The 72089-nt window shown below is 36.9% G+C and overlaps 3 protein-coding genes and 2 long non-coding RNA genes across 6 annotated transcripts in view; 4 read left to right on the top strand and 1 right to left on the bottom strand.

Annotated features, from left to right (window-relative positions):
• The window catches only part of LOC129740044 (uncharacterized), a 1160-nt gene extending 420 nt beyond the window's left edge, over positions 1–740 (top strand). The window contains exons 2-4 of the long non-coding RNA XR_008736079.1: positions 1–321; positions 407–545; positions 608–740. The exon at positions 1–321 is cut by the window's left edge and continues 4 nt beyond it. This is a non-coding gene — a long non-coding RNA (uncharacterized LOC129740044). The remainder of the gene's footprint in view (positions 322–406; positions 546–607) is intronic.
• Positions 741–15520: 14780 nt separating this feature from the next.
• On the top strand, positions 15521–16786 carry LOC129739370 (uncharacterized). 2 transcript variants are annotated; one of them, XR_008735840.1, is made up of 3 exons: positions 15521–16032; positions 16096–16477; positions 16546–16786. It is a non-coding gene; the product is annotated as an uncharacterized LOC129739370 (long non-coding RNA). The 2 variants fall into 2 exon arrangements; XR_008735841.1 differs by having other exon boundaries at positions 15521–15800; positions 15876–16477.
• A 6457-nt stretch (positions 16787–23243) lies between these two features.
• LOC129740332 (SREBP regulating gene protein) lies at positions 23244–24407 on the top strand. Its single transcript, XM_055731982.1, has 3 exons — positions 23244–23554; positions 23660–23977; positions 24046–24407. Exons 1-3 carry the CDS (start codon positions 23453–23455, stop codon positions 24319–24321), a joined length of 696 nt encoding a protein of 231 aa, XP_055587957.1. The 5' UTR covers positions 23244–23452; the 3' UTR covers positions 24322–24407.
• A 35-nt stretch (positions 24408–24442) lies between these two features.
• On the bottom strand, positions 24443–26147 carry LOC129740331 (probable isoaspartyl peptidase/L-asparaginase GA20639). Its single transcript, XM_055731981.1, has 3 exons — positions 25846–26147; positions 25187–25654; positions 24443–25123 (listed from the first exon to the last, which is right to left on the bottom strand). Exons 2-3 carry the CDS (start codon positions 25577–25579, stop codon positions 24539–24541), a joined length of 978 nt encoding a protein of 325 aa, XP_055587956.1. The 5' UTR covers positions 25580–25654; positions 25846–26147; the 3' UTR covers positions 24443–24538.
• A 12037-nt stretch (positions 26148–38184) lies between these two features.
• LOC129740330 (isoaspartyl peptidase/L-asparaginase-like) lies at positions 38185–39652 on the top strand. Its single transcript, XM_055731979.1, has 2 exons — positions 38185–38276; positions 38340–39652. The coding sequence occupies exons 1-2, from the start codon at positions 38232–38234 to the stop codon at positions 39324–39326; spliced, it is 1032 nt and encodes a 343-aa protein (XP_055587954.1). The 5' UTR covers positions 38185–38231; the 3' UTR covers positions 39327–39652.
• Positions 39653–72089: the final 32437 nt, after the last annotated feature.

The raw sequence follows: 72089 nt of genomic DNA on the forward strand, positions 1-72089 counted from the left end.
AACTTTCTCAATTTTGCAATGGAATCAGGGGGCATAAACATAACATCATCCTACACTTGGATGGGTAGGCCCTCCACAATCCGGATACCCCGGTTCGTGGCACCCAGTGAAGGTCGGATTCGGGAAAAATGGAGGTAGTGGTGCATTGCCATCTTCGGATTTATTCTGAAGTGTAGTCCGAAAATGGAGAAGGAGCGATCGGTTGATTTTTTTTATTCTCCATGTTTATCGGAATTAACGACACTAAACGACTGGGATCAATTGTTTTAATTTTGCTGCACTGAGAAGTTTACAAACTACTGCTCGGCGAGAAAACTTGTGGTGAGTTATTTTTGATCAGTTTTACTTTTTCTGATTTTTTATTGTCTATCTCCAAAATACTTAGAACAAACATTACACATTGCAGCTTTCAGAGAAGGAGGCCCAGGCGCTGCGGTTCCAACCGGAACATACTGTACACCGGAAATAAATATCAATAAACCAGCTTGGTAGCGGAGATTCACTTAAGGAATCTTTGCATCAGCTGAGATGCGCTAGAATACTCGGTAAGATGCGCCAAGAATTTGTTATGCTCGGTGATGATTTTTCTCCTTTGAATCTTTTCCAGGTTTCCTTCAAATAGACGAAAATGTTCCGTTTCCGCGATGCGAATGCCAATTCGAATTCGTTCTTTTTCTTCTCCGTCGGAAGGGAGGTTTCCCTGTTATCTCTATCGAAAGCATTTATTTCGAGAAGGCCAATGAATCAACATCTACGTTGCACACAAAATTTTCGAGGCCGGAATTTAGCAAAATTTTGCTCAAATTTGACCAGCTAGAAATTTAGCAATCAAATTAGCAATTTTTTTTTACTGAAATTTTAGCATAATCGTCAAAAGTGTCTAGACTAATTTTTTACTTATTTTTCAGCAAAAAAAATTATGATTTGCTACAATTTTAGCAAAACAATTTTTTTTTAACTTTACTAAAATTTCAGTGAAATTCAATTTTCAATTTATAAATGTTTTCGGTAAAGAATAAAAAAAACTATCATCGGTTCACCATTTTATATTCCTTAATTTTCATAATAATTTATAACACACTATTTATCCTACCAAAATACAAGAGATCCAAATACACTGATGTTGAAGTTTCCTTTGTCGGCATCCGGTTGGTGATCTACAGCAGTTTGGTTAGCTGCTCTTTCCGCTTCCGTGGAGTTGAATTAATCATGGAGATTTGGAACACATTTAGCCTGGAACTGAGTTAAGGCTACTCAATTCGCCGGAGCTCTTCGGCAATTCACTGGATCAAACTGCAAAATAGGAATTTTATTTTTTTTTCTCTGCATCTGCATAGCAATATACCAACATATAACTAGATACAAATGCTGCGGAACAATTCGTGTCTCTACGTGCTGATGACATAGATCGTCGACAGTCTCGGCTGTTTTATCGACATTCTTCTTGTAACCTGTAACAAAACGAAAATTAATATCATCAGAATCGCACATTTTAGAATGATGTAGCTGAAACTAATAGCAGCAATGATGGTCAAGGAATCATAATGCTACACGAAAAAAACTGAACCGGGCAAATAAGCGTTTAGTTCCTTATAGTTTAAACTTTTTTTAAATATCTTTATTATAGTGATTTTTAGTTTTGGCACTTTAAACTTGTCTTTCGGTTGGGAGATATAAATAAATAAAAAAAAGAAACCCTATCTTACTAGTTTGATGCTTTCCAAGCTACTGAGGTTGCAATTTTCATACAAATCATACCCTAATTAAACTTAAATTCCGTAAGACAACACAGCAAAAAAAAATGTAACGATGGAAGATGTAATTTCTGGAAATGATGTAGTATTAAGGATTTCTGTTGCAATAATACATCAAAATAGTGTACACAATGTGAACACGTCGTGTAGTGTAATATCACAACTATCCATGTGATATCGCATCAAGTAGTCAATGTTTTCCTCAATTGACGTCTCAAATATTATTCATTTCCAAAGGTTTGAAACAGATTACGGAACTCAGCAGTATTTGTTTGACTTGTAAGTACTACCAAAATCAATTAAATTTCTAAGCAAAACTATTACTTTAAGTTTCATTTCATTATTTCTTATTTTTAGGGAGTTTGAACCACTTGAATCAGCAGTAGAAGATTTTATGATTTAAAACACCCGGACGATAAGGGAAGTATTTTATTTTATTAATCATTTCTGTGAATTTTTCATTAAAGCTTTAAAGAAATGATGTGTTCCGGCTTGCAAAAAAGTGGAGTGGTTTAAAACGATCGATTTGGGAACAAAACTAGAGAAGAAAAGTGTCGAGTGATCGTTCCAACATGAAGTCTGAATCCGAAAATTCATGATGATTCAGCGTAATGCCCCATATTGGAAGTCCTACTTCAAGATAAGGAGAATGATGTACAGAAAATGTAAATGAATGTATAATACAGTCAGGCTTGGAGCTTTGTATAAAGCATAAGAAATTATAACAAATATAAACTTATCACATCCATTTATAATAAATACTGAATTGCTTTAAAGCTTTTGGCTCAGTTTGTTTTTGATTGAATTTGGACAACCCTTTTCGACTCGATAAAAATCCCTAATCTGAATTCTGAATTAATAAATGTATCACAAGGAAAATCTTGAATAATAGCGTCAAGCTAGAACATTATCTCTTACTCTGGTTTGTCTACTACGTTACATTTATGGAGTAGCTGATACATCAAAAGAATGTAATTTTAGGTACCATTTGCGACTCAACTTATGTGCACGTTTTTGATGTAATATCACAACACTTTTTTTGCTGTGAATAGTTAAACTAAACATGTAATTAAATTAAACAATTTAAAGCCAATTGATTTGTCGCAAGTAAAGGAATGGCTGTGAGAAGTGCGCTTCATCATACAAGAGTATAAAAAAAATCCGGTATTGCCCTTTAATTCGGTATTTACTTACCCGGTTTAATCGAAACTGGAAGCTATGACGGCAATCATTCCCAATGGGAAGTTCCCATGTTACAATTTCTAAAAGTTTTTGCTCCTTTTTTCGATGATCGAGTCGAATCTGGAGATTATATCCACTGCTTGATTTCCGGTTCGTGGAAGTTTCTAAACTAGAAATAGTTGTGCAATTTAGTTAATTTTTTTCCAAAATATAAACATTATGCATTTTAGAAAAGTACTTACCAACAATTTGGAGGCAAAATCAGCCTCTTCTTATCTTGGTAATTGTGCTGCTCGATCTTGCTGCCATCGCGCACCATTGACACTCGATTTAAAGGGCTCTATCACCTGTATAATACCGGTTTCTTCGTCTTGTTTCGTGCGTTTGTTTGGAACATCCCGCTCGATGCCCGCTAATGTTTTGTTCCTCTGGCCGGCCATAAAGCGGGGGCATCTTTTTTCGAAACATCTTACTGAAAAATAAAAAAAAATGTTGCAAATTTCCTTAACTTTTTAACAATATCTTACCTACCATTCTCACCGTTTCAACCCGGACAAAAATCAGACATCCGCCGAAGGTTCACCCGAACAGTCATCATGATAACCAGAAGCCTTCGGAAATCGGAGCAGGAGAATACGGATATGCTATAGCAACTTACAATTTCATCCGCGACGGACAGCTGGAATGAACTTCCCCGGGAACGATAAAAAAAAACATTCTAACCGGCACACTAGTTGATAAAAATGACATTTTATATTAAAAACGGAATCGAAGCGTTCTGAAATCGCGATCAACCGCACTGACCCGAAGAAAACAAAATAAAACGCGCCAAAACCAAACGTTGACTGCGGTTCGAGTACAAGCTAAAAGTTTGGGTCCATGCTACTTTAAATACTAAAGTTAGTAGCAAATGAGGTTTTTTACTCAAATTGAGCGAATTTCGAAACAAAAATGGAAAATGCTAATTCGACAGTAAAAATTTTTTTTTGCTAACGGAAAGTAATGGCCAATTTTTGCTAAGTTGAGGCTCAGAAATTTTGTGTGTGGCATCCATCCACCCAATTTTCTGAACGTGAAAAGGAACGTTAAAAGATATTGGATTTCTGTTGAGATAAGCGGTTCTATTTAAAATAAGAGTCTAGTTTTATGTTATTGTCATTTCGAAATTCTGTCACGAAATCCAATAAAAACATGGTTTGATTTCATTTTATTACCTTTTTGCATAAATGCGTATGAAATATCACAAATTCTTTTTGGTTTCTGTAAATCTTTTAAATCATAGCAAGAAAAATGAATTTTACATGCCACTCTGAAAATTCAGTCGCTTGTGATGTAATATTACATGCTCTTTCTATTAGTGCTTTGAAGCTCTGTGATTTTCAACTCGCACTGAAAATTACGTCATATATGATGCTTCTTTTTATTTACATCATATATGATGTAATTTTACAGATTTTTTTGGTAGTGTGTAGGCTGTTCTCTCAACTCGCCTTTTATCTTATTCAGCTGTCCTCTCAACACGCTGTATTTCTTTGCGGTCCTCCCAACTCGCAAGCTTAGGTGGTCCTCTCAACACGCCTTTTTATACAGCTGTCCTCTCAACACGCTGTTTTCCATTGCGGTCCTCCCAACTCGCAGTTATAGGCTGTCCTCTCAACTCGCCTTTTTCATTCAGTCATCTAAACTTTTTTGTTTCGAATTATTGAATACTCACATGCTCTGCTAGCAACACTGGTCGGTCCTCTCTCAAATTTCACTTGTTTTTTTTTTTGCCTGGTGGGTGATCTCATTTATTGGTTCGTTTGTTGCTAATGTAAAAAAATTCTTTTACGCAACATAGCATACCTCATTCAATTTTCCTCTACATAAAATATCACTTAAGGAAAATTAGGTCCTGACGGTCGCCAAATGTGCAAGCTGGTTATCCAACAGAGATCACCCACCAGGATATTCTCAGCTACTTAACGGCGGGCGCGCCTCACTCAGTTGACGGTTGCGTCATTACTGAGGAAGATGGTCTAGCCGTATCGGAGAGAGTGTATGGTTAACCCATACATTCATTCGTGCACCACACAACTTTACCCCTGGATTTATGCACTGTTATGAAGGCTTCTTCGAGTAAAGATTTCGCAAAAGTTGAAAAAAGATAGAATATAAAATATGAAAATTTTATCAACGGGTGTAGTACACAAATATTTTTTACTAGAGTGCCCCAAATCACCCGACTTTTGAAAAAGTTATGCGCTGCAGGCTTAAATAGATCATAAGCCAAGTACTAGATCCAATAGCCTCTTTTCTTTCAATATGATCTCATAGAACTTAGTTTTAGATATTATGAAAATTTTCAGAATTGGAGGATTAATTTAAATTTTTTAACCTATTTTCTATTTTTTTCGATATTCTTTGATACAACTTAAATCTGCGAATCAATAATTTTCCATGTGAGCGAATATTGTTAAAAGCTGATTTTCGTATTTTGTATAGGGTAAATGTACCTGAACTTGGCCCTTAAGACATGGTTGACTAGATTTCCCATGATTGTAGTCTTCCTGTAATATGTACCTTCAAAAGTCCTTCGACATGAAGACTTTATGAGCTCATTAAGAAATCTCTTGTTATAAATGTCATTATACAAATGAAAATGATTCACCTGTTGTTGAATAGAAGAAATTTTTCAGGAAACTTTTCAATTATTTATTTTTCATGAGCTTCTTCATATCAATGAAAATTAATCGAAAAGAAATTTAAATGATTTCCATTTCGCAACTAATCGTTCGAGAAACAAATATTTGAGATTATATTTTGATTATAATTGTAATAAACTTAAAACTGATTTTAAAACACTTATTCATCCTGTTAACTTTACAGAATGATGATTTGAATATAACATATAGTTTTTAATCAGTTCTTAAATTCATTTCTCATTGTGAATTGTAGTTCAAGAATTTAAATAAAAGGAATAAAATGAAAAATTATTTTCACATTAAAAAAAATCCTTTTCGTTCGATTTTGAAATAATTTTTAAAAAAATTGCTATGATTTTACCTAATTTGGGAGTGTTAAAAAATTCCCGCATTTTTTTTTATTTTTTTTTTTTGAGAAAAAAAAAACATTTTGGATTATTGATTTTTTTTCGATCTTGAAAATATTTAGAACTAAATAAAACCTAATAGGCAAGTTTTTTAATAAGAATAAACAACAATTCTCGCATGAGCTTTCATTACGTCGTATGAAACATCTTGAGAAAACTGAGTTATTAAAACAACTTTAACATTTGTATATCACATATGGAATATATTGTCCAACCTACAAATATCCTAAATGGAAAGAAGTTGCCACTAGTTTATGTCAGTTTTTGTATTTTTTCCCTAATAAAACTGTTTGTTTACATTTTGTTTCATACAACGTTATGAAAGCCCACGCGAGAATTGATAATTTTTTTTATTTGTTTTTATTATTATTGGCTCAAAATATTTTTTAAGCTACACCAGTGTAGTTGTTTTGGAATTTTTCAATACATCGAACCCTAAATAAATGCGTTTAAACTTTATACCGGCAACTGGGGCAACATGCAACAATTTTCAACTTCAATGGCTTCTAAAATCTTAATGCTTACAGATAATCATACCTCTTGTACATCAAAAGTTTTAAGGTCACCAAAGTTTTAGGGTCACCAAACTGACGTAGTTAGATAAATTATTGGTTTCACCAGTTATTTTTAAATTTACAAAAACATGCGATTTTTACCCTACTAAGAAAAAGGGGTAAGTTGCAACAAACTCTATAATTTATAAAAAATCAAATGAAAACGATTGAAAATTCATAGTTTTTGATACATTTGTGATGTCATAATGCATAAAGCACCAATTGCAGTAAATTTTTGTTTTGTTCGAATTAAATTGTTATTTTTTTCTGACAAAAATGTTTTTAAGAAAAAAGTGTTAATCTACTGCATAAATTTAGGGGTAAAAAATACTTCAAAATATTCTATTAGCTCAAATCATGAAAATAAATCTAGGAATGGATGAAATTTTAATGTTAACTAACGTATAATGCAAAACAAGCATACGTTAGTTAGCATATGGAAACGCGATATATGAGATTTAGTTCCGATTTGCATTTTGTTGCATTTAACCCCAGACGGGAAACTGAATTATAAAAATATTTATTTAAAAAAATTGAGTGATTGTTCGAAAAATATTTCCACATGATCAATGTTGGTATAGGATGAGGAAACCAGTATAAAGTTTGTATGTCATATTATCAAGCCAATCCGTCATACTGGGTAAAGTTTTTTACGGCATCGAAAAATGTTAAAAATTGCACATTCATTGTTCGATTTTTCAAATTTTATATGAAAATCAAAAACTTAAAAAAACTATCTTAGGATTCAAGAAACTATGTCATCATCATTTTGTTATCATTAAAAGATAACTTTATCTCATTACATTAAATTAAAAATTGAATCTGTGTGGTCTTATGTAAATGTTGCATTCAACCCCGCTGTTGCATGATGCCCCGTTTGACGGTAGTATTTACTTCAACCAAAGATAGAAGTTAACGCATCTTTGAAATGTCGTGTTATTTTTTATCCTTATTTTAACAAAATGTTCTCTTTCTTGTTAAAAATGGATAAGATCGATCATCAAGCTTCGATTTCAAGGTAAATCGATCATCTGAATCAATCTTGGAGATCGATCTTTTCCTAAAGATCGAATAATTTCCATTCCAGGTGACCACTCAACATTTAGGCAGTACTTTTTTTCAGAATTTTCTGAAAAAATACACTCTTTTAAAAGCAATTTTTCAAACATAACATTCGAACATAAATAAGAAATGTGAAATTTTCAGAAAATCTAAAATGGGCGTACGCGTAACGATTTCATTCACTATGTTATCGAGAAATAAACTTTTAATATCAAAATTTAATGCTTTAAATTCTGAATCAATTGATATACCATTAAGATTGGTACGCTATTTAGATTATCTTTTATACACGTTTTTCTCGAACATTGCTCAAACAATCTTGTGACGTCACCGTGGAATGGGTCTTAGAGAGAGATGAAAGTGTCATATCCTTCCTTTCTTCTTTTTTGCCATCCGTTCTTATTGACAGTGTTGCCGAACCTCGCTTGTGTAACTGATATTTTTTTTTTAATTCATAAAACTATTTATTAGGCATTTACTTCATACAAAAGTTTTTTGTTGCCGGGGAATCCACTTAGTACTAATTAAAATAAGATTAGGATAAGGAAAGGGAAAAAGGATGTGGGAAGGGGTAGGAAGAAGAGATCACTTTTTTATTTCGATGCGTGATCGACTACGCGTTGATCGAGTTCCTCCTGAGGGAATAGAATTGGGCTCAGTACACTCAACATCACTAGCTCCTTCACGGCTTGAAGGTGCTGGAGGTGAGGTCTGAGCTAAGATGGGGTTTCGTTTCCGGGGGGGGGGGGGGTGATTCGGTGTCCAAATTTTGTTTTGGCTTTGAAAAATTGGTTGCTGGTTGTTGAAGTTGTGTAGTATTGTCCGGTCTCGTTCGTTTCTGTTGGCTGTTCTGCTGTTGGTTTCCTTGATGTTGTTGTTGTTGTTGTTGTAGTTGCTGTTGTTGTTTTTGCTGCTGCTGTTGGTTCGATTGTTGCGGTGCTAAATTTTCGTATTGTGTTCGTCTATCATTCGACTGGGATGTGTTCTGCTTTGCTACTTGAGCGTAGCTCGTGCTGCTGCTGTTGGTTTGGATTATTTTTCGGGCTGTGGCTATCGGTAGGTTTTGATCGATGCTCATTTTTATTGTCGCTGTTTCTGCTATCCACAAAGGACAGCATCTATCGAGTGGTCCGTGCTTTCCTGAACAATTGTGGCAGTAGCTGGGTAAAGTACATTCCTCTTCGGTTTCATGTGACTTAGAGCAGTTTTTACACGTAGGTGTCTGTTGTTGGCATTTTACTTTTGGGTGGCCATACTTCAAGCACTGGCGACAAAGAAGGGGTTGTGGGTAATATGTACGGGTACGGACTCTCAACCAGTGTTCAAAATTTTCACAGTCAAAGCTCAATCTTCACTCAACTGACAGCATCCTCTCTGTCAAAGTCAAAGCTTTGAAAAAGCTTTCATATTTGTATCTTTCAAAGTAAAGGAGCTTTCTACCGTGTTCATTTCCTGTCAAAATGCTTTCAAATTCATTTGAAAGCCGGCCCATTCATATTCAATTGAAAATGATTGATGTTTTTGTCCATGAATATTTTTGCAGGTCCTTGATAAAAATTTTCGCTTCCTGAATATTTTTTTTCTTTCATATTCAGAATGTATAGACACTACGAGATGCTTTATATGAAAACTGTAATCGAAATCGCGTAGTCCGTCGCCTACTGAAGACAGTTTGAAGATCATTATTTTTTAAAACGAAAAATAACCAAAATTTTGTTTAATGTTTTTTTGTTTATATTTTGAATTTCTATGAAATATAACTAGAATTGGAAAGATAAACGTATGTGTACACCAAAACAATCCCTTATTCCGAGATAATCACTGAAAGCAACACACATCAAAACAATCTTGTGTGCAATCAAATTTGCATACACCGCATCATGTTTTTTACACCGCCGCACGCAGTAGTGTTTGTTGTTGTTGCTGTATTCAAGCGTTCCTGGCGCTCTTTCATTCCTTCATGACTGAAAATGTCTGCCTTTCAAATGAATATGAATATGAACAGCGCACACAGTCATCGAAAATTGAAAGGCGGTTTCCAGCTTTCATTCCTATTGGACTGAAAGCCGGGCTAGTATTCGTTCAATTGGAAAAGACTGACAGCAATGCTGGCTTCATGTGAGCTTGAAAGTCGAAAAGCTTTATTGTGACAGGAATAGAAGGTGCGCGACTTTGAGCTTGTGTTGCGTTCGGCTTTCAACGCCTGACGTCAATTATTTTTTGCGGTGTTAGTTCTCTCAGGAGTTCTTCGTCAGACATGCCATCTACATCTCTACAGGTAACAACGAGTTTCCTTTGATTGAGTTGAGGATGGCGGCCAATCAAGATTGGAGTACCATTACCAAGTTGAGTTATTTTTGCAAGCAACCTTACTTGATCTTTATTTCTCACCTTCAACACGTACCAATTATTTCTCCTTTCAATCAAGCCTCCTTCAATAGTCCCAACATGTTCCGCTATGAATCGCGATATCACGAAGGGGTTTTTCGGCAACTCGTATCCGTCTCGAGCTTTCAGGGTCAGATAATACAAACGGCCGTGTAGGTTCTCTCGGTCTAACCATTCCGGAACAGTCCTACCGGGATAATCCCCGGGCGATGGGCTCATCGCGAGCACCACAGTATTTTTTCACCACTTCAGACAAAACTGATCATTAGCCTTTTGTCAAAATATCAAGAGAGAAAACACATCTGATATCGTCGAAGGCTGAGGATAAACTCCAACTGATATTTTATCATACAAAAATATAATTTTTTTGTGTTTGACTCCAAATACTCGACTTCCAAATAAGGGCATACCAGAGAACAACGAAATGGTGGCTCCAGAGAGTAAAAGAGGTTCTAAAGCAAGAAAAAGTTCTCAAGGACCTACCTGATGTTTGTTAATTTTATTTTTCTACCAAAACTTACGGTTTCAAGCACTTGATTTGCCGTTTTTCCTTTTATTTTTGATTTAAACAAACTTGTACCCAAGTCAACTTCGACAATTTTCGACTAAATTGCTACTTTTTCTTTCACGACACTAACAGTCAATCAAAAAGCAGTAAATTAATACGATTCTAGCATCCGATTCTAATAATTATAGAGAAAATAACTAATTCGTTGGGTAGTTGGAAAAAAGCCAGGTAGAGCAGAACTGTACAAAACGCACTAGCGAGGTATGATGGCATTCCCACAGTCAATCCCGAACGTGAGGCAGAATTCGTGCATGACCACGTGTTTTGCGTTAAAATTTTGAATACTTCTTTGATAACATTTGGAAAATACCAAATGTTATCAAAGGTTGAAGTCTATAAATTGCACCAATATTCGATTCATACAAAACAAAGGCCGCCACATTTGCTGCGATATCAGCCAAGAAATTGAATTCTATTGCCTTCTTGTAGGCGTTTTACCTAAAACGGATTTTGTATTTTATAAGCGATTTTTTTAAGGATATGAAAAATAAAAAAAAATATTTTTTTCATAATTTTAAAGGAAAATAAATTTATTTCCATCGAAATTTATTTGTGCACCGCATTCATTATAGTTCATGCATTAAGCCTGGTTTACATTTCCCGTAAAAATTAACGGGAAAAAAAATCTTATTTTGTCCATAACTTAACAAAGCGACTAAACTAGATTATGTAAGATAGTAAAATCGATGGGGAATGGTTGAAAGATGAAAATCCAACAGGTCTTGTTCTTTTAAACCTCTTAGAACTGTTTTTATTTCGATTCCCCCGGTTTTCATCGCGGAATTTTCACCATGGGCACAATATCTAGTTTCGTTGAAGATTTTTCCCATTTATTTTCACGAGAATTGGGCTTTATTGAAGCTAAGACTGCAGTACTCTTCGGTTAAAGTTTCAGCACAGAGAACAGACGTAGCTCGGAAAAAGGAGCCAAAATTGGTCAACTTATATATAGGGTTTATTTATATACACATAATGTTACACTCTAAAAAGCAGTTCATGAGACGTACATACGTATGAAAATTATAATACGAATTTGCCTGAGTGTACATTTGAGCTACTCGCTAAATTTGAAATACTCAGAGCCCGGCTACCTTTTACTCAGACGTCGCCACATGTATGAAGCAGCCGACGCACACAGGAGTACTTAGAAAAAAAAGTTGGCCAAAAGTATTTTTTAGGATTGAAATCAATAAAAAAGTATATTTTGACTTATCAAACGTTTTTAAGATCATTCAATATATTTTTTATCGTTTTCGTAATTTTTCATCATTTTCTCTTAGAAATTTTCTAACATTTATATGACATAATAAATAATCCAGGTAAAAAAAAGTTGCAAAAATCAAAAAAACTAGAATTTTTTATTTGTTTTTGGAAAGTTAAATAACATTTGAAAATATTCGAAAAAGAACAGAAATTTTATTGAGCTTTAATTTAAAATAAACGAAGTCCTAACCCTAAGTGACTTTTTTGTGGAAAAAATGTATCAAAATTTTTAAATTTCAAACTCAAAAATATCCAAATTGCGCAAGTTTGTGCGATTTTTTTTTCTTTTGCACATGATTTTTGAAGTTATCAATTTTCAAATGATATCAAACATTTTGTCGGGACTTGCTGGGAACATAAACAAAAACACTAATCTGTAAAAAAAAATCAACGTTTAAAACAAAAAATAAATCAAACAATTTTCGAAGCACTGTATTCTGTCTCAATAATCATCGATTTTTCATCTATTATGCTTAAAAATATTATGCATCCCCCCATTGAAGTTTTTCATTTCGAATTTTCATTTTTAGCCGCTTAAGAAAGTTTTATTCATAGATATGACTTAGTCGTGCTGATTCAACGATTTGTGGAAAATTTGTGACATAAAAGAAAAGTGACCAAGGAAATTTAAATTTTGAGTTTTGGCCAAGTTTTTGGGTGAAATACTCCTGTGTGCGACGGCTGTTCTTAATGAACTCAAATATCAGCGGAAAAATTACTCAGACATCAGAAAATTCGGCACTCTGAGAACTCGAGTGTTTGAGGGCGACAACTGAGTAAATGTCGATCAGTTTGTGCGAGGCGGTTGAACTTCGTTGGTTTTGTGCAGCAAAAACATGAAATTTTACATGGTGAATATATTGATTTTAAAGGTTATTTCTAGATGTTGATACGGTTTTATTCATATTACAGAATTCCGCTTCAGAATTATTCGCACATTCTGAGTAACCATGACTCAGTTGTCGCGAAAAGGGCTGTTAGGCCGATGACATAGTGAGTGCGATGCGATGCGAACCGGCGAATGCGATTCAATGCGGCGAACCACATTTGATGAAAATGTATGTGAATCGCTTAAACCTGACATACTCAACGCGGCGAAGCAGATGTCAATTTGTTCCGCCGCTCGAGTTCGCATTGGCCGCGTTCTCCAATTCGCATCGCATCGCTCTCACTATGTCATCGGCCTTAGTCAGTTCTGAGTAAAGGCCGTTTAGTCAAAGCTGAGTAGGTGCGGTTTTGGCGACAACTGAGTAACCGCCACTCTGAACTGAGTAGCTGAAAGTTCGGGCGCCCGCACAATAGCACGTCGGACGTCGCGTCGCGTCAGCTGTCAACGCTGTCGTTTAGTACTAAAATGCTGACGCGACGCACTGGGATTTTTTTGCAGCACAATACAGCGTCCAATGACAAGGTTTTCCAGAATTTTTGAGACAAAACTCGGAGTGCCTAACAGTACGAAACACAAAAAAATAACGATAATTTTATTTTTGAGTATATTTGTGCCAAACTTTGACAAAAAAGCATAAAAAATGAATATTCAAACCCTGCTGACGCGCTAGAATTTTGATTTATTTCAAAACAAAAACGCCGACGCTGTAGAACGCTGCTGTTTAGAACAAGTTTAGCGTTTTAGTACAATTCTGTCACTGACGCGACGCACCATTGTGGTGGCTTAAGGCGCCCGCACAATAGCACGTCGAACGTCGCGTCGCGTCAGCGTCGTGTTGACGTTTAATTTTGGGGATACCATTCTCCGTTTGAGCCACCACAATGATGCGTCGCGTCAGTGACAGCGTTGTACTATAACGCTAAACTTGTTCTAAACAGCAGCGTTCTCCAGCGTCGACGTTTTGGTTTTGAAATAAATCAAAATTTCAGTGCGTCAGCAGGGTTTGAATATTGCTTTTTTAAGCTTTTTTGTTAAAATTCAACATAAATATACTCAAAAAAAATCATCGTAATTTTTCTGTTTTGTGATGTTTGGCGTCTCGAGTTTTGTCTCAAAAAATCTGGAAAGCCTTGTCAGTGGACGCTGTATTGTGCGGCAAATAAATTCCAGTGCGTCGCGTCAGCGTTTTAGTACTCAACGACAACGTTGACAGCTGACGCGACGCGACGTCCGACGTGCTATTGTGCAGGCGCCTTAACATTACACCCAAAATAATTTTCACTTAAAAAATAAGTGACATCTGTAGTAAATTCTCGCCATAAGTAATTTCATTTGAATTTTAAGTGATGGGTCAAGTGAATTCACTTAAGTGACCGGTCAAGTGAATTACACTATGACGTTCGAGTGAAATTTATCTGAATTTCTAAGTAAGTTTCTAGTTGATTATCTCTTGCGTTTTTAAATAAAAGAACATTTATAGAACACCACTTCGATTTCAAATACTTACATTACGCTTTCGCCATACATTTATTGATTGGAAAATTCCATCGTTTTCCCAAGGCAGATCGGTTACTGCGGATAGTGCGACTTCTAAATCTTCCCTGCTGCAAACCAGAAAATCTGTCCGGTTCAACCCACAAACTGAAACATGATAACACCTTTAAATAACTTTTTCTTACATCACGTTTAACACAAACTACCGTCAAAATCGCCTGGTAAAGAATTGGGAAAATCCAAATCCAGCATAAGCTTTAAACGCTGCTCTTTAGAATTTGCCATTTTGAACTCTGAAAATAAAAACAATTACAACCCGACATTCACTTGAAATTCAAGTGATGGGGAAGTGAATATTTTTTCTCACTTTAAATTCAAGTGACGCCTGAAGTGAATGTGGATGAATTCACTTGAAATTTAAGTGACTGCCAAGTGAAATGTATATGTCGCACTTGAATGGGAGAAAATCACTGGATCCTTGTTTTTAAGTGAAACATCGTGTGTATTTTAAGAGTGAATTTGGGTTCAGTGTACAAAACACAAAAAATGACGATAATTTTATTTTTGAGTATATTTGTGTCAAACTTTGACAAAAAAGCATTAAAAAAGAATATTCAAAACCCTGCTGACGCGCTGGAATTTTGATTTATTTCAAAACGAAAACGTCGACGCTGGAGAACGCTGCTGTTTAGAACAAGTTCAGCGTTTTAGTACAGTGCTGTCACTGACGTGACGCACCATTGTGGTGGCTCAAACGGAAAACGGTATCCCCAAAATGAAATGTCAACGCGACGCTGACGCGACGTCCGATGGGCTATTGTGCGGGCGCCTTTAAACGGAAAACAATATCCCCAAAATGAAATGTCAACGCGATGCTGACGTGACGCGACGTCCGACGGGCTATTGTGCGGGCGCCTTTATTAGCGAGTTTGGCTTTACCATACACCATCGAAACAAAAATGTGTATCCGTATACAAATTGCAATATATTTTATTTAATTTATTATTCGTTGTTTTCAACCGAAAAACGATTGCGTATCTGGTGCACTGAACCAAATTGGGCGATTAAATTTATAGGGTCCTTTTAGTAAATCTAATTATTCCCAGTCAAATCTAAACTACTAAATTATCCTTTCAAAGATATAGGAAAATTTAATAGATTGTATCTGCCTCACTCACCTTGTGAAATACACAGGAAAATCCAATAATTATCAAACCAAATTGAGCGATTCAATTTAAAGGGTCATTCCAATAAATCCTATTATTCGCAGTCAAATTTAAGCTACTAAAGTGTCTTCTGAAAGATATATGAAAATCCAATAAATTGTGTCTGCATCATCCACTTGATAAAATGCATAGGAAAATTCAATAACTTTTATTACTTTCGTGTGGCATACCTTTCATTTCTGCTTTGTGATCTGTGACGTTGGATTATGAATTTTTGTTCAGATCGTTGTCAACTGAAAATTATAGCTTAATTTTCCCAATAAATTGATTATTTAGTTAATAACGGCCCATCGATACTAAGTTAAATAAAATATGAAGGAAATATACAGGTGAGTTCCTATTCCGTATATTTTCGAATGATTTGTGCGAGTTTTGTAAATGGTGACCAATGTTTTTAATACAAGATTGGAACGGAACCATATTCCCCGGAACCATATAACAGGACATAACCGGAATAGCCAAGGAACTTAGTTGGAAACCTCGACAAAGCAGTGTCGACAAAAATCCAAATGGGGTAAATAAAAGAGCGGATGAGGTCAAAGTCTAGCGATACGCAAGTTGGTGAGTCACGGCATAATTAATGTTGTGTTTTTTTTGTTTATAACAACTTTTTCACATTTACAGAAAGTGTCTAGAACTCCCTCTAGGGAGAGGACAAAGTGGTAACAACTTCACACCGAATTGGGACAGACCGATACCAATCGGTATCTGGTCTCGGTCATCGAAGAGAGTGCTACATGGTCAAGCTATTTTCGCCTGTGGCCTGTACGATGAGGCACTTCATTATTTCGTTCTCGTCGAGTTGAATTTGCGTTCAGAGAAGTGTAATTGCAGTCGCAGCATCCGGATTCTGACCGTCGTATCATACACCATAAGAGGATGGAAAAATCACGATCCAAGTTCAAACAAACCAAACATGCCGCAGATCCTCCAATCCGACTGACCAATTATAGTCTAGTGGTCGAAGCCGATTGCCGGAACGGTTTAAGATGAAACGGAACTGGAGGTAAATTAGAATTTGATGATAGTGTTATTGTGTTCAATAGTGTTCTAACAAACTGTTGCTTTTTTCAGATTGAATTCCGAATTATCGACGAACTGGGCTAGCTCAAGATTTTTGTATTCGGATGTAGAAGTATGATGAAGCTTGAGTAGGAGTCCCGTCCTACGTTTCAATGTTTCGATCGATTTCCTAAGAGTGCCTTGTAGTGCCAAAAGTAAAGTTGTATTACTTCTTAAAATACAGCAAATTTTAATTAAAATTTTGACTTACCTTATTGGTTCTATCATATGCCAGCAAGCTACTGTATATAAATAAACAACTAAAAAAAAAACAATAAAAAGGAAATAAAATACAAGCATTTTTCATTACATTGGTAAAAACATTCATTTCACTATCCTTAACAATAAATTTTATCATTTTGGCTTAATTTAGAGTTCATTGGAAATTCCTATAAATTCAATCTTTCGTCTTCTGATAAAAAGTATTGGATTTTCCTTTAGTGCGAAAACACTAAAATTCCCAATAAACCTTATAGCCAGATTTTGTTCAGTGTGGGCCTAACCATAATTTAGGCCTGTTATTTCTCGCCGCGGAAAGATGCCGGAAAATCAATCATTCAGATTACTCGTACTACGTCGTTGTACTGCACAACAAGAAAAATTCGTGTAAATTTAGATCGAAAACGATGCACGAAAACGGAACATCGATTTTGATGTAAAATTCTATCACGGTGTATTTTTTTCGAGGATGTAATTTTTGAGGCGTGTAAATTTATATCGAAATCAATGCACGAGATTGGATCACAAAAGCCGTCGTGTAAAAATACACAGGGATGTAAATTTTAAAATTTATTATCGTAATTATTGATATTTTTTCTAAATATTAAGTTTTTTGCTTTTGTCTTGAATAAATACGCCGCATGTATCATTTTTAATTCACATTTATTTACAAAACTGAACATAAAAACCATTCGGATAGCGTCAGGCTGATATTGTTGTTGCATCCGATGATTCCCAGCACGGGGATGTTTTTCGAATCAGCATGATCAGCATCCTCGAATGGTTCCGGAAATCATAATTTTTCGGTCAGCATCCTGCACACTCGAATTGTTCTGACAAAAGTTTCTCCGGATAATCACTGGCCGGATATCAGCCGCTGCGAAAAATCTGACCTTGCTGTAATGGAGAGAAAACTTATCAGTTTCAACCATATTCTTTATTTCACGTCTCATAAACTTACTACTTTAAAGACTCTTAAAGTGCTCCTGTAGCTACGCCTTTGAATGACTCGTTTCCGAATAATTTTCCGACTTGTTTACTTTGTGTCCGACGAGCAAACTAACTTGAAATATAAAAAGGCACAATTTAAATATTTGCATTCAATTTTAAATCAAACAGATATAATTTTACACTGTTTGTGATAACACAAAAACAAGATGGCTAACGACTCAGTTCAATCTTGTGTAACTTGTAAAAAAACATTAATTCTCGCGGAAAACCGGTGCAGTGCGACGGAAAATGTAAGCAGTGGTTCCATAAAGCGTGTACGTCGTTGAGTGATTCGGAATATCAGGAAATCTTGGCAGTTCCTGATAAATTTTGGTTTTGCGTTCCATGTAAAACGACGCGCAACCGAAACCGAAAAAGCACAATCGGCATTGCTGAAAAGTCATTGTCTTCATCTTCGTTAGCTGCAAGTGTATCTGGAGAAGATCAATCCGAGTTAGCAAAAACCATCCAAAAAATGGATTCTAAGCTCGACCGACTCATCGGTTGGCAACAGGATATCATCAACGAGGTCCGGAGCATCCAGAATACACTGGACGAGCTTCGAACTACTACCGAAACACTTATGGATGAACAACAACAATTGCGAGAAGAAAACTATGAGCTGCGGCAGATGCTGGAGAAAAACGAAGCAGAAACTAACCAAATTAAGCAGGAAAAGTTGCTGAAATCGTTCGAAATATCTAACATCCCCGTATCTAGTGATGAAGACCTTCTGAACATTGCTTCAAAGATCTGTGAATCATTTGGCGTAAATTTGGAGGCTACTGATGTGAAGGAAATCTTCAGAGCACCATCAAATAGTTCTTTGAAGTCGCAAATTCCTCCATCAATAATTGTTAAACTCAAAAGTAGGGAGAAAAAGGAAAGCATCATGGCTGGTAAAAGAAATTCACGAGATCTTTCGACAAGGGTCCTTGGCATGCCAAACAAATATCCCAAAGAATATAATGTGTACATCAACGAATCAATGACAAAACGTTACAGATATTTGTTCAAGCTCGCTAGGGATCAAAAACGCGATGGAAAACTGAAGTATGTGTGGTTCCGTAATGGCAGATTACTGGCTAGGAAAACCGAAAAATCCAAAGTCAAGGAAATAACCTCATCAAGTGTACTGAATGACATCACAAAGTGATCCTAGTTTTCATCTGCCATTTCAACCAACCACCAAAAAACTTCTTTCCGTCGAACAGCTTAAATTCAAAAATTCTTCCAATCTTAAACTCATGTATATAAACGCTCGAAGCTTAAATGAAAAAATCGCCGAACTAGAACATCTTTTGGATTGCGCTAATCACCGTATTGATGCCATTTTGATTACCGAAACCTGGTCTCATGCCGAAACCGAATCATCTTTGTCGCTACTCAACTACAACTGTTTTTTTGCATCGAGGAAAACTAGGCGCGGCGGCGGAGCAGCAATATTTGTCCACAATAGTCTTCCAGTGAAACACATCCACACATTCTGTGACGAACATAACAGTATTATCGCTGTTGAGGTGGGTTCCCACGAAAAAATCACCTTGGTGAGTGTCTATCGTCCACCAGATGTTAAAACTGAATCCGTGGACCACTTTATCGAAGAGTTTGATAAGTTCCTCACCTCCCTCCGAAAAGATTCTTTGGTAGCAGGTGATTTCAACTTTGATATTCTGACCAGAACACCTTCCGTTGAAAATTATATTCAAACTGTTGTCACCAATGGATTTGAATTTTGCAATTCCTCCCCTACGAGATATCGTGCATGTCTGGATCACGTTATTACAAACAACACTACACTTAAAATCACGCTACAACAGTTGGAATACAGTCTCTTTGACCATGACGCAATCTTCATCGAAATCGATCGAAATATGGAGCTTCTAACGCAGCAAGATAAGTATTATCCTAAAATTGACTTGGATGTACTCAGAGAGTGCCTCAATCGTAACCCAATCGCAACTTATGAATACTGACGAAGTTTATCAATGTTTAGTCTCTGGAATACAGCGTTCTATCCAGGAATCGACGAAACAAATAAAAGTAAACAGTCAAACAACAACTAAAAACGCTAAAATCTGGTTCGATCGTGAGCTGAAGGATGCTGTGTGTGCCAAAAACTATTGGTTTGGTAAAACTCGCCGAAACACAGCTTGTGAATTTTCTCGACGTATGTATAGAATGTGGACCAATACAGTTACTGCTCTTAAACGAAATAAAAGGCAAAACTACTACGTAGCGAAATTCAATCAATGTGAGAACGATGCGAGCAAAACATGGAGCGTGATAGGTGAAATTCTAAGTACGAAGCGCAGTAACAAGTCATTATTGACCAAAGAGCAAAACAAACTTCAAAACATTAACCAATACTTTGTGACCGCTGCTAAGAATCTAGTTGACAAAATTCCCTACACAAGTATGATGCCTTTGAGTGTTCAAACGGACAGTTTATTGATGTTTACTCCCATAACCCCAATGGATGTATGTGCGATCGTCTCCAGGCTCAAGACTGGAGCTTCAGCTGGTTACGATGGAATACCAGCAAAAATCATAAAATCTTCCTGTGAAATGCTAAAAGACAACCTTACAGATTTACAATTTTCGCACCACAATATAGCGTCCACTGACAAGGCTGACAGGGAAATATTGAGAGAAAACTCGCAAACTCCAACGCAAAATGTTTCATTTAATTTTATTTAAAAAAAAACGGGAACATACAAATCAAGTTAATATTTCTAAAAAACGCTTTATATGTAATTTCACCATTATCATTATTATGTTAAAAAAAAATTTCAATGACGTTTTTCAACAAATGTGTATCATCGAAGAGATAAAATGACGATGATATGATTTTTGAATCTGTTTGTGTCAATCTTTGACGAAAAATATCAAATACGAATAGTTCAAACCCATGCTGACGCGCTTAAATTTTGATATTTTTCAAAACCAAAACGTCGACGCTCGAAAACGCTGCCGTTTAGAACAAGTTTTGCGTTCTAGTACAATGCCTTCGCTGACGCGACGCACCATTGTGGCGACTCAAACGGAAAATGGCATCCTCAAAATAAAATGTCAACGCGACGCGACGATCGACGCTGTATTGTGTGGCAGCCTTAAAGTTAATTATATTTTAGAAAAGCATAAGTTGTAATTGCATTTCTCCCTGCCCTGTTTTATATAATTATTTTTCGCTTACACTCAGAGCACCTGCAACGGTTCAGGCATAAATATTGGTTTTAAGTATACCAGTTTAAGCAAAATTTGAAATTTTAGAATCGGCTAAAACACCCACTCCCCACCGGTGTAGTAGCAAATTTAAAACGGAAATACTTTCATTGCAGACACTCAATCATTGAGAAGAAAAAACCCATTTTATTGGAAAAATTGCATAAGTTTTGAGTTTCACGATTAGTTGTCTTAAAATGAATTCTACGAATATTCTTTTTGACAGAACAATGATTTCAACTATTCTACCAGGATTTCATTAATTTAAAAGCAAAAATGACTACACAACGAGGAAAAAAGGTCAATTGAAACAATTCTTCAATTAATTCAATCAAATTGCTTTGAATCAATGGAATAAAGTTTTGTTGAAATGAAATGAAAAAGCAATTTTTTTTTCAAGTAATTGCTGACATTGATAAAGGAAACGAGAAATGTTCATCCCAAAGTCAAAGGAAATTTGTAAATTTGTAAATTTATGTATGGATACAGAAAAATATGCTAATATTGACGAAAACTCCGAGCAATCCATACGAAACTAAAAATCTCTCAATATCTCAAATAAAACAAAAATTATAGAACAAACAATAAACATTTATTTTACCTCATCCAAAAAGTATTAAAATTTTCTTTTCGTTTATTTTTTTCAAATTTTAGAACGCTGACTGGATTCACTAATTCGTCGACCCAAATGAAAAGCTTTTTATTCAATTATATTAAATCGAGAATAATGTGACATCTATTATTTATACTTGATATGGTTTTTATTAACATCTATTCTCAATTTATGTTACGTATAGGATGGTTGAAGCGAAAAAAAAACATTCAAATAATATCTCAAAAAGAAACTATTATCACACCCAATGTTACCCAAACATGTGTGAAAGAAATCATTGTTGGCTAAAATTTTCTCACCGTGAACTAAATCGGTCTGTCGTATATTTTGAAATCCTGTTCCAAATTTGCATGAATTTGGAACAAATGCGTATAACTGTTGGGAATTTTGAAATCGATAACTGTGCTAAAACAGCAATATACGCCACCGGTGCCAGCCGAAATGTTTTAGCGTGGTCGAAAACCGTGTTTTGCATCTACCGTTGGGACAGCCCTCAGAATAAAAACAACCCAAAATTAAGAACGGACCCGCATCAAAACAAAGTTCAGCGTTCGTTCTTAATTTTGGGCTGCTATCAACACCCCAAAATAAAAGTTCGCTGCTTGAACTGACTACCCCAAAAAAAATTGTTTTGTTTTCAGTCAGGCAGTCATTCATCGTAATATGCTGATTTTCTGGACTAATGGTAAGATTGATTCGAATATGCCTTATTGATTTTCTAAACAATCATCCGTTTTTTTTTTCCTCAGAACGGCCGGATTTCCCCTCGTCGAAGGACATGCTGTTCAAGTTTCCGAATGTGGAACGACACCCGGATCTGCCTCCAGTGGATTTGAAACAATCCAAAGCAACCATATAAATGAAGGAAAGGCTTGCCAAGTACTTTGCCAACTGGATTAGAAAACATGTCTGGTCGGAGAGCGAGAACCGGTTCCGAATATCCCCGAACACCCTGGACTCAATCCGGGAGATCTTGCGCCCTATATTTTGGAAACGCAGTTCTATTAGGTTAGGTTAGAAATATGGACATTGTAAACATTTTTAATAATCTTCCTTTTTCATTTTATCCAGAGAAACAAATTATCCCAGCATGACGGGCCAGATGTATCGACAAGCTGGTAGATGGTCACCATATGAAGCCAACAAACGGAAGTTTATCAAGCAATCCATTAATCAATTCCGCTCCGTAGCTTTCCGGATTCCAATAGCTCCCGCCAATTCTTCAACTAAAGTTGTAATTCCGGTCCCATTCCAGTGATAAAAGCCCCCGAATGAAAATTTTGATTGTTAGAACGGTTTAAAGATACAATCTTTGTGAAGAAAAAAGTTTTTTTTATAAAAATAAAAATCAAAAATAGACCATTTTCATTATTAAATATTTGAACGCCCTTTTAGAAAATTTGGCTGGCTCAAGAAACAAAAACAAAACCCTGCCGAATGACAACACCCCAAAATCAAGTTGCGAGAATGACGTTTATTCTCAAATTTGGGAAAACCCCCCCGAACTTATTTTCGTCGGGAGCCAGTTTCATCCGATTTTGCGGCATAACAACTTAGTTTTGGTTTGTGACGGCTTAGAGTGTACTTGAACACAATCGTGGATTCATTCTCAAGGTTGCATGCAAGTTTTTGTTTGAAGTGTTTTGTCTCTGCGTTCGTAATATTTTCTGTCAGTTCAGCAAACATGTTTTGCTAATTTTGTAATTGATTGTGCAAGGAAAGCGGGGAAAAGTTATTTTCTAATCTTAAATCATTGTTGTGACGACTTTGGAGAGTATAATCCAACCCTTAAACTACAAATGCATCCAAGACGAACCTAAACCGTGCTGGAATTCCGGAGCTGTTGTTGTTGTTCATCTATCCAGTTGGGAGATGTGGTATGCAGTCATAACCCGTTTTCTCCGGAGGCGATTAGTTTTGGCTATCATCTTCTGCCTGTCTTTCACCTACTGCATGGTTCGATTGATTGGTAATGTATGTACATATAACGAATGGTGGAAGTGGCAGAATTCAGACACGAGTATAATAGTAGAAATATGTCGAAGTGAAATAAATTTTACTATGTTTAATTATCCACAGAACGTTTCACTGAACCTGGACAGCGATCTGTTTCAAACGCTTCAGAGGGATAAGCCCATCATCTGGACCAGCCAGGACGCGCTGGACGAGCGGAACAGATCCAACAACCTATCGGTCAGCTGCCGCAATTCGGTCCAGGGAAAGGCCCTGATAGTGGACGATCGAGGCTACGTTTGCAGCAGATCGGAACTCCTGTGGACCGGATGCTGCAATGTGGAGGTAGAGAGCACCAAACTGTTCCACTGTGACACCTGCCGGCCGAGCAATTGTTGTGCTATTTACGAGTACTGTGTCTCGTGTTGTATGCATCCCGACAGGGTTAGTATCCCTGACGATTGAATTTAAAAGACATTTTTTAATTTGAATTCATTTTTTTTATCTTCTAGAAAACCCTTTTGGAGAAAGTGCTAGCCAAAGCCAGTGGAAGGCAGATTGCTGTCTATTCTACGGTCAATGACCAATACGAGCTGTGTTTGACCAAATGTCGCACCAATTCTCACTCTGTGCAAAACGAAAATAAATATCGTGATCCAAAACTTAAACACTGTTACGGTGAGACTGAAGAGCAGAACCTTAACACAGATGGGAACAGAAGTAGTGGTGCAGGCAATATCGCACTAGATACCAATGATAATAGTAATCGTTTATCCATAAGTGGTTGATAAGGAACGATGTGTTGATGATGATTTGACAGAAGAAACCTGTGTACAATGATAAGAATCTTGCTGATAAACTTAATGTGATGGAATTGTGATTTTTACTGGACATAAAACTACCGAAAAATGAATCGTAATATACAGAGGCAGTTTAATCAGATCCTGTTTTGGTTTGCATCCGGATACAGATATCGAAGACTGGACAACAATGAACGGTAAGTTTTCAATTTTCTAATTTTTCTTCCAAGAGTTGGCCTTGTTCAATGCCATATTTCATCATCGATTTCTGACGATAAGCCCAAGCCATTCTTGTTGATGTAAATGCAACACCAACTTTACCTTCCTTATCAATTGTAATTGCACCTGCCGTTCCGATCAACCTTTCGGTCATAGCTTTGCAGGCATTTTCCGTTGCTTTTTGAGCATCTTCACCGAGTAATTCAATTCTTTTCAGTATGGCGTGGGCTAAGCAATATTTCATGATTGTTTCTCCATGACCGGTGGTGGAAACACCTCCTACATTGTTATCCGCATAAGTTCCTGCCCCAACCAATGGAGTATCTCCAATTCGCCCCGGAAATTTCCCCGTTATTCCTCCGGTGGACGTCGCTACTGCTATGTTACCTTGGGAATCGATGGCAACAGCTCCAACCGTTCCTACTTCCGATTTTTTGTATTTATTTACGGCTCCAATTTCCGTACGCGCAAACAGATTGCCTCCTCTCTTATGATCCTCTTTCCATTCTTCCAACGCTTCACGTGCGTAATCGGTTACCAGTTGCCCCGGAGGATGAAGGATTTCAAATCCCTTAAAAAGAAAAAAAAACTAATTTTTAGCATCCACTTTTGAACCATTTCTGTTAAAAGTTACCTGCTCCTTGGCAAATTGCATCACACCTGCGCCAGCGAGAAAATTGTGCGGTGTGTCCATTACCTTCCTGGCCAGGCTTATAGGGTGCATAATATCTTTCACCAGTGACGCACAGCCAGCCCTCAACGTGGATCCATTCATGATGCTTGCCTCCATTTCAACGTTCCCCTCAGTCGTCAGAACGGATCCGTAGCCAGCATTGAAATATGGATCCAATTCCATGCTGCGTACTGCACTTTCCACTGCATCCAGAACACAGCCGGTTTTCAGGAGTTTGTCATATCCCCGGTTGGCAGCGAGCTTGACTCCGACCAGTTTCCCCTCGACCCGTGACACCGGAATATCTCCGGCGCCTCCATGTACTAACACAATGGGTTCTATCGAAGATGGCATTCTGCTGTTGCAACCTTTGCTTGCAATAACCCGCAATCGACTAGACGGCAGTTATCGACACGAAAGACAAAGAACCTGCACATGATAATGGAAACCTGTTATCTTGTAGTCATTTGATTGCCTATTCACTTTCTTCTCTATGCGAGAGTTTTAAATGAAAGTAAACAAAGTGTTCATTCGGTTCAACGCTCCCAGCCACTATTATTTATACCGACTCTATTTTACAGGAAAAAAAATATACAATCTTAAATACGAATTTGACATACCACAGGATAGCAGCTTAAGATTGGATTTGCGTCCTTAAAATTAAAAACTTGTTAAATACGAGTGCGGAGACCAAAATTTTACTTGCTGATTCACTGTTATCATTACAACGAATGAACTCGCATCGCAATCTTTCCTCTTGCATAGGAAAACTCGCACGCAATTTACTTCAAGCAATTTTGTCTAGCACACAAGTACAGTAGCAACACTGAAGCTCGGATAAAATTTTCAAGTTTCTGGAATTTGAAATGACTGGATGGAAACCTTTTCACTGAACCTAATTTTTGAAAATTTGGGGTTTTCGTTGAAGTTATACCGCATTGAGTTCTTAAAAAAGCCTGCTGTGATATAGCTGAAAACCGTTACTTTTGCCGTTTTCGTTTATCTCCACTCGCGCGGGGCAAAACTTTTTCTGAATAAACAAACAGAATCGTTACCCAGGACGATGCAAATATATGGTTGCTATACTCACCCTTATGCTTACCCCCAACACTGACAATTTTTACGGGGTGCAACCGCCTGCTTGAGGTTCAAATCTTGGGCAAAACTAGTGGACTTCTGAATTAATAACCGAACGTAATAACAGCAGTTAGGGCAAAACTCGTGGGTAACGAGGTTGCCACTGCCAATAAACGAAAACACTATTTGGTCTCTGTGAGAACTTTTGTTACATTATATGGTAAGGTACATCGGGGTAAGTGTGGACGATGGCTATTTAAACAATACTGTGAACTATTTTTTGAAACTTTTAATGCAGAATATTCAATTTACTTGTAATCTCTAACTGTGAATAAGGTACGATTCCGACAATAACGGATGTTGACAGCGACCTTTTGGGAATTTTCTGTTTTTAACTACGATGTCGAGTTGATGTGCATCGTTTTCAACTGCAAATATCTCGTTAACTAGCATCGCTCTTGACGGAAAACTCTACATTGAAACAATCCTTCCTTACATTCGAAACAATCAGTTAGGAAAAAAGAAACGAGCGGTTAAAAATGAAGAAAAAAAGGTTTATTTTCTTTCCGTCATCCAATACAATTTAGCTATATTTAGCATTCGGACGGTTAAAAGTTGGGAAAAGTAAGTTGTATATTATGAAATATTTATATATTTTCGATAAAATCGGTTCTAGTTTATTGTAATGTATTCTACACACAATGATCATACAAAGATGGCTTACTAATAGTTTTCTGTGCTAATAGTACGATGCACTTTTTTTACAAGTTCAGAGCTGTTCGAACAACCAATGTGTTCAACCAAGAAAACACAAATTAGTTAAAAATTTCCTGAGAAATCATAGGGAAAAACTATCGTCTCCCCTGTGTGGGATGCCAATGGATGAATGAGTAAATAAGCACATTCTCTCAGGGTAGGCATTACTCGGATCTTCGAGAGAATGTAGTAGCGTTTGGGTGAACAGTGGTGAAAAAAAATTGTGCATGAAATGGGAAGTGGGGTGAAAAATTGTAAAGGTTTATATGAAAAATAGGAAACGGGAAAATTTCCAAACGAGGGAAATAGGCAGAAGGTGGCATGTTTAAAGCGTAATAGTCAGATCACGTATTTTCGGCTGATGGCTTCTTTTTGTTGGGAGTATTCAAATAAAGTAGCCAAAAGGAGAAGAAAATATTGTAAGGTTGTATAGTAAGGTATGTAGAGTTGCGCAACAAGGTAAGATGTCAAGTGTATCTCAAAATTAAATCAAATGCATATATTTTTGAATGGTCAACCATCTGCCAACTAGCCAGGTATATACACGGATGCCGGAATACCTGTAGTAAATTTATAAAACTTGATAATTTTTATAAATTTTTGACTGGTTTTGGAGGTGATTGAAACATTCGTCCAAAATAAACTCAAACACTCATACAAAGTACATACGTTCACAACAGATGACACGAAGCCATGGTGCCGGGTATGGAAAATACTGCATTAGAGATGTTGTGAATAGTAAATCATAAGAATGCAGAGGGTTCATACTTTGGTAAAACTGCGGTGAATCCGTGCACCCATGGTGGATTATCAACATACAACATACATTCTCTCAGGGTAGGCGTAAGAATCTCTCGCATCAAGGATTCCACAGTCCGCCAGCCGATCTGCTACGTAACCTCAGTTACGGATTATATCCTGGTTGGTGATCTCGTGTGGCTAAAGGAGCTGCACATTTGGCGACCGTGACAGGAAATTTTGACATCATATTTGTGCGTTTGGTGTTTTTTTCATCATCAATGTTGATCAATCTTGATTGAATAGTGAACGAACCTTCAACAGAGATCACCCACCAGAGAAATAAATAGAAAAAGTGATCAATCGAAAACGAAAACAAAGGAAAAACGAAAACAAAGGAACCAGTGTTGCTGAATTAACTTTTTTTTTAGGAAGGTGTGGTAAGTTGGCAAGTCATGAGGATAGTTTAAAGATTGCGAGTTGGGAGGACCGCACAAATGCTAGAACACCACGTTGGGAGGACTGCTGTATTTAGGAAGTGTGTTGGGAGGACCATTTCAAAGCCTAAAAAAAATAACGTGTCGAGAGGACAGCTTCAAAAAAGTTTGTTGGGAGGACCACTTGTAAAGCTCAAAGAATTAGCGAGTCGGGAGGACAGCTATAATAGTGTGTTGGGAGGACCACTCAAATTGAAAACTGAAAGAAAAAAGCGAGTCGGGAGGACAGCTATAAGTAAGTGTGTCGGGAGGACCACTTGAATTCAAATTGGAATGAGAATGAGAGGAATTCAAATAGGAATGAGAAAAATAATAAGTGTTTTGGGAGAAACACTTGTAAATAATAAGTCGGAAAAGGCAGTTGAAAAAATGAATTGAAAGAACCATTAGAATACAGGAAAATGGCGTGCTGAGGACAGCTAAAAGTACAATTTTGTTCGCAGAAATACTTGAACATGAGAAAGCGTACCCTTAGGCAGTTTACTGATTGGAAGCATGTGTGAAGGAAAGTTGAAGATAAATATTAGAAGTTATATCAACAATTTCTTTAACTGAAAATGGAAAATTCGTGTCAGAAAGGCCATTCAATATGCTTTTTGGATAAAAATTGGAAAAATGTTTGGTTAAATGAAGAATGGATAATTGCTTCAATCGGGAAAAAAGAACACTTGACGAATTACATGGTATAAGCAAAAGAAAGTGTCCAACAGATTTAATCGATTTACGTGTAGAAATATAACCACCATTAAAGAAATCTTAGAACAATATAATCCTCTAGGACAACTGCAACTTCAACTAATAATGCAAGGGTTATACGCTGAAAAAAAAACGATTGAAATGATTGGAAGGCAAACGATGGTATATCACCTATGGTTGTTTTAATAATTATTCGATTAAGCTTCAATTAAAAAAAAACTTACTAAACTAAAACGCTAAATGAAAATAAGTGTTAAATTTATTATGAGTAGTTGCAAAAGAACTGAGTGCAAATGTTAAGATTGCATTTGTCATTTTATCTGTTATATGTAATGAGTAAGAGCAGAACAGTTAGTATTTTTTGAATACAGTACATACAGAGCATAATTTTTTTGATTTGGAATATGAAAATTGGAGTTCTATTCAAAATGCACGGTACCTTTTTCGATAGTGAAAAAAACTTCGAACAAATATCGGTAGGCAAAATTATAAGTTTGAATCGAAAGTATTTTGAATATTTTGTTGGAAAAATTCTTCGTTTCAATGTTCTAGGTGCAAAATTTTGGTAGGGAAAAAATCGATTGAGCGTTTAACTAACGTTTATGGCAACTCTGTTTCAATGGGATGCTGATGTTGTAAGGCTGAACCAGCTCGCTAAATATAAGGGGAGAGGAAGGAAAGCAAAATATCGAATCCCCGTCGCTTCCTCCTCACTCACACAGATTCGCTAAAACGCAGTCGTCATTCGTCACACAGTGAATAGAAGCGAATCGTGTAATGCCCACCTCTGTGAGCAGAGAGCGAGGCAAAGTATTTTTTTTTTTTTATGTAAAGAGAGATCATAGACTATGGAATGGAATGGCTGTTGAGGTTAGGTGACGGGTTTGAATTGGAGCGAGTGAGATGCATATATAAATTTCACCTAACTTGTAATTGATTTTGTGGGATTTTGTTAAGGAGTGCAAAAAAGCTTTTAGCCTGAAGTACAGGTTGGTTTAATTAAATATGATATGATTCTTGAACACGAAAAAACATTACATATTTTTTACAAGGCTAGTTGCATACAGGGGAGAACATATTAGCCGAATATTTGGGATATTTGAACAATATGCGCATATAGGGCTAAACAGCTAATCATCCATTTGAGGGGGTTGCTGCAAAATAAGAGAATCAATTCATCCCAGTTTCAACGATAAAGTTGGAAAATTCAGCTTTTGACACATCTTTAAGTGATTTGCAATATTTCATAAATAATACAAATAAAGCTGTGATGTTGCTAAGATGTACATATTTAAACTGGTTCAGAAAGGCATTTACCCCGTGCACATGGTTGTTTTACTGTTTTGCCGTTCATACAAATAATCGAGTGCCCAATCAATTCCATATTTCTTTAAACTTTCTTATGAAGCATTAAATTTATAAATCTAAGAGGCGTAGTTTTGTTGTAGGGTTAAGTGATACTAAGTATGAATAAAAATTCTCTTTCATTCTGAAACTCAAAATATAATAAATTATCAAACGTAAACTCTGAGAGAATATGTCAATACTTTCGTTGGTGCAAATTCCTAACTTGCAATGTGATATATCAATACAAAACACGAAATCCATCGAATTAATATTCGAATAAACTAAACGCTGAAATACGACCCTCGTGGAAATCAACGTGGAAAACAGTTTTTGAGAAAATTAAAATTAAATTTATCAAAGCACGTGTTTTAAAAACATATTAACAAACTTTCAGGGCAATTTTCCGGCTGGAAGTAGGCAATTTACAGCTAAAGAAAGTTGCGAATGCAATTGCTGTTTGCAATAATGTTGTTTATAGTGTTAAACTTTTTTTGAAAAAAGATATATGAGAAGCTCATGTTTATTGTAAGATGTCAAACGCAGAAACAAAAATCCAATCCTGTTAAAAAAAATAAACAATGAAGATTTTTTTTCTCAAATTTCAATAGAACATGAGCAGGACAGTACGGAAAACCGTGTTTCTTCAGGAAAGGCAGCAGACGTTTATTCAAACACTCTTTCACGTAAATTTCTTGGTTGACAGTCCCGGAAGCTGTGACAGCCCCATAAAGTGGCGTAAGTGAAGATACCAGCAGTTCATTACAATTTTTGTGATAATGCGCTCACGTTTGAGCCGAACAAACCAAAGCCGAAAAACAGAGATGATTAGCTTACAGCATATTCGTTTTCATCCTGGTGGTGCACCGGTAGTGCACCAAGTGCTGTCAAAGCGTTTTTTTATATGAAGTTGACAGCAGTTGGTGCACAACCATCTTTCCACCAGATGAAAACGAATATGGCATTAAATAAACTACACAAGTAACACAGTTTAAGCCAACTAGCATTAGGACGTTTCATTATGGTTTTATTATGGCATTTTTTGTGCATCTCGTTTTATGACGGTTTTATTATATTCATGTAAAATGCTTGTATTCTTTTTTCGACCATTTGTGTTCAGTTTTGAAAACGCTCATAAAGCTTTTTCTAAACTCACTGTTTCAGTTGTTTTGTATGAATGCTCTGTTAAAACTGCAATAAAACAAACTTAAGAGTTTGCTCCAAGCTTTCTTTAGCATGTTTTGTATAATAGCACTCAGTGCTTGATTATCAAATCGTCATAAAATTTAGTGACAGTTCTCGATCAAGATGTCAAAACAGGACATTCGGATTAGATTGCACATATTTGAATTGGAATTCCCATTTATACACAGTTTTGATTATTGTGAATTTCAATAAAATTTTTAGAAACGTCGCTGGTGAACTGCCAACAAAACACAGAATTCCGACAATCTAAAGGGTGATACGGTCAAAATTTGGTCAATATCAACTTGACGTATCTCTTTCAATTTTGCATTTAAAAAACCAGAACACCCCTCATTTTGAAGGTGTGTGTGTGTTGCTCCTATTTTGATTTTGGAATTCACTCTTCAGTTGTCAAAATGCCGTCCAAGGAAGAAGAGCAGCGTATCAAAATTTTGCTCGCGCAACCCGAAAATCCGAGCTACTCGCACGCAAAGCTGGCAAAATCTCTAAAAGTTGCCAAATCAACCGTTACAAATGTAATTAAAGTTTTTGGGGAACGTTTGTCGACAGCCAGGAAGTCTGGATCGGGGAGAAATCGAAAACCGGAAGCCGCTGAGACGACAAAGAGAGTTGCCGGTAGTTTCAAGCGAAACCCTAATCTCTCTCTCTCTCCGAGATACCGCAAATAAGCTGGGTGTATCGTCTACAACCGTGTATGGAGCCAAAAAACGATCCGTACTATCGACTTACAACAAGGTAGTGACTCCAAATCGCGATGATAAACAAAATACGACGGCCAAAGCGCGATCCCGGAGGCTGTACACGACGATGCTGACAAAGTTTGACTGCGTGGTAATGGACGACGAAACCTACGTCAAAGCCGACTACAAGCTTTCGGGACAGGAGTTTTATACGGCAAAAGGAAGGGGAAAGGTAGCAGATATTTTCAAGCACATGAAACTGTTAAAGTTCACGAAGAAATATCTGGTTTGGCAAGCTATCTGTACCTGTGGCTTGAAAAGCAGCATTTTCATAGCTTCCGGGACTGTCAACCAAGAAATTTACGTGAAAGAGTGTTTGAATAAACGTCTGCTGCCTTTCCTGAAGAAACACGTTTGTTCCGTACTGTTTTGGCCGGATTTGGCATCTTGCCATTACGGTAAAAAGGCCATGGAGTGGTACGCCGCCAACAACGTGCAGGTGGTTCCCAAGGACAAGAACCCTCCCAACACGCCAGAGCTCCGCCCAATTGAGAAACACTGGGCTATTGTCAAGCGGAACCTAAAGAAGACCAAAAGAACTGCTAAGGACGAGCAACAGTTCAAGGCAAACTGGCTTTCTGCGGCGAAGATCTGATGGCAGGGATTAAGTGTTAGGCCCGGCAATTCGGATTTGGAAAAGCGGAAGCCTAACTGAATATTTTTCCTGAATTTTATACTACACAGCAAAAAATTTCTAAAAGTACACGGAATCTAAAACACGAGTGATCTATTTTTTCTTGAGTGTAATTACAAAAAGATGTAATTTTAAACTTCTTTTTTTTAGTCTATTTTCCAAAATTGAATAGAAATAAACTGTTTTGATTTAATTTAACACTGCATCATGCAAAAATCAACCGGTCAACGAAATGTATATCACAAACAGTGTAAAATTCTATCTGTTTGATTTAAAATTGAATGCAAATATTTAAATTGTGCCTTTTTATATTTCAAGTTAGTTTGCGCGTCGGGCACAAAGTAAACAAGTCGGAAAATTATTCGGAAACGAGTCATTCAAAGGCCTAGCTACAGGAGCACTTTAAGAGTCTTTAAAGTAGTAAGTTTATGAGACGTGAAATAAAGAATATGGTTGAAACTGATAAGTTTTCTCTCCATTACAGCAAGGTCAGATTTTTCGCAGCGGCTGATATCCGGCCAGTGATTATCCGGAGAAACTTTTGTCAGAACAATTCGAGTGTGCAGGATGCTGACCGAAAAATTATGATTTCCGGAACCATTCGAGGATGCTGATCATGCTGATTCGAAAAATATCCCCGTGCTGGGAATCATCGGATGCAACAACAATATCAGCCTGACGCTTTCCGAATGGTTTTTATGTTCAGTTTTGTAAATAAATGTGAATTAAAAATGATACATGCGGCGTATTTATTGAAGACAAAAGCAAAAACCTTAATATTTAGAAAAAAAAATCAATATTTACGATAATAAATTTTAAAATTTACATCCCTGTGTATTTTTACACGACGGCTTTTGTGATCCAATCTCGTGCATTGATTTCGATCTAAATTTACACGCCTCAAAAATTACATCCTCGAAAAAAATACACCGTGATAGAATTTTACATCAAAATCGATGTTCCGTTTTCGTGCATCGTTTTCGATCTAAATTTACACGAATTTTTCTTGCTGTGTAATTCAACGTGAAAAAGAAATTTAATTTGATTTTTTAAATGAACGATTTCACCGATTTACACGCGTTTTTCCTTGACCAAATTTTGACCGTATCACCCTTTAGTACTTCACTTTTCTTTGTCGGAAGTCTTTCGGAAGTCGGAAGTCCGGACTTCCGAAGTAAAATTTTCATTTTCAAAGGTGCAAATTACTAAAAATCTCAAACATTCTGAAAATCTCAAAACATCCACAATATGGGTATTAGGTCAAAGAGCTAAACGAACAGAAGTCGATATTGCCTGTCTGACGCCATTTAGAAATCCCAGATGGCGCATACCACTCAACTTGAAAATACTGTAAATGACTGAAAATTGCATTAACCCCCACAATATCAATCAGTTAAAGTCGAATTTCGCTTTCCGACACCATCTTGAAATCCAAGATGGCGGCTTTCTATTAACTTTAAAAATGCTATAAATCATTGAATATCGAATAAAACCTAAAAAATATGGGTATTAATTTGTTTAAGAAATCGAGTAACAGTTGTTTTATAATATTTGATGAATCATAGCAATCTTGTTTTATACTGTTACCTTTATAAACCACGTGCCAACCAACAACTCTTTAGTAGTAATAAATCACCATTCTAAAACTGACACGCGATTTTATTTAATATGAACTGTATAAGGAGGTGTTTCCGGAGCACAAATAAGTACGTCTGGTCAGGTTGAAGGTACAATCCTTTCTTCTTCTCTGTTTGTGATTTTCCACACTTGGATTTCTTCGAGAGAAAACTCGCTGGACTGGTAGCATCGACCATATGTCCAAGGTACAATCCAAAGAGGCTTTATTCATTCCTACAATGTACAAATCTAGATTCTCTTTCTCTCACTCCTACTGTCACATCAAAATATCGAATCCCTCGAAAGGGTTTATCTTTTTTACCGAACATCGCAATCCACGATAAAATAAGGTTACTATAACTCCTTCACCCCATCTAAGAACTTAGTTAACTGTTAATATTCAGCAAAACAATTCAGAACGCTAAAATCAATTTTGAAATCAACTCTTGCGAAATAGAAAAAAAGGAATTTGTATTACTCTAAACTTAAACTAATATAATAGATTTAATATTAGATGTAATCATTTTTTCGACGTTTTTGAGAACTTCTCGCTGATCTTCGAACCGAAACATTTTCTTTCGGACACGTTTCGTAAACAGATCCATGGCCTCCGAGTTGATCGATATTCGTATAAATATAAGATTCTGCAGGAAAACCGAAAAAATCGGAACTTGAATCCGAAGCTGTTGGCGAATGTTCCACATCGTCTTCCCTCCTTCTTTTGTTGATGTTAAAATTTTGTGAACTGGTAAATGATGATCTTGTTGAACTGGGAAATGATGATTCTCTTGAAATGGATGGCCATCACGGTCTTCGTGGTAAACAAGATGTACTGAAGATTTCCGATGAGAAATGGGTGCCAACTTCAGTTGACGTCTATGCGCCAAAACTATTCTCCCACCGAGTAGTACCTGTGAAATGGTCGTAGAAATTTGTTTTAAAAACTTTGCTGGTAACCATTTAGGTAAACCTATCTTTAAACTATTTCTGTAATATATCAGATCTTCTTTTGATAAGGTTTTAAACTCATTTTCAAAGGTACCAGATTCTCCCTCCATAAGTTGGGAATTAGGAAATGAATCATCATTTAAAACCGCAACATTTTGTTTAAGGTTTTTCTTTGGATTAATCAAATCTAATAAACCTTTGGGTTGATAAGAAAACAATAATTCAGAAGGGAAAGTTCCATCTGTTCCTAAACATATATTCCTATAATTAAATAAGAAATAAGCTATTTGCTCATCTATGTCTAGCTTTTTTATTCCCTGATGTAAAAGAATTTTTTTAAATACATCTTTGACTAAACGCACCATCCTCTCTGCTTGCCCATTACTTTCAGGATGGTAGGGTGGACTTTTCATTACTACAATTCCTTGTTTTTTTTTAAACTTATAAAGTAATCGGAATTGAAAAGTGGGCCGCCATCCGTTACAAGAACATCAGGTAGCCCATATCTGGCAAATAAATTTAAAAATTTTTTGATTACTTTCTTTGCATCTGTACCGTACTTCATGAATTCCATTTCAATCCATTTACTATAACTGTCTACTATAATCAAAAAAGTTTTTCTATCGTGATGAAAAAAATCTGCATGAATTCTGCTAAAAGGTTTTATAGTAGGAATCCATGTAGAATAAGGATGAGGTTTGGTAACTGAATTCATTTCAGTGCAAATTTTGCAAGATTTAACAAAATCTTCAATATCTTTATTCAAACCGAACCAGTAAACTGTCCTTCCAGCAAGTTGTTTAATTTTAGTAATCCCAGAGTGATTAGAATGAAGCATTTTCAAAATTAACGGTTTCATGGTATTAGGAATAATTATCCGGTCATGGAACAATAAACAACCGTTAACCTCTTCTAAATTCTGATGTGAAGAATAAACATCCCTAAACTGTCTATCTAAACGTTCTGGCCAGCCCTTACGCAAAAACTCTAAAATTCTAGAAGTAAAACTATCCAATTGGGATTCCATAGCTATCTTTTTGTAATCAAGAGGAAACTCTGAAGTAAAATAAGCGCTGATGTGGGCTAGTGTATAGGCTGGCGCGAGTCTGGTAACCCAGGCGTACTGGGTTCGATTCCTGGTATCGGCAAGAAAAAACTTTTGGGTTTGAATCCCATAAGTTTTTGCCGATAGGTAAGATGTGTTTCATTGTATAAATAATTATATATTTCAGAGGGAATGCTTCTGGGGATAATCTGAAGACTATTGCAAGCGGAGTGGATTGCCAACCATTGTAGGTCTCTGAAGGTTGGATGCCTTCCCTCGACGAACCATCGGCCGTGGAAGCCCTAGAAGCAATTCGAAGGCCAAGCCACACAGCCATAGGCAGGACCTTGCTACCGATGGGGGAACCATACATACATATGTACATACATACATACATTCAAAAAAGGAACTTGATAACTGGAAGAATTTGAATGTCAAAAAATGATTTGATGTCTGATTTTGATCACTGGAACTCCTCAAATAATATAGATATTTTTATTTTTTTATCAAATTAAATTTAATTATCAAGTAGGTAAATGTTTTGAAAAAATTCTCTAGTTCAAAATAGATTTTTTCCTTTATCATGATTTTACAATTCAAATAAATATTTCTTGAAGTTCAAAATAATACAGATAAATTTTTAAATCAAACCTTGAATTGAAAATGAAGAAAACGGAATGTTGATTAAGACGAATTATTATCGTTTTGTTGAATAATTTTTAATCATGATTAATTTTTTACTTGTTCTGAAATTTATCTTTGAAATTTAACTTCTATTTAAATCTGGGTGATTTTTTAAAATTGTAGGATTTCTATGATTCTTATGTTCGGAGCATTACATTCTGGTTTTAACTCAAAATTTTAAATCGCATTCGTTTTCTGTGTTTTTGGAAAAATTTAAGTTAAATTTGTAAACTTGGCTTCTTAGTATTTATTTTTAAGCAAATGTCTAGTTCAGTATAAGGAACATAATTTCAATAAATTATTGATGATTTGCCTGAAAGAGGAATGATTCTAAATTTTGAAAATCTGGATTCTGAATTTTGAAACCACCACCACCTAACCCCCCCCCCCCCCCCATGAGCGGGTCCTTCGCACGGGCCTGAACTCAGAAATTAGGAACTGTAATTGGTTGGCTTGCGAGAGACGCGTCAATTTTTTGCTTTTTATATGGCTCTTAAAGAACCATTATAAATGCATGTGCTTTATAAAAGCTTTGGTGACCGAAATCTTAAACCATTATGGTTTTATCGAAGTTAAAAAAAATTGGTCATTATGACGTATAGGATAGAGCCAAATAGCCCTAACGAAGTTTTTTTCTGACCATATAACAAAGCTGACATTGTTACTTGGAATAGCGACTAAGGAGCGAGTCTCTTTTTGGCCTTGGCTACGTAACAAGTAATTAGCGAGTAATAATCAGTATCCGAAAACTTAGAGTTTATAATTAAAAAAGCCGTTCTTCCTTACATTTCAGTTGTAACGCAGCAACATCTTAGAAACACTCAAGTTAGGAAAAGACTGGGCATCATCACTAAGTCGATGTCATTAAAACAGAACCATTATCTTAAAAGCTATCTTCATAATGCATTCCACCTATCTATCTCATCCGTGGAATGTTATTTAAAAATATTATCAATTGCAATGAATTGTCCAGTAGCTGTCGATTGTGCGCTGTAATAGGTTGTTTTACGATTTTTGAGACGAAATGATGTTACCTGTTTTGCTGGTTTTGGGGACGATCTGCAGTTATGTAAGCTGGTGTTTTGATTATTTCAAACAATTCTTGAAAATATATGTATGTTTCTTAACTTAGGCCAATGCTCAAATCGAACCGATAGTCTTAGTCCACGGCGGAGCGGGGACAATAAGTGAAGACAGAATCCCGGGTAAATATCGTGGGTCCATCCTGGCGGCCAGGGTTGGCTATCAGGTGTTGATGAACAATGGCACGGTGATGGATGCCGTCGAGCAAGCTGTGCGCATCATGGAGAGCGATAGTCAGTTCAATGCCGGGTATGGATCCGTGTTGAACGCCGACGGTGTCGTGGAAATGGATGCCATGGTCATGGATGGGACGTCCCTTGCCACCGGATGTGTTGCCGGGGTCCAGGATGTACTGCATCCGATCAGTGTAGCACGTCGAGTGATGGACCGTACCAGGCACAATTTCCTAACCGGAGATGGACTGGTTGAGTTCATCAAGACACAGGGAATTGAAGTTTTGTCTCCGCCTGGTCAGTTGGTAACTCAGAGAGCCAAGGAAGCGCTCGAAGCCTGGAAAGAGAACAATCAAATATTCGACATCGGTGAAGGCGGCACTGTAGGAGCTGTGGCGATTGATTCGGATGGAAACATTGCGGCCGCAACTTCGACCGGAGGTTTAACGGGCAAATTGCCGGGACGTGTTGGCGATAGTCCCATCATTGGATCGGGAGCATACGCAGACAATCGGCTTGGGGGAATGTCCGCGACAGGTGATGGAGACGTAGTGATGAAGGTAGTTTTACTGTATGATATCCTGAAGCGAATGGAGTACAAGACAGATGACATGACTAAAGCTGCTGAGGATGCTCTTGCTGAGATGACTGCGAAATTGGGCGGATCGGCTGGTGTAATTGGGCTGAATGCCGCAGGAGAACCAACGATAGCGTTCAATTCCGAACAAATGTCCTGGGCATATCAGCGAGGACAAACTGTTGCCTATGGGGTGAGAAAGGGGGAATTTATTGAAGAACAGTTGGAAAATTCGTTACAGGATATTTTAAAACTATTTGCGGAGTTTGAGTTCAATAACAACTAAAGCTGTTGATGATTTCATTGTAAAAACTTCTTATGGTAAAAAAATTTTTAAGAAAAAAAATTGCACTTTATGTTTTAGCAAATTATTCATTTGCCCAGCAGCTGAAAGTTGTTGAGCAAGTGAATATATAAAAGGAAATAATCAAATTACACCCTCAGAAAAATAATATTATGTAGGTATGCCATAAGTTTCTATCATGAACTGGCGCCATAAAAAAAGTCTTTGAAATTCTGAAGATTTTTATATGACGCGAATGAATTCTTCAGAACACTTACTTCAATGAGAAGTTGTTGCTTTTCATAAGAGGGTCATATGGAAACAGAAAATGTGACGTCCGATATGAATACCTAATAAAAAATATTTGATATAGAAAAATTTCAATTTATTTTTGGTTACCTGTATAGTTTCAAATAATATCATGATCACCGTGAGCACCAAATCAACACCCGGTTCTAGTTTTTCGCCACATTCGGACCATTGACTTTGCGCTTTTTGCCGGTCAAAAGTCTGGCAAAGAGGATGGCGGGAGCCTATCGAACTGTCACCTACGGGAGCCAATCGAGCATGCATTCAAAATGTTCAAGCCTGCATAACTCTCTCGAATGCAAAATGTAAAATTGTTTCTTAGTTAAGGATATTTCTTGATATTTCGATAACTTGAATTCGAAAGGCCTTTCTTTAGAAAAATTAAATGGAAACATAAAAAAATAACGATCTTCGAAACAGCATATTTAAAAATTATTAAAATTGAAAAAAAAAATCGATTAAGTATGTCACGGGAGTTTCTTTTGAAGAAAAAATCAATCGAAGTAACCATGCATTGGTTTGATTTCTTGTTGTGAAGTAAATCATTTCGGACAAACTGAGTAAGCAATCTGCTGAAAATTTCGGTTTTTCTGTGTTTAAAAATGAAGTGTTTTATACGAAAATTGCTCCAATAGCTCCCGATTTACACTGAAAAATGTCGGATACTTTCGTTTTCCAAAAGAGAAATCTCTACGGAAACGTTGGATTCTGTTTTGTGGACTACCCGCAGACGTTCCTTGCGCTATATATTGTGCTGTAGATTTGCATGTGGATCAACGGTATATGGAATCAAGAGCAAAAAGCGATTTGTTACAAGTGGAAGAACGCTGAGGAATCGATTCCATTCAATTCATTTTGATAGTGATTTACTCGAAGAAGTTTACCTGCTAGGACTTTCTCACAAAGTATGTTACATTGAAGAAGCCGATAAAAACTGTATCCTGATTTTCGATGAGATGGCAATTCAACATGGATTAAACTTTTGTAAGAATCTGAAAAAGTTTATCGGAGAAAACACGCTTCCTGAACATTCTGGTTTAGCCAATCATGTCATGGTGTTTATGTTGGCCGGGCTTTGAAGAAGTTGAGAACAGGCTGGTGCATTTTTTCGGCTATTCGATTGAACATGGGTGACTAAAAGAATTCATCTTCCTAATAATCTCCAGATCCGAATCTGCTGAACTGCGTGTTCATGTGGTTATCATCGACTGAGGAGGTAATTTCTTTTTTATTTTGGTTTTTATTTCTTTTCATGTCATAACCTTGTTTTTAAAAGATGGGTTTTTAATTGTTTCAGGTAACAACAAACGTTTTTGGAATGACTTAGAAGTACTCCATACGCGTGTGAAAGTGCTCGCTTATCCTCCGATCCACCATCCCGTTGATTCATATCGCCAACTTGAAATCATGCCGGATACGATCCACGTGTTCAAAAGAATGATCCAAGGCGAGGTCGCAAACCTTCTGATACAAGTAGACTAACAAACAGTTGAAGCATTTGGTCTTTCATCATCGGCAGCCGATATAAGACATTTGCGACAAGCTTGTTTTGTTCGAGAAGCATTGCGATCTTCGCATGGCATGACAACTTCGAGAAGATGAAAGTAAAAAATTCGACTAAATATGCAAATTATACGGTAGCTGTTGTATTGAAGTTCTTCGTCTAAGAGACGGGTAAAAAAGATCTGTTGACGACTGCATGTTTCATTGACCAGATTGCTTCGTGGTTTGGTTTACATACATGACGTGTCGGTCGTCTCAGCTTACGTTCAGTCTGAAGGATGCAAATGTCTATTCAAAAGCCATTTCTGCCTTGAAGCCGCCGAATGAGGCCAAATGCACTGCAGGTCAAGGATAGTTTGAAGCTTCTTTCAGTTTCCCGGTACCTGAACGACGTCAGTTGTTCATCGTACGATTGGGATGAGAGTAGTTGGTTAGCAGAATTCACAAACAACTTAGCTTCCGACAATTCAAATCAACAGCGAATTTGTGAAGACGCTTACCCAGACAGGGTGGATAAAAATCAATGATTTTTTCAAAAAAATCAGATTTTTTTGATTTAAATCGGATTTTTTTGATTTAAATCAGATTTTTTTGATTTAAATAGCATTTGTTCTATAAATTGCATTTGAGGAAAATATTTCAGCATTCGAAGGTTCTCTGTCATGTGATAAAGCTGAGTTGCTAAACTCAGCTTTATTCAGGCTGTATGTATTATTCATGATTTTCAACATTCATCAAAGACCAATGCTTTTCAAACTAAATCCGCTTCGATTCGACTTTGTATCTAACGACTTGAAACGGTTGTCTTGGAAAATTTTGTTAAATTCCTTCGTAAGCTTACTCCTCTGTAATGCATGTTTTCTACTGTCCTCGTCTAATTTTATAGTTAGAATACAATTTTTAAAGCTCTTTAAATTAAATTGGTTAATTTCATGAACAAATGAGAAATTCCTTTACTGAATGAGAATATTATCGAAATTCACCAAACACCTTTTAAAAAGACTACGAATTAGGATTTAGCACTCAATCAGCCTTCTTTTTCTGTTGGTTCAGAGGAATCAAAAGATCAAATCTATATATATAAAAATGAATTTCTGTCTGTCTGTCTGTCTGTCTGTCTGTTCCCTATAGACTCGGAAACTACTGAACCGATTTGCGTGAAACTTGGCAAGTGGGGGTATTGGAGGCCGGGGAAGGTTCCTATCATGGTTTGAGACCCCTCCCTCTCTCATGAAGGGAGGGAGGGGCCTCGCAATCAAAAGTCAATTTTTACCATAACTCGAAAACCCATCAAGCAAATGATATCAAATTTGGCATGGGGTGGTATTTGGGAACGCGGAATATTTCTATGAATATAAGATACCCCTCCTTCCTTTCAGTTTGGTGATAGGAAGGGGAGAGGGGGGCAACCTTACAATTTTTCATATAACTCGAAAACTAATCAAGATATTGGAACCAAATTTGGCACGGGAAGGTATTTGGATACGAAAAATATTAATATGATTATTTGAGGCCCCTCCCCCTTCCATCTCCCTCTTTCCAGTAGGGAGATACAAAGGAGGGAGGGGGCATCTTTAATATTTTTTTACATAACTCAAAAACTAATAAAGCAAATGGAACCAAATTTGGCATGGGAAGGAATTTACGAAAAATATTTCTATGATTTTTTGAAACCCATCCCTCTTTCCAGTAGGAAGATATAAAGGGGGAGGGGGTCTTTTTTATAATTTTTCACATAACTCGAAAACTAATTAAACAAATGGAACCAAATTAGGCATTGGCGGGTATTTGGGAACGTGACATGTTCTAATGATTGTTTGAGACCCCTTCCTTCTTCCCTTGAAGTAGGATGATGGAATTGGGAATATAGGAAGCGAAGAGGAAGCTTACATTTAACTTTTTTTTTAATAAAATCCGAGAAATAGACAAAATTTCATATGGAAAATTATATGTTTCTACGATTGTTATAGACCATTACGCTTTACAATGTAGAGAGGGGAAGAAAGAAGGAGGCTCCATATACATTTTGTTGTAAAACTTCAAAACTTATCAACCAATGGAACTATATTTGATATAAGAGAATTTTTGGGAACGAAAAAAATGGATATGATTATTAAAGATCAGGACCTCAATTCAGCAGGGGGTGAAGGGAAGGACAGGGGAGGGGGCTCTCTTATCACTTTTTTAGCATAAATCCAAAACATATAAAAAAAACAACCATATTATATAAGTTAGATTGTTGGCGTACGATCAATTTGAGACCCTTCAGACAGATTAAAATTATCAGATCATTAACACAAATTTATAGAGCAAGATTCAGAATATTAGTTTAAGTTATCTGTTTGTTGCAATTCGAAACTCCAGCTCAGGGAATAAAAAAATCGTTATCTTTCGTTAGAACTTGCCGATGAAAACACCCGTGAAGGAGATTTTCATCCACCAGTATACTGTACTCATACTCATCATTAACAAATTTGCTCTCGATTAGTTTTGCATTCCGATTCAAACTTATCGGTAAGTGTAACGTTAAGGATAAGTTCTCCCTTCCTTGCAAGTAGTAACAAGAAAAGATTTATCATTTTTTGCATTCAGATTTATTTGTTTAATTCAATACATGGTTTCGTTTATTTAACCTCCGATTGTAGTTTGCGACCCCTCTAGTGAAAGGGTTTGACTTGGAGGTGACGAAAAATAGTGTCGCGAGATCGCTAGTACAAGCTACTAGTGTTAGTACCGCGAGAAATTAGTTTAGCTCCGATTTCAACTTGCGACCCCTCTTGTGAAAGGGTTTGACTTATAGGCGACGAAAAATAGTGTCGCGAGATCGCTAGTACAAGCTACTAGTGTTAGTACCGCGAGAAATCAGTTTAGCTCCGATTTCAACTTGCGACCCCACTAGTGAAAGGGTTTGACTTGTAGATGACGAAAAATAGTGTCGCGAGATCGCTAGTACAAGCTACTAGTGTTAGTACCGCGAGAAATCAGTTCAGCTCCGATTTCAACTTTCGACCGGTCAAGTGAAAGGGTTTGACTTATAGGCGATGAAAAAAAGTGTCGCGAGATCGCTAGTACAAGCTACTAGCAGGGAAGCAAATCCAACTGATCTGATACTGATAACTGATTTATCCCTTGTGTTACACTTAGCGATAAATATGAGAAAGCGATTGCTTCTCATCTGTTTCCAATGACGATAAAGATAACTCGCTTCACGTTATTTTGTCTCCGACGGTCCACCAACAGATGAAAAAATTTCAAAATGCTCACACTGAAGCAAACCGACTGAATCGATTATAACATCAGCAGAAAAGGCTAACTGAAATAGTTAAATAGATATGTGGTGAACTTTGAAATTCTCGGGCGTAACGTCTAAAGAAGGCGCTCGTCGCGGTGATTAATCAATGTTTGCGGGTTCTGGTAACTAGTAATAGTTAAAACAAATTAGTGATGATTAACGGCACAAGTACCGCGAGAAATCAGTTTAGCTTCGATTTCAACTTGCGACCCCTCTAGTGAAAGGGTTTGACTTGTAGATGACGAAAAAAAGTGTCGCGAGATCGCTAGTACAAGCTACTAGTGTTAGTACCGCGAGAAATCAGTTTAGCTTCGATTTCAACTTGCGACCCCTCTAGTGAAAGGGTTTGACTTGTAGATGACGAAAAAAGTGTCGCGAGATCGCTAGTACAAGCTACTAGTGTTAGTACCGCGAGAAATCAGTTTAGCTTCGATTTCAACTTTCGACCGGTCAAGTGAAAGGGTTTGACTTGTAGATGACGAAAAAAAGTGTCGCGAGATCGCTAGTACAAGCTACTAGTGTTAGTACCGCGAGAAATCAGTTTAGCTTCGATTTCAACTTGCGACCCCTCTAGTGAAAGGGTTTGACTTGTAGATGACGAAAAAAAGTGTCGCGAGATCGCTAGTACAAGCTACTAGTGTTAGTACCGCGAGAAATCAGTTTAGCTCCGATTTCAACTTTCGACCGGTCAAGTGAAAGGGTTTGACTTGTAGATGACGAAAAAAAGTGTCGCGAGATCGCTAGTACAAGCTACTAGTGTTAGTACCGCGAGAAATCAGTTTAGCTCCGATTTCAACTTTCGACCGGTCAAGTGAAAGGGTTTGACTTGTAGATGACGAAAAAAAGTGTCGCGAGATCGCTAGTACAAGCTACTAGTGTTAGTACCGCGAGAAATCAGTTTAGCTCCGATTTCAACTTTCGACCGGTCAAGTGAAAGGGTTTGACTTGTAGATGACGAAAAAAAGTGTCGCGAGATCGCTAGTACAAGCTACTAGAGTTAGTACCGCGAGAAATCAGTTTAGCTCCGATTTCAACTTTCGACCGGTCAAGTGAAAGGGTTTGACTTGTAGATGACGAAAAAAAGTGTCGCGAGATCGCTAGTACAAGCTACTAGAGTTAGTACCGCGAGAAATTAGTTTAGCTCCGATTTCAATTTTCGACCGGTCAAGTGGAAGGGTTTGACTTGTAAATGACGAGAAATAGTTCCGCGAGTTCACTAGTACAAGCTACTAGTGTTAGTACCGCCAGAAGTTTTTCGTTGTAATCGGAGTTAGTTTAAACTAGTTAGTTTAGCTTCGATTTCAACTTTCAACCGGTCAATGCTTAAATAAATTCTCTTCAATTTCTTCCCTTTTAATAATCGGGTCGCAAGTTGAAATCGAGCTAACCTATTTTCTGTCGGTTTTAACTCTAGTAGCTTGTACTAGTGGATTCACGATGTCTTCCATACAAGTAAAATCCTTTCACTAGATGGGTCGCAAGTTGAAATCGGAGCTAAACTGATTTCTCGTGGTGCTAACAAAAGTAGCTTGTACTAGCGAATTTGCGAGTCTTGATTTTGTCACCTACAAGTAAAACCCTTCCACTAGATGGGTCGCAAGTTGAGTTCGGAGCTTATCTGATTGATCGCGGTACTGACACTAGTAGCTTGTACTAGCGATCTCGCGACACTTTTTTTCGTCATCTACAATTCAAACCCTTTCACTTGACCGGTCGAAAGTTGAAATCGGAGCTAAACTGATTTCTCGCGGTACTAACACTAGTAGCTAGTACTAGCGATCTCGCGACACTTTTTTTCATCGCCTATAAGTCAAACCCTTTCACTTGACCGGTCGAAAGTTGAAATCGGAGCTGAACTGATTTCTCGCGGTACTAACACTAGTAGCTTGTACTAGCGATCTCGCGACACTTTTTTTCGTCATCTACAAGTCAAACACTTTCACTAGAGGGGTCGCAAGTTGAAATCGAAGCTAAACTGATTTCTCGCGGTACTAACACTAGTAGCTTGTACTAGCGATCTCGCGACACTTTTTTTCGTCATCTACAAGTCAAACCCTTTCACTAGAGGGGTCGCAAGTTGAAATCGAAGCTAAACTGATTTCTCGCGGTACTAACACTAGTAGCTTGTACTAGCGATCTCGCGACACTTTTTTTCGTCATCTACAAGTCAAACCCTTTCACTTGACCGGTCGAAAGTTGAAATCGAAGCTAAACTGATTTCTCGCGGTACTAACACTAGTAGCTTGTACTAGCGATCTCGCGACACTTTTTTCGTCATCTACAAGTCAAACCCTTTCACTAGAGGGGTCGCAAGTTGAAATCGAAGCTAAACTGATTTCTCGCGGTACTAACACTAGTAGCTTGTACTAGCGATCTCGCGACACTTTTTTTCGTCATCTACAAGTCAAACCCTTTCACTAGAGGGGTCGCAAGTTGAAATCGAAGCTTAACTGATTTCTCGCGGTACTTGTGCCGTTAATCATCACTAATTTGTTTTAACTATTACTAGTTACCAGAACCCGCAAACATTGATTAATCACCGCGACGAGCGCCTTCTTTAGACGTTACGCCCGAGAATTTCAAAGTTCACCACATATCTATTTAACTATTTCAGTTAGCCTTTTCTGCTGATGTTATAATCGATTCAGTCGGTTTGCTTCAGTGTGAGCATTTTGAAATTTTTTCATCTGTTGGTGGACCGTCGGAGACAAAATAACGTGAAGCGAGTTATCTTTATCGTCATTGGAAACAGATGAGAAGCAATCGCTTTCTCATATTTATCGCTAAGTGTAACACAAGGGATAAATCAGTTATCAGTATCAGATCAGTTGGATTTGCTTCCCTGCTCCAGCTCCAGCTGCGGATATGTTATAATTTGATTTAAAATAATGCCAATAAAACAATAAAAACTTGAATAATTTTTGAAAATATCATTTGATTTTGAAAGGTGTAGCAAAGCACACCGGGTCAGCTAGTAAATAGAATAAATTCTAATTCATTACTTTTAAAAAAGTTGAGCGTTGAAATTTAAGCAAAAAATGAAAAATCAGATGACTTTATTAAAAAAAGGAAAAGAAAAATTACTTAAGTTTGAATGGAAGAAATGAACAAAAATTATTTTGAGCATACTTGAGCGGGCATTGTTGGGCATGCCAACTTCATATCAAAATATATTCATTGAATTAAATTTGAGTAATATTTATGAAGTATGTCCACGTGGACATTATTCAAACTCCAACCTCCTTCTACGTGGACGAGCATTCGACATCAATCACAACTTTCGGAATATCACAAGGAGCAAGAAACAAAATCAATTCTTAGTTCCCGAAGGGATGCTTCGATGCTTAAAAACGTGGAAAAAATGAAAAAAAAACCATTCTATAATCATTAAATTTCAGGTATTTTATTGACTGAGAAACTTTGATTTAAATCACTGATCAAAATCAAGTGATTTAAATCGTGATTTAAATCATGATTTTAATCACTTTGATTTAAATCAAATCCACCCTGTACCCAGATCAAGATGATAATATTAGGGATGAGGATGAGGATATTATAAGAGAGTGCACCACTTGGTACAACAGAAATTCGAAGTTCAACGTCATCTACTACCTGTCAGGCATGATTCTGAACCAGATTGCTGAACGTTCTCAGGTGTGCTCCGACTGCCTTGTTTAGCAACCGGCATTCCAGCGGATGATGTTGCAGTTTTCATAAAGTCAGAGGACTATACTGGTCGAGCTTTGACATTCGTAAAAATTGAAACTTTAAATAATTTCGTAGAGTTAGAAGAAATTTAAAAAAATCGAACAAGTTAAAGCCGTTAATGTGGAAGTGGACAAAACACTTAGAAGTTTAAAGTCCACCGTTCCTGCAGTGCACATGCCTGATTGTCATTCTATCCGAGCAAAAATATTTGCCAGATACGTTTTATTTCGTTTACGTATTGCTCGTGTCCAAGTCTTCGGGAAAAACGAAAAGAAGTCAAGTCAATGGCCATTTAATAACATCTTGAAAGTTAAAAAAAAACAAACATCCATCTTATTCGTTACCATTGTGTCATTTTTTTGAATAAACTTGACAAAAACAAATTGCAAAAATTATATTAATAATTACATTTAACTCAATTTTTTGACTTTTTTCTAGCTTTCTTTTAATTTTGAAAACAAACTCAATGGTCTGTTGAGGAGAAAAAAAAAATGATATAAAAATGTGTTGAATAACTTTAGCAATTGTTACTAGCATTAAGTTTCTTAAAATCTTTCCGAATTACAATACTTCTACCATGGTTATCCAATTTTTCAGAAAGTTACTCGATTGGTTCCCGCAAGCAGTTCGATTGACTCCCGTCATCCTCTTTGCCGGGCTATATGAAATTATAGTATCTATGATAAAAAATATCAACTCAAAATGTTTTGATGAATTGTAGTATTTTTGATATTAACGCCCAAGAATAAAATTTTGCTCTGGAACTCCGGACTTCCGACTTCCGATCGACCTCCAACAAAGAAAAGTGAAGTACTAGATTGTCGGAAGGCTGCGTTTTTTTTGCCAGTTCACCAGCGACGTTTCTGAAAATTTTATTAAAATTCACAATACACTAATGACTGATTAGAAAAATTTTGTCAACAAATTGCATACGTTATTCAAGCACACGCATATTTGTAGTGAAAGTCAGTTTTCGCAGGGACAAAATAAAGTACGCACTCTTAATAAACTTTACAGATCGTTATAAGTTATCGTTTAATTTATTATTTTTGCTTTTGTTCCGAATTTTGAAAATAATACACTTTGTGCCGGTGCTCGTAAAAGTCTCAAGACCATTTCAATCCTCAGTAGCTGTTTGAGCTTGTTATTTATTAAGCTAACGATAATTAACCGTCAAATGACCAGAGGCGCCACCAAGCGTTACAAATAAATAATACAATGTAATACGAATTTCGGAGGACAACCCAAATGAAACGAAAAAAAAAACGTCTTAAGAAAATTGCGCTTCCTGCTTTGAGACGTATTTCATACTGCTGGTTTTTTTTTGCATGGTACATTTATAATCATCGGGTAGAAAACCAATTTCAAGGTTACAAAGAATGAATGAATGGCAGAGCGTTCAAGAACGGAATCGTAGTTCAAAGGTTTATTCGCCCGATTAGGACAACATGTGATAATCTCGTGAAGCGAAAACGAGTCTCATTCAATTGAGAAGAGTGGTAGAAAATACAAAACCAGACTTTTGATTTTATGATGAATTTATGAGAAAAAATAATTTTTGGTTGAATCGGGAGAACTGACAACACTGTTAGAATGGAGTGTCGCGAATTTTTTCCAAATAATTTAATTTTCAGAAGATTTATCCGAAAACAAGTTTTAAATTGTTGAATCTCGGTTGACGTGTAGTGCTTTTAAGTTTTCCATCGATAGAAAGTGAATTTATGCAGTACAAATAGTTAAATTTATGTTATTTGGTGAAAAAACTGAAATTGGCTGATTCCAGGGGCCCGGACTATGCCCTCCGGCCAACCTGAGTGAAGGACCTGAGCTAAAGGACGGAGATTCAAACATTCAAGGGAGTATCAGCTATAATTTGAAGATAAGTGGTTTTAATTCAAGGAATATTTAAATAAGGTAGTGTCGAGAGCCATATTGGATTTTTATTGTGACGTCACAAAAACGAATGTATCAAAAATTTATATGCGAATGGCAGAAATTTCAAAGAAAAACATGTTTTAGAACGGAAATGCATTCCAATTTCATTTTGATTGTGTTGTAAGACCTCCATTTCAATATGTTATAAAATTTTCTGGTCCTTTGAAGATTGCATTATGTTTTTTTCTCATTTTAATAATGAACGCAATGTCATGTTGAACCTAAAACGTTAAAAAACGAAGATAAAATCTACTTTAAAAAGGTCTTACTGGTAGTTATTAAATGTTCAACTGATTGTCATGATTTTTATCCAATCGGTTTACCATATTCAATTCTTATGTAGAACAATTAACATCAATTGATTATTGTAAACTCGATTTACTAAAATGCAAGTAAATAATTGTGGTTTTATATAAAAGTTTGTTTTTTGATAACTTTTTTGAAATAAGGATCTTAAACTGCACTGACTTGATCATTTTCAAGGAAAACTTTGAACTAATTTTAAAGTTTTGCAAATTTGAGTAGGGAAAATCGACCATTTTTTCGAACTTCGATGGTCTATTTCATTCAAAAATTACTCGAAAATCCAACTTTTTCGTACCAATCTTGAAGAGCAAGAATCCTTCTAGAATAACAGGTATTAAAAGTGGAACATTTCCAACAAATCCTTCAAATTATCAACGAAAAAGGCAAATTTACTAGTAAATTAACAGATTTTTCGTGATTGTGACGTCGCAGTGTGTACTAATACTAAAGCAGGGCTGCCTCGACACTACCTTCTTTAAATATTCCTTGGTTTTAATTTATTTATTTGATTCCTTGCACAAAATTAAGTATTTTTTCCGGGAATTTGATGTTGGTCATTATTCCCACTGAATTAAGTATTATAATTATTCATATTTACATTTCAAACTGCATGCTGTGAAATATTTCAGCAATACTTATATGCTATAAAATCTTTCATACAAGTTTTGTTGCAAGTTAAAGCTTCTAATGTTGCACGCAATAGCCTCTACTGTAATAAAAGTTTCCAATGGGATTTTATCAGAAACAGGAAGAAACTTAAAACGATATTAATCTCAATGTATTACAAAACATTCCAAATATTTTGTAATACAAGTATTCCAAAATTTTATGAAGATGATAGTATTGCATAATGAGGGATGAGTTGAGAGGTTGTGCACAGTGATGGCGATGGCGCTTACCAAGCTTTTAGCTAAGTTTAAAATACTGACATTCGGGGAGTAACGAAGTTCATTTTACAAATAATTGAAGATTATTTCTATTCCGTTTCAAGACTTCCCTCTTGATTTAAACGATAATTGAAGGCAACAAAAAATTATTACGAAGAACACATTTAAATAACTGGGGCTGATGCAAAATTAAAATTTCAATTCATTGTTTCATGTTTTTATTTTGTGCTGTTGAAAATAAACGAAAATAGCACATGTAGGTACTACAAATTATTGTGACTTCGATAGATTTTTTTTTTTAAATATTTTAACTAATTAGTTGGTACTTTTATGAAAAGAATTCTCACTAATAAGAACCTAAATCAATATAATTCATGACTGATCAACACTAATTTTCGGTTTTTTTTGTTTCGATTTCAGTCGTTATTCCAATAGTTTTTCATTTGCGACCTAGTCGGTCACTTATTACCACCAGTTTCCTTTTTAACATTGAGAAATGTTGTACACTAGCCTTTCAATTGAAAATAATAACTGAACTGAAAGGTTTTTCAAAAAGTAAGATTCAATAAAAACTCACTAATTCATAAATCTCTTAAAAAAATTTTTTTTTAAAGAATAATATGTTTTTTGAAAAACAGCTAGAAAAGCTAGATTGTATTTTGAAATGAAAAACAAAAATCAAAATACTGTGCCATTTTTTTAAAGCCGTTTTCCAAAACCCTTGTTTTTAGTTTTTTTGACAAAATTTATCCTTTTTTTCTCAACCTAATAATTTTCCGAATAATACATAGGTACATATAAATATCAGCTTGACATTCACTTAATTTTCTTATTTGATTCAGCTTCGATCATAACATGTTTCTTTGTTCAGGCTTTCTGCAGCAAAACTTCGATCTAAAGATTTTCTGGAACCAAATGATTTAATAAAATCTTTTTTCTTTTACATATTTTGAGAATATCAAAATTCTTAATTATTTAAAACTCACGAAACATGAAATTTTCAAAAAAGCCAACGTAGAAAATAGCACCAAGTTTTAAAATTATTCTTTTTGACCATAATCAACTTTTTTGGTTAATTTGTTGTATCCGTGCAATCGTGAAATCAATATGAAGCAAAAAGTTGAATTGCACTGATAGGTTGGCAAAAACGATCCTATTTAGTTACACAAATTACAGAACAACTTAAAAATTAAAAATTCCAAAAAGGAGATTCACACCATTCATTAACAATTATGATATTTTAAAATTGTGCTTATAAATATTCTTCGAAGTTTGATAGAAATATCTTTACTTTAAAGGGTCGTTTTTGAAAACATATTAGTCTATCAGGAACAAGAATTAGGGAAACAAGTTAGTTTAAAGAAAATTTAAACACACCTTTCAATTCACTATTAAACTTTTTATCACTGCCTCAAATATAGAAATAGGAGTTTCCTTAAGAAAAATCTAGGAGCATAGGAGGTGTAGGAAAACTCGATCGCACCATTCACCAAAATGGATCCTGATCTATAACCTTTCCCCTACTAAGGGCATCCGCAGCAATCGCGAGCAAAGTGAAAATGCTCACGAGTTTATCCACTTCCATACCGCACCGGGGGTTAGTATGAAGGTGAGCAAAATAGGGCCGATGCCGTCGGGACCGACAAAATCACCAAATTTGCTCACTAGAAAGGGGCGAGAGCAAACATGCACTGAAAAAATTCTACCGTTTTGAGCAGAAATAAACAAACGATGTCGCAGCGTGTAGATGTTTGTTGATATTTATTTTAAGAAAAAAATTGAATCAGATTAAAATTGTGGATGGATTTTTTTGTAATAACCAGTTAAATTCGCAATTTCGTTACATTTTTTCGGGTTTTTCCAGGAATTGAACGAGAAAGTGTAAATGCTGGTGATGATGGTGAGTTATTTATTTTGATTTTATACTGTTTTTGACTTTTTTCTACCTATGAATTTTGATAACATTTTTCCTTTCTCACTCAATTTCAGATAAACAAACTTGAAGCATCGTAATTTGTGACCAAAAATGGTCACTCGGAGTTTTTTGGAGTAATAATAATCGAGACCAGTGCGCTGTGCATGATTTTTGTATCCAACCGGCCAATATGGGTGGCATTCCAGTACTGTCCCTACCGATTCGGCTTTCGAAACGAGGTCTCTCAATAAGTTTGGAACTAATGGGACCCAGTTTTTCGGAGCAGCAATTATTTCAATCAGTACGTTGGATAGAAAAAGAAGTTGATGATTTTTTAGAAAAGTATGATTTTAATATAAATATAGTAAACAAATAAAGTTGAATTTTAGTTGAATTGTTTGGTTTGTTGAATTTTGTTTTTCGGGTCCATGTGTTAGGAAATATAAGTGCCCGGCGTGTTGAAAGCAAAATCGAGCTTAATTCGAAAATATTTTCTTATCTGAACTTATTTTATTCAATCAAGTCGTCCTACAATTCAATAAGTTTTTAATCACAATCCAGCAAACGGGTGACACGGAATTGGAAACACCGTAAGGGAAACTCAACGCTTTACAACCACCACCGGTTGAAAGCGGTGTCCTATAGATATGATGACGAGGCCAAGCGAAGCAAACATCCTGCTCGGAAGTTCTTGCTGCATCCGTCATCGGACCCGATTGCTGGTGTTCGAAGCTGCTTGGCCTTGCTGCTGCTGTATGGCATGTTCAACCAGGATGTAGACTTTGACGTCACGATACGTATAGCAGCTATCCCGTCAAATAACTTCCAACACCCCCAGGCCCTTTTAAGACCAACATTCATCGAAATTTCAGCAAAAAACAGACGACTACGAAAATTTACTCGGTACGGTAATTTAAGATTTAGATTTTCTTCAAAAAATTTCTCAGTGCAATGCTAAATTTGAAAATAATTATGCTACCGCCCGGTGCACGAAAGAGTGTGTATCCCAAAACCGGTCCGCTGAAATGAGCAAAACCGGGCCGCGTATACTCACTTATTGGTGCGTTTGCTCTAACACAACCCTTTCCTTGGATATTGAAGTATAGATTCGCAGACGTATAGACGGTTTCTATAGTTGGTGATATTGACTTACCTTTGTTTCTGAATTTTTCAAAAATAATCTCTGGAACATAAAGGGACAAAAGGTTGTTAATTGATCCTTTGAAGTATCCTACTAACAATCCTTCCTTCATTCCTCATTGACTACTAGGACGTGGCCGGCGCCGTTATTGATCATTTTTCAAAGGGAGAGCATGAGTTTTGTGCATTGTGAATGAACTGCTAGACCCAAGCACCATTCTTTTGGCCCTTGCACAAAACTGATGGCCTCGATCAATCACGGAGTAGCAACCATTGGCGAGGTAGAACTTGTTCTGCTTAGCCACGTCAGCGATTATGGAATTTGAAGTGCGTAAGTTGAACAAAGTCTAATCAAATATGTTATCTGAAGTTTTAAATGAATGGTCATATCTAAGCACTTCAAGTTCAATGATTTAAGGTGGATATGGGTAGTCAACTAAGCTAAGCTAAGCTAAAAATAATTTTTTGTTGAATCAACTTTTATTCACAAGCTGTGATACTTGCACATAGGTCCCAGTTTTATATTTAAATTCAGGACGAGAAATAAAAGATTCTTTAATCTATAGTTTTTGAGGGAAAATTTGCAAAATCGTTGTGAAATAAAATTAAGGTATTCAAAAAAAAATTTTCAATGAATAATAACTCTTTAAAGATTAAAGTTGGTGGATTGTGCTATTGGATAATTTCAACAACTTACAAAAAGTCATTAAAAAATTTACTATGTTTATATCATCCATATCAATTGGTTGATTTTACATTCGCTAATTTAGAGTTATTTAAGTTAATCACTTAATGTCAAAATTTGATACTGAAAAATAAATAAAAGGCATTACTGTTTGATGCAAAATCTACTCACGTAACACATCATCACTTTCATAGAAAATTGGATTTCGTTCCATGTTATGCAGTCGCAGTTATCCGCACAAAGGTGAGCTGAAAATCGGTTAGCGTGTAGAACTCCGACAGATTTTACTCTGATTTGAAAGGTCTCACAAAAATGTACGAATTCGCACAAATTTCGCAGTCATAAGTGCGCAGTCCAATCTTGTGCGCTGCGTATAATACATTCATTTGACACACTGACCTATTTACTTTTTGTTTCATTAGAACCTACTATCAAATGCGTTTCACCAATGTTTATAAACAAATTGCGACTAAATGTTTACCTTCCTAGATTCGGAGACTGCATTTTGTCTGGGAAGTTTTTACTTTGTGAGCGAAATCTAGAAAAAAACGAAGGCCGTGTTGTAGTTATCAGCCACAATTAGCACCATTTGATTTTGGTCAAAACAAAACAAGAAATGTCTAGCGAATAGCGATGCAAAACAGCTACATTACGGGGTTTGAATCTTTGTTCGAATATATGTACATTAGAATGGCTTGAATTTGACCGGAAAAAAAATCCAACCGTTTTGAGTTCCTTATAGGCTCAAAACAACTGAAAATTTGCACAGATGGCAACTGTAGGATTTGACATGAGTTGAAGCAAAAAAAAAATGATTGTATAGAAATTAGTTTGGAAAAGTTACTTTTTTGTAAAAAAAAAGCTCGTAAAGCCTTATCGTTACATTAAAATTCAAGGTTCAAATCTCGTTGCAAGAAAACTTTTTTCCAGCATGGACTGATTGAATGAGACACTCGATGAGTTTGTTAAAACGAAAAAAACTCAGGGTTGCTACGATTGGCAATGGACATGTAAATTTGAAGCCTACAATTAAAGCAACCTATGAAATGATCATAGCGAGGTCCATGGCTAGTTTGGTATGGTGGGCTCAGATTGGCAAAAAGTGGACGAGGATTGGATGCGGTGGAGGGGGCTGAATGCAGCCGAAATTTTGACAGCTGCCTGTTGGTTGACTGACTGGGGTGCCAGGTGCCCTCACTGGTTTGTAAAACACGGTTTTTTGCCAGACAAAGATTTTGCAATGATTATTGCAAATATAATCCATTGAAGCCAGATTGTAAAGAAATCTAGCTTGTATTCATTGATATTTGTTTCACCGATCATTCAATATAGCTTTTTTTGTAAGATCGGCATGATACGTGGTAGAATAGTGTGTTTCATGTTTCCGTAATAAAGGGTGAAATGGGACATGGCTAAAGGAAAAAGGTCTGAAAATTATAATTATTCGAGTATTTATAGATCTACAGAAAATGGCAAATAACATAAAAAATAAACATAATTACATTCTGTTAAATTTTTATTTGCAGCAGAAAAAAATCAGTATGACAAAAATGACATGAATAGTAAAATAAAAAAAGAACAAAAAAGACAGAAATGACAAAAATGACCAAAACTACTGCAAAAATCTGCAAGTTAGGCAAATGGTGGAAAAAACTTTTCACATGATTTTACAAAAAAAAGGAAATTATATCAAACTGCTTCAAATGGTGATACATTTTTCCAAAATATTCTCTGGCATACTGACAATGAGATTAATCGTCCAAGATACTAAAACTTTCGTAGGACGTAACTTAAAAAAGCTAACGTTTCACCCCACTCGGAGAATGAAGAGAATCAGTTGTTTTTTTTTTAATTTCAAACGCCTGGCATCTCTGAACACGTAAACACCTCAGCCAACTGTCAAAACTTTTTTCAAAATGGCTGAACGAGCGATTTGGCATATGAGACCACCATATTCAACTCATCATGGTGGGGTCACTTAGTGACAAAAAAGTCACTAAAATTTGTACGCATCATAATTTTTCTACGTCTAAATACCTTCGATAACGAAAATCATTGGATGAATGACGTTGCTGTGAATTTTGCTACTCTACAGAAATGTCGAAGTCCATTATCCATATTGTTATACAATTTTTGTATGAAGCCGTATAGCGCCTTTGGCTCGCCATCCGTCTAATTGTCACCATTAATCGGCTCAAAAATGCGAACTTTATGACCGTCTTTGATAACAGCTGTCATATCAATCACTATCAACAATGATAAACTGTATTTTTTTAATCTGATTCTTATTTTTCCGATGGTAAATTAATCATGATAATAGTATTTTATCTTCTTGATTGTAGATTGTAACGAGTTCAATTCTAGATATTTTTAAACTGAATCTAAAATATTAGATTGGTAGTGGTGGAAAATGTAACAACTGAGTCGGTTTGTTGTCATTCTTTAAATTTCTCATTCCATGGGGTCTTTAAAATTTCGTTTTGGTTCAAAACTCATCCATTGTTTTTTTATCAGAATTTCTAAGAAACGTTTACATTAGGAAATTTTCCGCTGAACAACTTTGTCGATGAACTTTACTTCCTATCTTATTAGACAAAAGAGTTTTTACCTGTGAATAGGGGTATGTTTTTTTGGAATTGAAAAATAATCAATTAAACTGACATCACTACTGCGAGATATTGCTTGCAAAGTAGTCATGCAATACCTCGCTAGGCACCGGCAGTGATGTCAGTTGAATTGTTTGTTTTTTTCAGTGCCAAAAGACGTGAGTCGCGAGACTCGTGTTAAAGAGCCATGCTTGTGACAGAAAACTGTTTTAAAACAAAGCCGTGTTAGAAATACTGAGCAGAACCAATCCGGGTAATAAAATAACCTCTGTTCCTATTATTCTACTCGAACATTGCAGGTGCATTGTTTAAGTCCCGGTTGTTAGGTTAGAAACCATCTCTTGGGACTTTATAGTAGATTACATATTTGTCAATATGTTTCTAACGACTGTTTTCCATCGGAGGCATTCTCTTGAGTGACTTAATTACCCCAACGAATGGCAATCATATAGGTTATGACGATAATAATGAGCCGGTCATAAAACGAATGATTGCGTTGTCTTAGCTTTTTATCAGAACGTCCGTCGTCGTCTTTGGTGATAACGATAGGGTTCATTGCTAGAGAAACACACCTACCGCATGCGCCCAAAAAGCACGTTGACTTGTGGTTGAAATAAAATGGCTTAATTGAGTGTCGCGTCGCACCGTTGTTAAAGTGAAAGCTGGCAGAAATCCTTTTTGAGCTTCAAAGTAAAACGCAAAAAATAAGGTCTTATTGTCCCGTTTATGGACTCTTAACCTAATCTTTTCTAAACACCAATAAAACAATCGATGATCTTTGCCCGGCAGCTCTGTAAATCACGTGTAATGTATGGTTCAACGTGAAGACACTAAATGTAGTTCAATAAATTAACAACAAAGCTCTTAAGGCGCCTCACATTCGTGAGACTTGAGCTATAATTTTTTTTTTCAATGGTTTGATATAAAAAGATCTTTCATCCCTATTTTATTTGCTGGTCTCAAATTTTTATCAACAGTTCATATTGATGTAATATGTATATCATCACTTTTCAAGTCTCAAAATTACTTTGAAGGTGATTTCAATCAGTTTCTTTTGCTGTTAGCATTGGTAATACTGATAATTGAAACTTAATCCCAGTCTTGCTTTGTGCTCAACGCGCTCGTATCCTCGGGGATATACCCATTTTTCATCTTTCGTTGTGGCCTTCTTGAAAAGTGTATGATCAACGAATTAGCGTAGGTACATATGTATCATATTACTTCGACAATCAACATGAACTCGAAACTTTTGATCGATCTGCTTGGGAATCCCAATTCTGACATCGAAAGTTGCGTAAATTCAGATATTCTCAAACGCTAAACAGGTTTCGTTCGTCGATGCTAATGAAATAAAGTTCGCATCTTCTGAACTCGTCTCTTTTGAGATTTTATTACTTTGAAGATTTGGCAGTTATTTTTTAAAGAAAAGTGACAATTATGATACACTGCCGGCCACAAGTTTGGGATCAACCCTTCAAAAACATGGAAATTTTTATCGGCCCTATCTAAATCATCTATGTCATATTGATTTTTTTTATTGCATTCAAGAGATCATGAGCAAAAACTTACTTGTATGTTTTTGACAAAAGTATATGTTAACTTTATATTACCTAAACTAAGCTTAAAGCTAGGAAATTTTCCAAAAACTGCACTTACAATTCAAGTTCAACTCATTAGCTTCCAAATCAGCTTACCAGGTAAACAATATGTTGTTTGAAACAGAGATACATACGCGTGGAATAAAAATGCATGTTTTTGAAGACTGATCCCAAACTTTTTTCCGCTACGCCATACTGCGGACTGATCCCAAACTTTTAGACGATAACTTAAGTAGCTATTTTATATATTTTAAGTACATTCGAATGGAACTCGAATTTGACACCACTGCTGGGTGCCTATCGAGGTATTGCAAGACCACTTTTCATGCAATACTTCGTGGGGCACAAGTAGTGGTGTCAGTTCAATTTATGGTTTATCAATCCAAAAAGACATATAACTACATCTGTTAAAGAGCCAATAACATTTTTGTATAAAAAGATACGATGATATTCGTTATGATATTCGACAAAGTTGTTCAGCGGAAAATTTCCTTGAAGGAATTTATAAATTGGCACAAAAGCTATTAGCAGGCTCGATTCCACAGAAGAAACAAAAATGATGTTGATTTTTCAGTACAAAACATTCTATTCTCCCATACAAACCTTAAAAGTTAAAATTTACTCATGTAAACGTTACTTAAAAATTCAGCAAAAAATCATGGATGAGTTTTGGGCCAAAACGAAGCTTTTTAAACCCCAGAGATTGAGAAATTAAAAAAAGACCCCAAATCGACTCAGTCTACTGCAGCATGGTTACTGATTGTTATATTTTGAAAGCGATCAAATGGCATTTCTTTGTTTACTATAGTCTCTTTGACAAGTTCGTCGCCAACAGAAGGTGACGCAAAATATGTTTAAATTTAAAAAGTCAAAAAACCAATATGGAGATATATTTTTTATTGAAAATTATTCCGGATTAAAAGCCTATTCTTCTCTGTTCTCTAGCCGAAATTTGGAGCCGGAACGATGTTTCCTGTAGATGTTATGGCTTTTTTAAGTTGAACATTTTGTGAGTGGGTGACGTATTGAACACTACCTTACCGAAAGGCCTCAGCCCTAACCTCTAGACAAGAATTAAACGATTAATTTTATAAAAAAGACGTACCCAAAGCGCGATTTTCCCAAGATAAAATTGCCGTTTTCGGCCTTTCGAGAAACCGATTGAGTTTTCATTGTTTTGATTTCGAATACTACCCAATGGGGACAGTTCGAATAATTTTTCAAAATTTGCACTGATTTTTTAAAATCTCATCCGAAAATCATAAGTTAACGCAAATTTAACAATGTTTTCAAAAATCCTCATAATATCTCAGTTCAAGTAATAAATTTAACGTAAAATGTATACATGCCCAGTAGTATCGATTACTACGACTAATTGTAATTTTTTCCTGGGTAACTCTGGTAACCCTATTCATAAATCTTTTTTTTTTATTAGTTGATCACCCAAGTCATAAATCCTTTATACGGATTGCATTCCAAGGCATGGCTAGCGACCGAGTCCCCCCAGTATGCTACTCTGGGTCCATGGGTGCAACTGGACGACTCATGATACTAATTACCCCTACGCCATAAAGTCCACCTGGGGCCTCTGGTCATAATTCCCATCCGGACCTGCATCGAAGACTGTACCCGAGATGGGAGACCAATTCGGCGCTTAAGCGCTCATCGGCTAACTCAATTTCAAGTCAAAACTCCAGCATATATACCCTGCCTCTTGTTACGCGTCAAGACTAAGGACCTCTCCTCTGACGACTCGAGGTCCGGCCTTTACTCGCAACTCGAGGCTCGCTTGGTTTGCACGACTATCGTGCGCTCCGCCTCTGTTCGAGACCGCTGCAAGAGACCAAATACCGAAGACGTCATCCTACACCGACTCGAGTGAATCACCCGCCGACGACGTGAAGTCACCATATCTGAGAGTATTTTGCGGCGTAAATACTCTTCCCCCTGCGAGTTCGACTGCGAAGAAGGCAGCTTCCCTCGTAGGGAGCGCGTTCTACTCAGATACTCCGCGGCGGTGGAGGTATCCTACACAACGTTCGCGACGTACCTAACAGCTCGGCATACGCAGAAGGTAGAGTCTTTTATTTGTATGCTTTACTGCCAGGATCGGACGCACACTACTCAGATGCTCCCCGACGAAGGAGTCACCCCACACCGGTCGCGGACTTGTGCTGGTTCCAACTCCTCTGCAGGGCAGTCATGATCCGGGTGAACCCATCGCTGACCACGCGCCAAGTATTGGCATCCTCACACATCCTCCGCACGATGTTGTCGGCTGTCGTGTCTGGTCCGCAGGCGGCAAGCATGTTAGAGCGTGCCCCTTCGAACCTCGGACAGTTGAACACTACGTGCTCTGGTGTCTCTACTGTGTCACCGCAGGTTGGGCAGAATGGCGAGGCCACGTGTCCAAACCGATGTTGGTACTGCATAAAGCATCCGTGACCAGTCAGGAACTGTATCATGCAGAAATCCACCTCTCCATGTCTCCGATCCATCCAGCATCCGACGTGCGGGATCAAGTGATCCCCTTACGTTCCCGAATCTCGATTTCTAGCGCCCTTTGATGACACCGGCGATGTAGTTCCACGTTTAAGATCCAGTTGCCAGGCCACCAAGCGCGGATTATATTCCGCAGCCAGCGGTTCACAAATACTTTCCGTTTTCGCGTCGTTACCGAATATGTGCACCAAGTTTCGCACCCGTACAGCCATACGGATTTGACGTTTGAGTTAAAGATTCGAATTTTCGTTCGTAGAGATATCTGACGTGAGCGCCAGATGTTGCGGAGACTCGCAAATGCAAATCCGGCTTTTCTGATCGGGTTTCGATGTCTTTCTTGGTATTACCATAAAGGTTATCAAGGTTACCAAGATTCTGGAAGCACTCAACTTTCTCAATCTGTTGCCCAGCTACCATTTAACTGCAAGGATTTACTGTGTTGATCTCCATCGACTTGGTCTTTCTGACATTGACTTTGAGACCTGTTGCCTTGGAGCTTTCGGTGAAGTCGTCGAGTTTGCTCTGCATATCCGGTTGTGTTAAAGCGAGCAAATCAATATCGTCTGCCAGGTCAAGGTCGTTTAGTTTCTCAGTTCGGTGCACAGTCGATCGATCCAGTCAAAATCTCACCCATTACGATTAGAAAAAGTAGCGGTGATAAGATACATCCCTGTCCCACTCCAGCAGTTACCGGGATTGGATCGGACAAGACACCGCCGTGCAAGACCTTGCACGAAAACTAGTTTCTCTGGGACTCCACGTCGTCTGAGAGCCGCCCAGCTGTTTTCGTGGTTCAATCGGTCGAAAACTTTTTCGAAATCAACGAACTCCAGCAGAAGAGAGTCCTGGAATTCGTTGATTTGTTCCAGTATTATTCGTAGCGTTGTGATGTGGTTCACACATGATCGTCTGGATCGGAATCCAGCTTATTGCCGGGTAGCGTCAATCTTCTCCTGGATCTAGTTCAGGATCACTTTGCAGAGTATTTTGAGAGTTGTACAAATCAAAGTTATGCCAAGCCAGTTACAGCACTCTGTCAGGTCTCCTTTCTTCGGGACCTTTACGAGGATACCCTGCATCCAGTTGGTCGGGAATGTTGCAGTATCCCCGATGTTAGCGAAAAGACGGTGCAACATTTGTGCTTCTATTTTAGCCAGCGACTTCGCCTTTCTCCGATCATCGACCATTCTCCAAGTTTCATTCGACATCCTTCTTCACTTCTTCTTCCACAAACTTTACCGAGAGTACCATGGCACGAGGTGATAAAGCCATTCTTGATTCTACACTACTGTTCTTCGACTGTTCCGTCTGACGGCAGTTCCGAGGCTCGGGATTCAAGCTATTCAACGTTATGCCCTTTTCACCTCTGGATTCTCCAACCGGCGAACGTCGTATCGATACCCGACTTTCTCCTCGCGCCGTCGGACACGCGCAACTCTCAGTCGTATCTCGCCAAGGACGAGGTGATGGTCTGATGCAATGTCTGCGCTTCGTTTGTTGCGGACATCAAGAAGGCTCTTTCTCCATTTTCGGCTGATGCAGATGTGGTGTGACATGTGGATTTCACATGTCATTTTCATGCCTTCCAATTCTTACATCCTCAGCAGACCACACCAGTGAGAACATGCTGAGAAATTTATTACTAACCGGCATTGAACCTTCAGTTCAATGCCTGCACAAAATTCAGCATCAGCATTTACTGCGACGAACGAAAGTGTCGCATTTCAAATTTACTGAACCTCGCTGTTACCATGTGTGCAGTCATAGCTTTTCGAGGTTTCTGTCTTTGTCTCTTTCGCATGTACATCGATCACGGATTGGTGATCGTGTACATGGCTTTTACATAGAACGGTGCTTCAGGCGTCTCCAGTAGGAACCTTGTCAAGAACTTATCGAACAATAAAAAATCAATCTGAATCCAACCTTCAACGGAGTAAAATCGTATCATGGCAATACCGTGACAAGAGCCAAGTGTCAAAAAAAAAAAAAACCAAGTCCAGGTGTTAGAAATTTGTGATCTAGTGTAAAGTGTGCATCAGTGTGCGAACAGCGACTAATAATGGGAACAGGTGCATCAAAACCTAGTGCATCAGTGTCGGGAGATAAAGATCTCACCATTATAAACAATCAGGAAACCCATAGCGATTTTCACGAAGATCATGCGCTCAAACTGAACATCATCTTAGTGCTAGTTACAATCCAGCTAGTGTTTGTAATTTACAAAATTTGGCACAAAAGAGTGCAGAAAAAAACGATCCTAAGTGTAAAAGCAATGGCAGATCTAGACAAAGTCTAACAAGAAAGGCAAAGTCCAGAGAAAAAAAAAGGGACAAACAAAAAAAAAAAAAAAAAAAAAAAAAAAAAAAACAGTGCTAAAATGAACAGTGTGGCAGTAGCTGAAATATCAAAAGAGTAAAGTGTACACGAGTGACAGAGCTAGTAACGCTCCACCAAAGGGATAACCGGCAACTAGGAGCGTCCCCACCGAAGGGTCAACCGGCAACTTGGAGCGGCCCCAACAAAGGGATAACCGGCAACTAGGAGCGTCCCCACCGAAGGATCAACCGGCAACTCGGAGCGGCCCCAACAAAGGGATAACCGGCAACATGGAGCGTCCCCACCGACAGCCACCACAGTAACCGGAAACCTGAGTAGAGCAAAAGCGCAGTTAGTATGCCAGCGGCTAACAACAAAACCAACAACAAAACCGACAAACGTGAGGTAGGACAATGTTATAGAAAACTGTAAGTAAGAAAAAATCATAATAGTGTAACAAAAATGACAGCAGAAAACAGAATTAAATAATAATATTAATTTATGGACCAAGTAGATTCACTACTGGCAGATTTGTCGAAAATCTTAGTTAACCTTAAGAAAAATCCTAATCGAAGATACAGGAGAGCAACGTTATTGAACAAACTAAACCAAAGTAGAATCTATTACAACGAAATATTAGATTTAATAGATCTCTTTGGGGGAACCAAACAGATTTTTTTTATAAAGTCGGCAAGGTTACTGTACGGCGAAATAAAAACTTTAATAGATTCAAAGCTTGATCGAAATCATCTGATTTCATTTAAGACCTTAGCAAAAGTGTCGTTATCATTTTTACAGTTACATAAAAGAAACATGGCAAACCCAAAGGTAGACGTAAAATTGGGTACGACGCTGATTCAAATGTATGATGGCGCACCACAGCATTTGGATGCTTTCATTGACTCCGTAAATTTATTCAATGACACGGTACAAAGTGATTTTGCTGCAGCCACGGCCGCACAAATACAAACAGCTCAAGTTACCGTAGTGAAGCTCATAAAATCACGGCTAACAGGCGTAGCCCGGCAAGTAATTGCAGGAGCCGATGATTTACAAGGCATCATAGACGCAGTAAAACAACACTGCGAGTCAAAAATTACTTCGGACAATGTTCTGGCCAAGCTAAAAGTAACCAGACAAAAAGATTCAATTCAAACTTTTTGTAACGAAGTTGAAACTTTCACAACACAACTTAAATCATGCTATGTAAGGGAAGAAATCCCAGCAAACAGAGCCAACACGATGGCAACCAAAAAAGGAGTCGAGGCTCTAATAAGCGGTAGCAAGAATACCGACACAAAACTTATTTTGAAGGCTGGGACCTTCAACAAAATTAATGACGCAATTCAAAAGGTGATGGAAAATAATGAAATCACCAGTAACAACAATTCACCTGCTACAAATGCTCAAATTTTAACAGGTCGAGTAAGCCACCCAAGAGGGCGTGGAACAAACCACAGAGGACGTGGTAATTATTCAAACTTTTACCAACATGATCGACACGTTAGGTACCAAAACTCGCCCCATAATCGTGGAAATTTTTCAAACCAGAGGGGTCATTGGTCTCATCGAGGTAATTTCTCGAATCAAAGAGGCAATTGGACTCAGCGTGGACGGTATCCACCGAATATGTTTTTAGCACACCAAGGCGGTGCACAATATCAGCCGCCAGCGCACCAGGCAATTCAAATGCCGTTGCATCCACACATTCAAATGCCACAGCAACAACATATTCTACAGTCAACAAATGGAAATATCCACCCTTTAGGGGTACAGCTGGGGCAGCATATACAATAAATGTGTCTGCCACCAATTACGTCCAACTGATGGTTGATATGTCCGATGTGCAATTATCATTTATTGTTGATTGCGGATCTGATATATCAGTTGTCAAATGTGGATTATTAAGAAAAACTCAGATTTATTATCCAAGCCAAAAATGTGACATAGCTGGAATTGGCCATGGAAACGTAAGTACAATGGGTACTACGCAAACAAATATCATATTAAATGATATTAAAATACCTCAGATGTTTCACATAGTAAGAAACGATTTCCCGATTCCTACTGATGGAATCTTAGGGAGAGATTTTCTAGTAAACCATAAATGCAATATAGATTATGATTCTTGGCTTCTCAAACTGACAAACAATTTTGAAACATTTACAATTCCAATAGTAAACAAGCAAGTCAACTCAAATCTTATACCAGCTAGGTGTGAGATAATCAAACAACTTGAAAACATTAACATTCAGGAAGACAGTGTAATTTTTTCAGAAGAAATATTCCCAGGAGTATTTTGCGCTAATACTCTGGTAAATAAAGGCAATTGTAATGTTAAAATTATTAATACTACAACTAAGGAAGTTTTATTACCGGCAAACTTCTATCCCAAACATGAACCCCTATCAAATTTTTACTTTTGTGCTATTTCAAACAACACAAACAAAGAAAATATTAGCGAACGAGCTCAGAAACTGAAAAATGAACTGAAACTTGAAAACAGTGATCCTCATATCAGAGATAAACTTGAAAACCTTTGCATTGAATTTAATGACATATTTTCGCTTCAAGGTGATTTGCTTACGGAAAACAATTTTTACGAACAAAGTATAGCTCTCAATGACCAAAAACCGACATATATTAAAAACTATAGATTGCCAGAATCTCAAAAAAATGAAATTAATGAACAAATACAGACCATGCTTAATGAAGGGATAATTCAAAATTCAACCTCACCTTACAACTCGCCTATTTTACTTGTTCCAAAGAAATCAAATTCAAATGGAAGTAAAAAATGGCGTCTTGTAATTGATTACCGTCAACTGAACAAAAAAATAACCCCAGATAAATTTCCACTCCCGCGGATAGATGAAATTTTGGATCAATTGGGTCGTGCAAGATACTTTTCTACACTCGACCTAATGTCTGGATTTCATCAAATCCCATTAGACAAAAATTCCAAAAAATACACAGCCTTCTCCTCTGATAAAGGCCATTTTGAATTTAATAGGCTTCCATTCGGTCTAAACATAAGCCCTAACTCCTTTCAACGCATGATGTCCATCGCGTTAAGCGGTCTACCTCCAAACTGTGCATTCCTCTACATAGATGATATTATCGTAGTAGGATGCTCAATTAATCACCATATAGCAAATTTACGCGAAGTGTTTCAGCACTTAAGAAAATTCAAACTTAAATTAAATCCATTTAAATGCCATTTCTTCAAGAATGAGGTGACTTATTTAGGACACCATATTTCGAGAGATGGCATACAACCCGACAAAAGTAAATATGATACTATTCGAAACTACCCAGTACCGAAGAATTCAGATGAAGTTCGGCGATTTGTTGCTTTTTGTAATTACTATCGTCGCTTCATCAAAAATTTTTCAGATATAGCCAACCCTCTAAACAAATTATTACGCAAGGATTCAATATTCAAATGGAACGAGGAGTGTCAGAAATCATTCGACACTCTTAAGATGAAATTATTATCACCAAATATTTTACAGTTCCCCGATTACACAAAAGATTTTATTATCACTACAGATGCGTCCAAAGTAGCTTGCGGAGCAGTACTGGCTCAACGTTTTGGAGATTTTGAATTACCAATTGCATTTGCCAGCAAGGCTTTTACAAAAGGTGAATCACACAAATCAACAATCGAACAGGAACTGACCGCCATACATTGGGCCATCGAGTATTTTAGACCATATATCTATGGCCGGAAATTCGTTATACGTACTGACCATAGACCACTAATATATTTATTTTCACTTAAAAACCCCTCATCCAAACTCACACGTATGAGATGGGATTTGGAGGAATACGATTTTAAGGTAGAATACATTAAAGGTAGTTCAAATGTGTTATCTGATGCGTTATCTAGAATTCAAATAACGTCAGACACACTAAAAAACATGTATTTAGTAACTAGATCTATGGCAAAGAAAAATGCTGCTACAACAACTACCAGCCAGACACAGAAGCCTGATCAACTTCACGTGTACGAAGCTGTCAGTAGTTTAGAAGCATTCGACTTGCCAAAATTAACATTTTCATATAATAATGATAAAACATCGATAAATATGATAATATACGATAAAAAATTCCGGAAGAGACTAACTCCAACGTTAGCTCTAGCAATAGAAAATCCCGAAAACTTTAGAATAGAATTAGAAAAAGTTTTAAAAATAATCGTTGGCAGGCCTGCCGATAATTCAAATACGAAAGCAACATATCCAAGAAAGCTAGCAATACAAACAAACGACATTATATTCACACATGTTGATTTAAATTCATTTAAAAGTTTCGGTAATGCAGTTCTTAGGAACGCTACCATATTAATTTACGAGAAACCTGTTGAAATAAAAACATCGGAAGAAATTAAAAACATATTAAAACAATACCATGACTCTCCGACGGGAGGTCATCCAGGTATAAATAGATTATACAAAAAATTAAAGTCCCTATACTCTTGGCCAAATATGAAACAAACTGTTTCAGACTACGTCAAGGTATGTGAACTTTGTAAAATAAATAAACATGCGATTACAGCAAAAACGCCAGCAATCGTTACTACCACACCTAACAAAACCTTCGATGTAGTGTCCATTGACACCATCGGTCCGTTTGCTCTCACTGAAAAAGGAAACCGCTATGCAGTGACATTGCAATGCGATCTTTCCAAGTATGTAATTGCAATACCCATTCCGGACAAATCAGCTGTTACAATAGCTAAAGCAGTTGTAGAAAAATGCATCCTTATATACGGTCCCATGAGATGTATCAAAACAGATCAAGGAACCGAATACAAAGGAGTGTTTGACGAAATATGCAATTTGCTACAATTAAACCACACTTGCTCAACAGCTTACCACCCTCAAACAATCGGTGCGTTAGAACGCAACCATAAATGCTTGAACGAATACTTAAGGATATTTTCAAACCAACGCACGAATGATTGGGATGAGTGGCTTCCCTTTTATTGCTTTGTTTACAATACAACGCCTAACATACAACACGATTTCACGCCATTCGAATTAATTTTTGGAAAAACATGTAATACTTTTGAATTTTGTAACAATAACGTTGATCCCTTATATAACTTCGACTCGTATCAAAAAGAACTAAAATATAGATTACAAGTTACTCACAACAATGTCATGCAAACTCTCAACAAAGAAAAAATCAAAAGAACAAATGCAGTCAATAATAACATTAATATAACAGATATAAAAATAGGCGATACAGTGTATTTAAAAAGAGAAAATAGACACAAGTTAGACCCCGTTTACAACGGACCTTTCTTGATTACAAAAATAAATACGCCAAACGTAACAATAATAAATGCAGATAATAGAGAGCAGGAAGTACACATATCAAGACTAATCAAATAGGCAGCTAAACCGCCTCCTTTTCCATTAAGGGGGAAGGGGTGCAGGATACAGAAACATACAATTAAAATTAAACGTGATACAGAAATATAACATTATAATTAAATAATACCTATTTTGCAATCATGAACCGAAATCAACATATTATATAGAATCATTAAAAATTGTGAGAGGCACTTGAAGCAAATCCGAATAATTTACCTTTCAATTTTGGCCCGTAGGGGGATGGTGTGACATGTGGATTTCACATGTCATTTTCATGCCTTCCAATTCTTACATCCTCAGCAGACCACACCAGTGAGAACATGCTGAGAAATTTATTACTAACCGGCATTGAACCTTCAGTTCAATGCCTGCACAAAATTCAGCATCAGCATTTACTGCGACGAACGAAAGTGTCGCATTTCAAATTTACTGAACCTCGCTGTTACCATGTGTGCAGTCATAGCTTTTCGAGGTTTCTGTCTTTGTCTCTTTCGCATGTACATCGATCACGGATTGGTGATCGTGTACATGGCTTTTACATAGAACGGTGCTTCAGGCGTCTCCAGTAGGAACCTTGTCAAGAACTTATCGAACAATAAAAAATCAATCTGAATCCAACCTTCAACGGAGTAAAATCGTATCAGTGGTCATTTTGATTTCCTGTTCGGCCATCTCGGGATACCCAAGTGACCTTATGTGCTGGTCGATGGGGGAAAAGCGATCCACCGGTCATCATCATCCTCGTTTTCGCTTATCTGTCCTAGACCATGGCACCCCCTGATGCGCTCAAGGTCCTGATTTGCGTTGAAGTCGCCCAAATGGTATTGAATGTCACCCTTCGGAGTTTTCTCAACCACGCTGTCAGTTGACTGTAAAACTGCTCTTTCTCCTGCAAATCGGCAACATCAGTTGGCGCATAACACTGGACCATTGTAAGGTTTCTAACCCGTATTCTAAATCTGGCTACGATTATTCTTTTGTTTATCGGTTCCCATGGGCCTGCGGGCTCAATAGGAAACCAACTCCTCGTTCCCGAGTAGCGTGTTGTCCTCGTATGCCAGAGTAAAGCAGTACTTGCCCGGACTGTGTCTTGTGTTCTCCAGTGTTAGGCTTAACTAGCAAGTTGAGCCAGCTTGCCTAGTTGAGCAAGGGTTAAAACGTTTCATGTTCCAATTCGCGACCGTGTTTTCATGCTAAAAGTCGTCATCAAAGTTATGAGTCGGATATTTTTTTCGGATTTCAACCCTATCCCGCGATGGGGCTGCCATCTTGGATTTAGCTGGCGGGAGCCGCATCTCATAAACTCAGCTGCGAGACAGGCAATTGGGCCACCTTCTCAGTATAATTGTCAAATGTTACATTTTGACATGTGTTATATTTTGGTGTCTACCGCGTCATTGCGATAAATATTTTTGTTATATTAGATAAAAACATGTTTTTTAGACTGAACCTGGTGTTTCTATTACATAACAACAAACGATATCTTTTAAATACACAAAAATGTAGGAAATTTAAGAATGTAACATGTTACACTTATGCTCCCAACGGCAGTATTGCCTATATCAAAAGTCATCACACCACATAACAAGAATCGCAACCGTGTTCGTCCAACTCAAAACTAAGCTGTAACTTAAAAAAAATCCTTAAATGAAGCCGGTAACTTGTCGTTTAGTTTTGGTTACTTTCAATTGATTTTCTGAAACCAAAAATCAACCCCTCAAAATGCTCGTCTCATTAATCATTAATTGATTGCCACCCGTTCATAAACAAATATTTTCCCTTTTTTTACTATTAACCTTACGTTTCGATTCTCTTTTGTAACATTCATATTACAATGCAAATTTACAGTACTTGCAATCTTGACCGTCTACAAAAGTGTTGCATGAAAGAAGGGGCATCCCGTTTGAGCCGATGCCATCGCCCAACCTCCAACAGGCAAAGTGCAAAAAACTCTTTTAAGGGGGGGGTAGGGTCTAACGGGTATAAAAAAAACACCATTTTCACGATTTTTTTCTAGAGCTATCGTTCAAACAAATGTATTCAATTTTTTTGCATTATACAAAGCATTGTTAAAAGAGCATTTAGTAATTTTTTCGTAGAAAAATATTGAAAAATGAGCCGGTGACGGAGCATTTTCGAGGATGCCTTTTAGAAAACAGGATTTGCGGTGGACACTGTATTTCAGCACAGAATCATCTGTAGTCAAAAAATCAGAGCAAAATATTTTTAATTGATGTTTTTCTGGACCCCAACGTTTTTATTTAACTTAAAAAAAATTTTATGAAATTTTTGTGGCTGTTTGAAGTAAAAACTACGATTTTTTACGAAAAAATCCGCCATTTTTCACCTGTAAAATCTCCCCAAATTAAAAAAAAACAAAAAAGAAAAACGTTGGGGTCTAGTATTTTATATGTAGAAAATATGTTCCAAATTTGAAAAGAATCGGATAAGTAGTTTTCAAATGACGATGTCCACGGACTTTAAAAATGTGCTTTCGAGAAAAACGCGTTTGAAGTTTCTGCTCTTGCTTTCTTGCAGTATTAGATAGGAGGAGATAAAGGCCTATAACTTCTACAGTTTTGCTTCAATTGACTTGAAAATTTGACACAACATTCTTTAAATGTTTTACAATAAGAAAATAAAAAAATAAAAAAAAAGATTTTTTGAAAGTGTTAGACCC

This window comes from Uranotaenia lowii, chromosome 1, assembly GCF_029784155.1.
Source record: "Uranotaenia lowii strain MFRU-FL chromosome 1, ASM2978415v1, whole genome shotgun sequence".
NCBI classification, from domain to species: Eukaryota; Metazoa; Arthropoda; class Insecta; order Diptera; family Culicidae; genus Uranotaenia; species Uranotaenia lowii.

Coding starts and splice junctions, on each gene's coding strand:
- LOC129740331 (XM_055731981.1), bottom strand. CDS start 25,579: ATGCCATCTTCGATAGAACCCATTGTGTTAGTACATGGAGGCGCCGGA. Junction 25,124..25,186: donor TGCAATTTGCCAAGGAGCAG/GTAACTTTTAAC, acceptor TTTCTTTTTAAG/GGATTTGAAATCCTTCATCC.
- LOC129740330 (XM_055731979.1), top strand. CDS start 38,232: ATGATGTTACCTGTTTTGCTGGTTTTGGGGACGATCTGCAGTTAT. Junction 38,277..38,339: donor TGGGGACGATCTGCAGTTAT/GTAAGCTGGTGT, acceptor TTCTTAACTTAG/GCCAATGCTCAAATCGAACC.
- LOC129740332 (XM_055731982.1), top strand. CDS start 23,453: ATGTGGTATGCAGTCATAACCCGTTTTCTCCGGAGGCGATTAGTTTTG. Junction 23,555..23,659: donor TGGTTCGATTGATTGGTAAT/GTATGTACATAT, acceptor AATTATCCACAG/AACGTTTCACTGAACCTGGA. Junction 23,978..24,045: donor GTTGTATGCATCCCGACAGG/GTTAGTATCCCT, acceptor TTTATCTTCTAG/AAAACCCTTTTGGAGAAAGT.